General features: G+C 43.3%; 1 protein-coding gene across 2 annotated transcripts; it reads left to right on the forward strand.

Moving 5' to 3' along the window:
* Positions 1-8,045: 8,045 nt before the first annotated feature.
* On the forward strand, positions 8,046-31,834 carry HACD1 (3-hydroxyacyl-CoA dehydratase 1). 2 transcript variants are annotated; one of them, XM_030550440.1, is made up of 7 exons: positions 8,046-8,331; positions 14,117-14,234; positions 15,444-15,462; positions 15,552-15,634; positions 20,586-20,707; positions 23,430-23,608; positions 28,254-31,834. In XM_030550440.1, exons 1-7 carry the CDS (start codon positions 8,204-8,206, stop codon positions 28,334-28,336), a joined length of 732 nt encoding a protein of 243 aa, XP_030406300.1. In that variant the 5' UTR covers positions 8,046-8,203; the 3' UTR covers positions 28,337-31,834. The 2 variants fall into 2 exon arrangements, with proteins under 2 accessions (XP_030406300.1, XP_030406299.1); XM_030550439.1 differs by having other exon boundaries at positions 8,048-8,331; positions 15,546-15,634.
* Positions 31,835-72,089: the final 40,255 nt, after the last annotated feature.

Raw genomic sequence — 72,089 nt, forward strand, 5'->3', positions numbered from 1 at the left:
GTCCAAAGGAAGAAGATATTCTTTCTACACCAGCAGAAGCAGCTACTGCTCTTAAAAGTGAAATTATCACTTCAACAGTTTCTGAATCCAAATGCTTAAGTGACTTCCACCAGTTCACTGGTGTGACTTTCTTTAAAGCAGCATCAGCAAACATATGTCTTGAATGGTTCTTATTACCAAACTGGGTCTCTTTTACAGCCTGCTGCCATTATAGGTTTCCCCTTCTAGTGAGAGAATGGTATGGTAGATCTCAAATCAGTGAAGGCTTCACTCAAAGACCTCAAGACTTCTGGAATATGCTGCTCAAACAGTTTCAGTTTTGTTTCTACTGCCTGTCCCTCATGTCTCACAATTATCTCCTGACTTCTCCTTGTCCAGATCTAAGTATGCCCCCAACAATTTTCTATTCATTGAACTTTTTGAAACTTTTCACTTTTAGAGAGAGGTAAGGGATTGACTCTATGTACACAAATATGCAGAGGGACAATAGGGTTGAGGTCTGTTATTTCTCACCTCTATTATTATTATTTATTTATTTAAAAACATTTTTGCTGTTAACAAGCATGTTATCTCTGGAGACACAAATCCACAGTTTGAACACTGCAAAATTAAGCACCTCTCATGGTATGTTCTAGATTGATCACTGAGTCCCATTGGGTAGATTGAAAGAGTAACCTAAATAAATCTATTCAGAAGCCCCTGGAAGACCATAAGATTGGGTCCCTAATCCATGAACTATTTGAACTCATTTACAACATTTTTCTTAAACGTTACATGAATATATTGTCTCATACTATAGAATTAGAATGTATAATCCCTATTTTAGGATGAGAGATCTTTGAGCTGTAAATGTATCTATCTTTAGATGGCTTTTTCCTCAAAGCAGTTTATCAAAAAAATCCAATTTAAATTAAAAAAAATCAATTTTTTAAAAATTATTGATTTTTATCCACCCTGTTTCTGGCCTTCATGCTTCCCTGGCAAAAGTGCCTGGCTCCTGACTGTAGGCTGGGAACCTTCTGGCCTCCACTTGCATTGGGGCCTCAGCCTTTAAAGAGGTGGGGTAGAGTGACCCAGGCACTCCCTCTCCACTAAGTACCAGCACAGGGCCCTGTGCAAAGCAATGCCCAAAGGCCCCCCAACAGAGAGTCTAATCCACTGCCTAAGGTGACCACCTTTCCAAAAGGCAAAAGCCGGACACATGCATGAGCCCCACCCCTCTCTGTAGCCCCACCCTCTGCCCCTCCTCTTCCCCCAAGGTCTCAGCCAGACTGGAAGCCAGAGATGGGCCACAGTCAGAGCCATCCAGGGAGCTCGGGCCACTGTGGGCAGTCACGGACCCTCCACTTGAACTGGGTGGGGGGCTGGGGTGCCTGAAAGCATCTCTTGGCCTGTATCCCATCTCCCAGGGCATCCCATCCAGGGCAAGTGGACAGTCCAGGGCTCCCCAGGCAGCTCTTACTACTGCCTGGCTTTGGCTTCTGACCTGGCCAGGGGACTTGGCAGAGAAACAGGGGTTAGGGCCTCATGGCAAGAGGCAGGGGGCTAAAGCCCACTTCAGCCCCCCACCCAGCAGGAAAAGGCTAGCACTGCCACTGAACCTTGGGCAGGCTGGGACAAATGCAGTCCTGGAGTCATTCAGCCCTGGCCCAGGACTTAACTCTGCATTTTGGGAAGGACTCACCCAATTCAGGATGGGTTGCCACCCTACCACTGCCTTGAACTACTTCCTACCCATGTCCCTTCAGTTTGTGGCATGTCTGCCCTTATAATCCAGTCTCTAGTGTCTCTCCAGAAGTAGCTCCCCATTGTGGCATTCTGCCATGGGCTCAGGACCAGCTTGGCAAGGTGGATGTAAGGTAGGAGGGGCTTAGCTCCACTGTGTCTTTATAATCAAATACTACAGTTCATGCTGCTAACGTAACTCAAATTGCATACCTTAGATCTACTTTTCCCTGTAGCGTAGACCTGCCCTCAGTCATGGACACTCTGCTTCTCTGCCAATCAGGACCGGGGCTAGAGTTTTTCGCGCCCTAGGCACACGGGCATTTCGCTGCCCTGCGCACCGCTCCCGTGGACCTGCTGCAGCCATTTCTGCGGAAGGTCCGTTGGTCCGCGGCTCCGGTGGAGCTGCCACAGCCGTGCCTGCGGGAGGTCCACTGGAGCCGCGCGGGACCAGCGGACCCTCCGCAGGCATGACTACGGCAGGTCCACTGAAGCTGCCTGCCACCCCTCCCCCCAGCAAAATGCTGCCCCCCGAAAATCTTGGCACCCTAGGTGCTTGCCTAGTTCACCTCAATGGAAGCGCCAGCCCTGCTGCCAGTGGCTGCCTGCCTTGTGATACTTCCTTCATGTAGAGGGGCAAAGTTATCTCCTGCCTCTCTCAGGAGTCTACATTCTCTCTCCTGTTCTTTTGCCTCCAGGCTTGGCATTGGCTGCAGGTATTGCAGAGCTGGGCTAGCTGGACCATAGGCTCTCTCTAACCCTTTTCATGCTGGAATGAGGTATCTGCTTCGTCAAAGCCTATGTTCACTTTGAAAAAAGAAACTACTGCAGAATATTCACAAAATGCAAATATAAATTCATATTTGCAAGCATTGCACCAGAAACAAGGCTCTAGAATTTATGCTCATCTAATCAAGAGACAATTCAAGTTGTTGTTTTTCCATACTCAAAACAGTGTTTGCAGCAAGCAGTTAGTGAGCAAGCCCCAGGCTGAAAACTTTAATGTAAAGTTTCATCTAACCATTTTGAACAAAAAGCACTGAACTCATAATCTAGTCAGAGGCAATACATGAACGGAAACAGGGCCAGATTATATACATTATTTGCTTCTAATGGCAGTCTATTGTGATATACTTTTAAGAATCAGGCACTATTAGCATTGTTATCTGCAATAAGAGCTATGGTTTGGAAATTGGGTGAACATGGGAAACAACACCTTGCATAAACTAGAAGTGGCTGTGAAAATTACAGTTGGGTTCATACAGGATACAAACCACCTTTCCCTAGCCACCCTATGTTGGGAATTTCACATTTAAACTGAAATTAGATAGCAGCCAAATTAAGATAAATCAATATTAGCTTATTCTGATTTAAGAGTGTCTGTACAAGAGCGTTGGACTGATTTAACTACTTTTAGGTAGAAACCAGTTTGGTTATGTCAGTGCAAATTCTTTGTGTAGCCATCCCTATATATAGCATATACATAATCTTGAGATTCTTCAAGTCAAAAGGCACTATCAGACACTCAGGTTTCAGAAGAAGAGATATTAAATTCTGAAAGAACTTAAGGATGAAGTGACTTTGCTGCTAGAAAAAATATGTAATCATTAAAAACAGCTACTATATTGGCTGATGTGAAGACATCAAATGTTATATATATATATATATATATATATATATATATATTTAAGTTCTAGGAGTGATCCTAGGAATTGCAGATCAGTAAGTCTTACATCTGTACCTAGTTTATTAATAGACGTTATAGTTAAAATATAATAATAGAACACCTCAAAAGCACCTGCAAAGGAAATGCATGCCTCTTCACATTTTTGAATAGGTAAATAAAGGAGTGGATAAAGGAAAATGGACAATTTATTGTGAAAGACAAGGTGTCATAAACAGATGTTAAGGGTTAATATCTCTCTTCCCTGTAAAGGGTTAACAAACAGGGACCCCAAACACCTGACCAGAGGACCAATCAGGAGACAAGATAGTTTGAAATCTCATGGGAGGGAAGCCTTTGTTTATGGGTTTGGGGTTTGGCTTTGTTCTCTCTGAGTCCTGGAGGGGGCTAGAGGTGTAATCAGGTTTCTGCCAATCTCCCTGCTACAGTCTCTTATCTGTTCAGAATTGTAAGTAGAAAAGGTGGTCATAGTCTTTTAATTTGTTTTCTTTTTCATTGCATATATGTACTTGCTGGAAGTAGCTTAAATTGTGTTTCTGCTGGAGAAAATTTCTTTCTATTGTTTATAAGCTGAAAGACCCTGTAACTTTTTACCATCTAAAATGCAGAGATAAACCTGTTACTTTTTTCTTGTTTTATTAAAAGCTTTGCTTTAAGACCTGTTTGAGTGTTTTCTCCTAGTTAAGGCTCAAAGAAGCTTGAGTCTGTATTGCCTGAGGGAGGGAATGGTAAAGTTCCTCTTTGTGTTAGATTCATGGAGTTGAATCAGGTGATCTCCTAGTGTTCCCAGGGCAGGAAGGAGCTAGGGAGGAAGGAGGGAGAGGGAAGGAAATGGTTTATTCCCCTTTGTTGTGAGACTCAGGGAATTTGGGTCTTGGGACCCCCAGGAAAGGTTTTTGACTCTAGCCTCCCCCAATCAGGTGCTCTACTCTAAGTCCTGATTGGTGGCAGCCTATCAGAGCTAAGCTGGTAATTAAGCTTAGGGGAATTCATGCTAATACCCATATTTTGGATGCTAAGATCCAGAATTGGGAATTATATTATGACACAAGGTGGGTGAAGTAATATTTTTTTATAGGACCAGCTTCTGTTGGTGAGGGAGACAAGCTTTTGAGCTTACATAGAGCTCTTCTTCAGGTCTGGGAAACATACTTAAGAGTGTGACAGCTAAACACAAGTTGGAACAGTTTATACACATGCTTATCACAGTATGTGGTCTACCTCATCCAGCGCACTAAATGCCCCAACAACTATGTGGGTGAAACCAGACAATCACTATGCTCTCAAATGAACACACAGAAAAATGATAAAAAGACAGAAATATCACATCACCTGTAAGTGAACACTTCTCACAAAAACTCATGCTATACCTGACTTATTGGTCCTCACCCTCAAATGAAACCTGCACACTTTCAAAAAACAAGCCTGGGAGCTTCAATCCATTACTCTGCTAGATACTAAAAGTCATGGACTGAATAGAGACACTCGATTTATGGCTTATTACAATATATAACCCACTAATAAGCCCTCAACTGCCTTCCCCCCCCTCCCCTTTCCCTCCTATGACTAGAAGGAAGTAAATGGGCCACTTCACCTTAAATGGTCCTTGAAATATGGTTTAACTACTTATCTTAAAACAATCTGTTCCACCTGCAGTGGCCACCCAATCTCTGTAAGCTGCTGCTGCTGCCATTTACCTCCCACTGTCTACGTTAGAGGTTTAGATGCTGTTGCTTGATCATCTCTGCCTGGTTTTTCACATACATACAGGCCTGCTAGCAGGTTCTTATCCCATGAAAACACCACCACTTAAGCCCACTGGCTGTTGACCCCATATACTGGTTGCTCACTCAATGGCAACTTATTAACATAATATATTAGCCGGCTCAGCCAATCAGCTTCCAGATATTAGCATATTTCCTTTTCCTGTCTAGCTCCCTCCCCATATCATCCTATTTTCAGATAGCTAAGCTCCTCCCTCTGACACCATCTTAGGTGGAGCTCCTCCCTCTTAGTTGCTGGAACCTTCTGGAATTTTTCACTCTCTAAACTTAAACCATGTCATTTCTGTCTCTACCATTTTGGTCTGCCATGTTGGATTTTCTGATTTTAAACTATCATTGATTTCTACTTATTTAGAGTCTTAATCTTAAAATGAATTATTGTTTTATGCAAATCAAAGTGTTCTGATACTCTCACCACCTTAATTATGTCAACTGAAAAGAGTGAATTTATGGTGTTTTTCTGCAAGTTTTTGTTAAGGTGCTGCCATGTATTTTGGAACATTCAAAGCAAAATCTCTCATTACAGCATGGGGTACCTGGGGCTGTGCGCAGTCAGGGGTGTAGCTCAGGTTGCAGGGAGGGAGTAGCTAGGGACTGTGTGCAGGTAGGGGGTAGCTCAGGGGGCAGGGAGAAGATGGGGCTGTGTGCGGACGGGGTAGCTCAGGAAGCAGGAAGGAGGTGGCTAGGGGCTGTGTGCAGTGAGGGGTGTAGCTCAGGGCACAGGGGGTAACTAGGGGCTGTGTGCCAGGAGGACTCCCATTGTGGTTGCTGCTCCCCAGTGGCTCTGCCAGCCCCGGAGCTGGGTCCCCTTACCCGGACAGCTCTTATGGCTGCATGACCAGTCAGAGGGGACTGGGAGCTTAGGAGCAGCTGCAACCCCAGGCACCAGCAGCAGATGGGGCAAAGCCATGGCTGTGCACTCCATATCAGCATCACTCAGACAAGCAGCTGTGGAGGCAGAGGTGAGCAGGGGCGGGGAGCTGCCGGTGAGTGCTAAGCATCCACCAATTTTTCCCTGTGGGTGCTCCAGCCCTGGAGTATATGCAAGTAGGGGATATGTAATCTCTACACTGTACACTAAGGCTGGGCTCTCACTCAGATCTGAGCCCAAAGCCAGGGCCACTGAGGGGATTCAGGGGGCCTTAAGTCTTCGGCAGCGGGGGGCCCTCAGCTTCGGTGGTAATTCGGCAGCGGGGGGTCCTTCCACTCTGGGACCTGCTGCCGAAGTGCTCCGAAGACCCATGGTGGGGGACCCCTGCCGCCGAATTACTTCCCAAGACCCAGGACTTCAGTGGCGGGTCCCACTTTGGTGGTAATTCGATGGCGGGGGGTTCCTTCTGCCCCATAGCGGAAGGACCCCGTGCTGACAAAGACCTGGAGTGGAAGAAGCTCCAGGGGCCCCAGCCCTGTGAGAGTGTTGCCAGCACAGGGTGCCCAAGGCAAGCAACAGCGGGGTTCGTTGCCCAGAGTGCGTAGCGCCAATAAACAAACCAGGGTGGAGAAGCAAACAACCAAGTTTATTTGAGCTCAAATAAGGTGCAAGGGAGAAATAACAATCTCAAATCCTGCGCACCTAAAACAAGCAGTTTCTTCCTTTTATATCCCAGTTGTTTACTACAAAACTTTTTCTTGCTGACTAGCTGATCTCTCACTCCCCCTTCCTTTCCCATCCAGCTGCAGTATCTTTTCTCATTCAATCTTTTGTCTTCCCCCTTCCTCCCCCTCTCCGCTCTGAGACATGTATACAGTATTCAAAAACAACCTTGAGCTCGCTTCAGCGTGTTACAGCAGAAAACTGGCTGTTACAACCAAAAACTAACTGCTAACACTACATTTTTGCAGCTATTAGTACATTAGGTTACACTAGGTTACACAAAGTGTTTAACATGGAGGAATAATGGTTCATTGAGGCCTGAGCAGGAGGGCTTCATCGGCACTCATGATCGTCCACCCTCCCGAGCTACCTAGATTTATGCCTAGTGACACCAACAAGAGTTTTCCGGGGCCCCCAGAGCAAGTGAAGGACCCCGCTCCATGGGGCCCAAAAAACTCTCGTGGGGCCCCTTTGGGGCCCGGGGGCAAATCGCCCCACTTGCCCCCAACCTCTGGGTGGCCCTGCCCCCATTCCATCAACACATAAATCAGTCTGACTCAGGTAAGCACTCAGGACCCTGCCCGTGGTGGGTCAGGTCCCAAGTCCTGTGAGACTTGGATCCAAGCCTTGTTATTTAGCAATGTAGATACAGTTCAAGCCACTGAGCTGAGTCATAAGGTGGCATAGCACAGTGTGGTCATGTTAGGACAGTTGTGAGACCCAGATCCAGCAATTGTAAAACCAGGTTTACAATGCAGCTGGATGCTCAAGCACAGTCACCAGTCTCAGAGACCAGGGTTTGCAATGCAGTGTAGACATAGCTAAGGTGACACATATCAAATAAATTTGTTAAGTCTCTAAGGTGCCAGAAGTACTCCTCCTTCTTTTTATATCCAAGATGGGCGATCCCTGTAAGCAAAACACCAGTAGCTGGGGTACAGCCTGTGTGAGCAGGAAGTACCCTTTGGACATTCACTTGGCTAGCCTGCCATCTCTCATGTTGCACACAAGGACATGTTCCACCTCTACGGTTACCCATGGGAGTGTACTTTGTGGTGCCAACTTACAGTGTGTGTGTAAAAACGTTTGATCTCAAGTCAGGAAAACCGGACTAGGAACCGCGCGCGGCGCAACAAACGCGTTAGGGTGAGGGGGGGGGGGGTACGCAGCCTCTCTCCACGCAGTCCGGTGACATGGGCTGGGAGAGGCGCAGGGGGACCACGTGTGACCTGAGGAGCCCCTGGAGGAGAAGGGAGGAGCCGGCGACACCATGTGAGCCGCGGGCCGGGGACAGCAGGGGCCCATCGTGAAGACAGATGGGGTGAGAGAGAGTCAGCTCCAGCTGTCAGCGCGGCTTCAGCCCTGCCCCCGCCCCTCCTCCGCCGCGCGTCTCTCCCCCCGGGCCTCGGGCAAACCATGGCGTCCAGCGAGGAGGACGGGGCCGGCAGCGGCTCGCTGGAGGAGAAGGAGAAGGGCAGGAAGAGGCGCTTGGGCGCGTTGGCCACAGCTTGGCTCATCGGCTACAACATCGCCATGACCGCCGGGTGCGTGCCGGGGAGCGCGGCGGGTGCAGTGTCATATAGCAGCAGGCACGGCTGGGCGAGGGGGAGCGGGCTGCGGACAGGTGGCGGCCTGGCGACCGGGGGCGAGGGGCGGCAAGACTTGGGGGGCGGGGTCAGGTCTAGCAGGGGCGGCAGAGGGGGCTGCCTGCGGGGCTAGCTCTCGCCCGCCTGGTATTTCCTAATACGGTGCAGCCGCGAGCGCGTCACCTCGCAGCCCGGAGGGGAGGTTAAGTATAGCCTGAGCCGGGAATGCTGGGCGGGGCTGCCGGGGCAGGGGGCTCCCCTTGGCGTAAGTCACCGCGGCCGCCCCTGCACGCTGAGCCGGCTCCGCGCAGAGACGGGAGGGACCTCGCGGAGAGGACTTGGTCCCGCCTCCTGCCTGGGGCTCCCTGCGCTGGAGCTGCTGGCTGCAGCCGGCTCCCCGCTCTGAGCAGGGCTTGCTGGGGTAGGCACACTGCAGCAGGCTGACTGCCAGCTGGGGCATTGTACAGCAAGGCTGCCTGGGGGGGAAAGTGAGGCAATTTGCCCCCATGAGAATATAGTATTCTATAGTATTGCAACTTTTTTTGTGGAAGCCCCCCCCCCCAATTACTTTGCCCCAGGCCCCCAGAATCCTCTGGGCAGCCCTGCTGCAGGATCCAAAGAGCCTTGGCAGACTTGGGGGGCTCAAACTGCTCCTGAAAGCTTCTGGAGGGGTTGCGAAGTGGCTGTAAGCGCATTGTTATAGCAGGATTCCTCGTTTTCCTCCCATGCCAAGGGAGGGGACAATGTGGCACTGCGTGCCTGAAGTTTCTAAAAGCGTTGGTTCAAATTCTTGCATTGGAGAGCGCTTAGGAGACAGGCAATGTATATTAATTTCTTCCATTTGCCATGTTAAGAGTAAAGTGCAGGAAATGATTACTGTTATTACACTGAAAAACCATCGTGGCTTCAGTCTAAGCAGCATCACTGATAAATATTTAACTGATATTGAAACAGTATTTTAAGACATTAGTTTCCATCTTCCAGCTCTGTCTTGGTCTCGCAACTTGCTGCTCTACAAATCACTGTCTCTCAGTATTGAAAACAGAGGTTACAAGCCAAATTTAACCCTGACATAAGCAGACAAAACTCAGTGGATTTGTACCCACTTGCCAAAGTTGAATTTGGCTCCATATGTCATTTCAGTTTTTGTCCTCAATTCAGCTACTGGTAGGGCCATTCCAATTTAAATGCACTCCTGGGCTTATTAACAGTTACATCCCGATGCATTCAAACTGATGCCCAGTGTTACAATGGATTCTTTTGAGAAAATGTGGTATTGGTATTTAATGGTTGTACTGAGTTTTAATGTTAAGGGAATTCTGGCTTATATTTCACTGGTTGATTGTATGTATTTTCATTCCTTTTAAAGATTTGTCATATTAATAGCGGTAGTTTTCATAACATACTTAAAGTAAACTGATTGACAATTTTCAACCTTTCAACAGAAAATTAAGACTTTCACAAATTTTAATACTTAAGAGTAATTCGACATTGAAACATTTTACATAGGGAATTGTTGAAGTCAGGCATAGGACTTTATGAAGTTATATTTGTGTCAGCTTTAATTAGTGTTTTTATTCGTCGTTCATAATCTTTGCTAGTTTGGAATTGCTATGTTTCCTCATTGTATTTCCTATTGTTGTTCATTTGTTCAGGAGCACTGGGCTCCTGCCATAGACTTTTAAGGTGGAAACATTCATTTTAGTTGTGATCCCTGCAAGTGCTGAAGCCTCACATCTCCTGTCAAAACCACTGGTAGTTGAGAGCCACCAGCACTTGTAAAAGTGGGTGCTTTGTTTCTTGTGTGGGATAGGAAAAAGAAGAAAGACAAACATTTCATCATCTTTTCAAACCAATATAGTACAGTGGATACTCTTAAGGGAACACTGAAGGGTAATACTAGTGCTGACAAGTTTATTCACTTGGCAAGACAGTACTTGTTAAACCTGCGTATTCCTAGAATTTTATTAACAATAACTGTGCTAACTCCTCTTTCTAATATGGGATTACATTTTGTCATTCATACTGGTAAATGCATAGGTGGAGATATTCAAAAGTGAAAATGGCAGGTAGGTGCCCAAGTTCAATTGAAAGTCAGTGGAGTTAGGCCCGTAACTGTCCTTTAGGCCTCCGAAAGCCTCCCTCAGGGGAATTTATCGTGTAGGGTAGTTTCTGTTTCATACTGAATGCTTGTCTGATGTTGAGTGAAAGTTTCCATTTTTCTGTATGCAATACAAAGGCCTATATGGGACCAAAAAAAAGAAAGTTGCATGCAGAAGACCAAATAAAATGGTCTGTGGAAGTGCTTGTTTAAAGAATAACCTGTCTCAGCAAGAGACCTACCAACTTTTTGTTTTGTTTTGTTAAGTCAGAGAAGACATTTCATGTCCCCGTTTTGTTGCAAAATGAGATTCAGGGAATGTTTTTGGTTGATATTTATTGCCTTTTTGGTCAGATATAATATGGCTTCTCAGGGTACCTCTTACGTAAAGATACTTCTGTCACCTGCCATATTGCCAACCATATAAAAATCCATTATAATTATCCTCTGACACATACTTTACTATAAAACACAAATCATTTAGAACCCAGGACAGCGTTATTGTGAAGGCAATATGTATTGATGAAGTTAAAATAATCCACTGATTTCAGCAGTGGCTGGAGACCACCTCTCATTTTATACTCTACAAACATTTACTCAGATTTTACACTAGCCATAAAAAACCTAAATAATATCTGTGGGTGTTGTTTAACTGGCACTTGTGTTTCATTTTTAGGACAGGAAGTGGAATTCACCCTGTGCCCAGCATTATGGAACCGTGGTAGTTACACAACACACTGGGGAATAGATGTAAAATAGGCATGATGAGAGAATCCACATTTGCAGTGTATGGTGGTACATGACTAGCATAGCTGAAGTCAATGTACTTAGATCTACTTACCGTGGTGTCTTCACTGCAGTAAATTGACAACTGGTACTCTCCCGTCGACTCCGCTTGTGCTTCTCATTCTGATGGAGTACCGGAGTCAATGGGAGAGTGCTCAGCGGTCGATTTATCGTGTCTGCACTAGACATGATAAATCGACCCCTGTTGGATCGATCGCTGCCCACCTATCCAGCGGGTAGTGTAGACAAGCCCCGACATATTGAAAGAGAGGCTTGGAGATGAGAGAAGCTGTTGTCACAGGGTGTACCTATCCAGTAGTGTCCCTTTCTGGTCAAGTGTGGAGCTGTAGGTGCTCCCAGACTCACTTTCCCCTAACATCATTTATAAGGTCACCGAGGCTTTACATGGCCTTCTGAAGGGTCTAGTTTATTAACCAAAGACCCAATAAAAATACCAGCAAGCCCTCACCCCAGCATCTTATCTGGGAAACAGAGTCAGTCTCAGTTTATCAATTCCCACCTGAGTCCACCACTCTCCTCTAACAGGGTTCTCTCAGTTCAGGGCCCTTTCCAGAGTCAAGCCTCTTGACAATCGCTGGGAAGAATTCTTTCCTAGAGCCAGAGGAGGGTGTGCAGAGATTTGTCAGTAGTAGCCCTTCTCTAGGGAAGCGCACAGTTCCTGACAGGCTGGCCCTTCTGCCACTCTTTGGAATTCCCTACCCCTCTGAGCACACCTTCCAGGTCCCTTGCTCTGGTGAATTCTTCTGCCCTCAAAAGCTTCCTGTCTCAAGGATCCACCTCAGCTGATCCCTGGTAACGCTTTATCAGGCTCATTAGCTAATTAGCTGCCAGCTGGCCACCTAGAGATTTAATTCCTTCCAGATATGTCTGACTTGGCTTTTCTTTACAGGAGCCTGTCACGAGTAGGCAGGTTCCTAAGGCTCCTAAAAGGGCTACTGAGTCCCCTGCTAAGTGGCCACACAACTTCATGAAAGCAATATTTAGGGAATGCAGCTCCTATTCCCGACAGGCTTCCCGCAGCCCCCATTGGCCAGGAGTGGCGAACCGCAGCCAATGGGAGCTGCGGGGGGCATGTCTGCAGACAGTTTTTTAATTATAGGTCATGCTGCTTCAGTGCTAAGGGGAACATGCTTTTAGACAGGAATCTTTCAGACATTACTTTAACACAAGTCAGTGTTCTCCAGCTAGAAATGAAAATCACTTATGTTTGAAGAATAGGGAATAATCCCAATGGTTTGGCCATTATGTCTCCTCGCTGGCATTGGCTACTGTTGGGAGACAGGACACTGAGCTAAATGGACCTTTGGTCTGATCCAGTATGGCTTATGATCTTTAACATACAAACTACAGCCAGGCACACACTGGCTGATTTTTGCCTGGATTATCCATGCACAATACATGTAGACAACTTTGATAACACTCAGAGAAAGAGCAACACTAAATAAAAGCAAACTATTTCTCGCTAGTATTGTTTTGTAGACACCTGTCCCCAGACTCCTTCTGTGCAACATAATTGATACTTCTCAACTGAGATACTGTATCCAGTACAACTGTTCATAAGCCCAGTGCTCAGGTTTCCACCTATGAGGTTTTCAGCATCTCTAAATCGAATCCAGTATGTCGAGATCAAGCTGAGTAAATGTAAACAAAACATCTCGCAGCCCACCAGCGAATTACCCTGGAGGGCCACATGCCAAAAGTTGTTGACCCCTGCCTTAGGTTTTTTTAAATTTATTTTAGCTCAGATTTGTTTTATCAGATTTGTTAAGCTTTAATTTGACTAACAATTATTATTGCCTTCTTTATTTAAACAGCAGAATGCATATTTAAAAAAAAACTCATCCATTCTTAATATCAGTACATGATTACCAAGATGTCAGTTCCAGAACTAACCACTTTGGCCAAAATTTTCAAAAGTGACTAGCGATTCTGGATGCCTGGTTTTTTAGTGCCCAACTTGAGACACTTTAAATTGGCCAGATTTTCAGAGGATGGATATACAACACTTTCTGAAAATTGGACCCCTTTATTGATGTCTTATGATGGACACCCACAAACTGAGGCACTCAGAATCACTAGTTGCTTTTGCCAGTCTTGGCTTTAAGTCCTTATGCACCAGTCCGTCAAAAAGCTTTGTGTGGGTAGAACCCCACTCTCAGGGGTCCCCTTACACAGAGCTCCTTGCAGGATTGAGACCAAGTTTGGAAATGTTGGCCATAGTGCTTTCTTTTCAATATGTTTTAAGAAAACAAAATACATATATTCAAATAATGTTTTTAAATTTCATGTAAATTTTTCAGTTTTCTAACACTATGGAATTATGATAAGCAATCGGGGATTTGAAATTATATTGGAAAAAGCCCCATAGTCTAGACTAGAACCATTACACTGAATTGTTCATAGGTTTTCCAGTTGAGGACAACTGCTGGTATATGTATAGTGGCTGGCACCTGAAGTTGGTGCCTTTTTTTTTTTAACATGCTAAGTCATGTTAAAAACAGCTAAAATACGTGAATGAATACTCTTCGAATAATAGAGATATGGTCCATATTATGGAAAAGAGAATACCTTAGCTATGTAACACAGAGAGCTCTTTGCAAAGAGAAGCAAGGCATTCTCTCTATACTTTTCTACAAAGTAGGGTACAGGAGCTAAATAGTTAATGGGTTTTGCTATATTTTAAATTATATTTTCAGTCTCTTTTTAAACAACACCAGTCAAAAATCAAAGTTCTTCTTCAAACATTTGAGATGAAAGTAATGTAATGAATAATTTAGATACCTTGGTGTTCTTAGAATTCTCATTTGAAAATTATCCATTCTCTTTCTTTTCTAGGTGGCTGGTATTGGCTATTGCCATGGTACGGTTTTACATGCAGAAAGGAACATACAAAGGTTTATACAAAACTATTCAAAAGACACTTAAATTTTTCCAGACATTTGCTGTGCTTGAGGTAAATTTTTAATGCTACACGTTGCTTGAGAAAATATTTACCCTCAGCAAAAAAAAAACAAAACTTCATTAAAATAGCGTTAAGGATGAAAGAATATCTCAGAATTTCCAATCTTTCTAACTTCATTTATTTTTAAGGTGGTTTTGGGGGGGAAGGGGAAGGTTGGTTGAAGGGAATGGATACATATTGTAACATTAACTCTAGGCTACTAAATTATTTGCTTAGTATTTTTTTACATTTCAAAAATGCTTAAGAATTGCTCAGTGACAGATCTTGGAAGCCACACAGGGCTCCATTCCTTATGGAGCCTATTTCGTTGCAGACACCCTGCCCTCCTCCACGGGTGATTGCTTCTCTCTCATTCCCCATACAGGACTCATTATCCTCCATACGGCTTTCTCTCTTTTGCTCTTTCCAGACTGGACCCACATGCCCCATATGGTTTTCTACCAATCTTTCATTGAACCATGACCTTCCCCAAAGGGGCTGTGCAAATTTTGCAAAGCACTCTGGAGGCTGAGTGCACTTGACACATGCATCAGACTGATACGGATGTATATATACATTCATCCAGCAGATGTATGTATATACTACATGTGCCTCTTTTAACATGTATGGTCATCTGTGTTTTGGTTTTTATATTATAATAATACCTTTACATTTCTAAATAATTCTATCTGAACCCATCAACACTAGTCATAGATTTAATTAGCAAAAGAATTAATAAACTGTCTTCTGAAATGAACAACAAAGAAAATTTTAAAATTCTTATGTATCTGAAACACCTTATGTATCTTGCTTTAAATTTTCCAGAAGAATTCTGATCTCGATAAGATGTTGCATGTGAAACTGAGGTTTGGTTTTGAAGCTGAAGAGCAAGGTGTGTGTATGTATATGAAAATCAGTCTTATGTAAAAGTTCCTTTGGTAAGCAAGTCAGTCTTGTTTCAGTGGTATTACATATCAAGGGCCTGATCCTGTGAGGAGTGAAGTACAAGAATTCAGGGTACTTGGCACCTCACAGAATTTGGCCCTAAGATCTTTATTTTTGCTGCCGTTAAAGTCCATGAAAGTGTAGTCTGAATAAGGAGTAAAGGACTAGGGGTAAGCTTAGATTTTTGTTAACAGCAGCAATGTCTTTGTTTATACTGCAAACAGTAAAATGATTTTAAATGAGTGACTTTTAATTTATACTTATTTTTATTGACAGGTAGTCCACTGTGCAGTTGGTGAGTCTTTTGCTTTTAATTTCTCACTTAACTGATTTCAAACGTGAATTATGGGACATAGATAATGTATTTCTCTTTTTAAGGAATAGTTCACACCTCTGTGCTTGTGACTGGGGTCCAAGTGAGTTCAAGAATCTTCATGGTGTGGTTTATAACACACAGTATAAAACAGGTGGGTTCATGAGCAAATTCTGTTTTACTCTTTTCAAGGAAGGGCTGATTATTAATACAAAGCTAATTTTAGCAGGAAGTGTTATTTAACTAGTAATAAGATCTGGCAAATGCTCCATAAAGGGGGCTCTCACAAACTTCAATCAGAGTTCTGCGGGTAGAGAACCTACAGGATTAAGCCTATAGTTCAGGGGTGGGCAAACCTTTTGGCCTTAGGCCCACATCTGGGTATGGAAATTGTATGGGGGGCCATGAATGCTCGCGAAACTGGGTGTTGGGGTAGGGGAGGGGGTGAGGGCTCTGGAGAGGGGCCAGAAATGAGGAGTTCAGGGTGTGGGAAGGGGCTCCAGACTGGGGTAGGGGTTGGTGTGCAGGGGTGTGTGTGTGAGGGCTCCGGATGGGGGTGCAGGCTTTGGGGTGGGGATGAGGGGTTGGGGGTGCAGGAGAGTGCTCTGGGCTAAGACCAAGGGGTTCAGAGGGCAGGAGGGGGATCAAGGCTGGGGCCGGGGGTCGAGGGTGCAGGATCCTGGCAGCGCTTATCTCAAGCAGCTCCCAGAAGCAGCGGCATGTCCCACCTCCATCTCCTACGTGGTTCCCGGCCAAGGGGAGCTGCAGGGGCAGCATGCAGAGTCCCCTGGCTGCCCCTACATGTAGGAACCGGAGGGGGGACATGTCATTGCTTCTGGGAGCCGCACGGAGCCATGGCATGCGCGAAGAGGGGCAAGCCCCCAATCCTGCTCCCCGGCTGGAGCACTGGAGCGGGGCCAGCCCTGAACCCCGCTCTCTGGCAGGAGCTTGACAGCAAGATTAAAACGTCTGAAGGGCTGGATTCGGCCACTCCTGCTATAGTTTACAGTTGCTTACGCACAGGATGCTGGTAAATGCCATTGGAGAGAGACAGCAGAGACATATTGGGTTGCTGCCAGGTTTGACCTGTTAAGCAAGATCAAAGGCTAGAGCTTCTGTTCATCAACAAATGTACCATACCGTCAACCATTCCACTTTGAAAAAGAACTTCAATTAGCATGTGTTGAATGTACATATGGAAATCATTCTTAAACTGAATGCATCTGGATAAACGCTGTTGTGACATTTTACACTGGTGTTTTCTTTGTAGTTTGTATTAAATCCTTTCTGCAATTTTTTTCAATTAATATTATTTTAAAATTATATGTTCACAGCATGCCACTGTAATAGACTGTCATTAAAAAGAAACCTCCCAGCATATGAAAATTACCCAACTTCCCCCTGAAAGTGTTATGTAGTTGGTTATAGGTTTTAATGTAGATTCTGTTGTTTTGTTAGCTCAAGGAAAAATGGTCCAAGGAATCTATGATTCTCGTAATGAATGGACTAGGACTTACAGTTTAGTTTGTCTGAATTTTATTTACTTTGCAGGGCTTGAAATTCGTATTCTCTAAAGATAAATATTGAGGAATGGATCCCAACTTTTGGGTCTGTGCTCCTATGTGTGTGTCTTGGGTCAGAACTTTTTTTAACTCAAGGTGCTGAGCCTTTAAACTTTCTCACCAGCAGGTGGCACAAGCCTAACTGCTGATGAGATATGAAAGCCAATCAGGAACTGCTTCCATTGTCAGTTCCCTTTTTATCTGTTCATAGAAGAGAGCTCTCTTATACACTTTGTTTCCTTTACCTCCCTTTTTTTATAATACCAAGTAGGTTTATCTTAAATTTTTTAAAAAGCTAAGTGCGTGCTGTTTTGCTTTTAGAAGAAAAGAAAAAATGTTTAAGTAGTAGGGTGAACAATTGGGACAGTCCCGATTTTGGTGTCTTTTTCTTATATAAGCTCCTATTACCCCCCACCCCCTGTCCCAATTTTTCACATTTGCTGTCTGGTCACCCTATCAAGAAGTGAACCATTTGCTGGTTACATTGAACGAGGAGATCGAGGCTAGGGCATATATCACTGATGCTCATCATTCTACTTTTATGTGGAAAGGACTAAACATTGTCCACCCAGCTCTTTGTTTCACTTGATTTCAGTACAGTAGGTCAAACTACATCAAAAAAATCCCCATATCTAAACGTCTGAATGAATGAATGTCTCATGGTTATTTCTTTGCATGCCTGAACATTCAGGGTCATGTGAGGGGATATGTAGTTAGAGGCCTGTTAGTGATGATAGCCAGCCTCAGATCTCACTACTTGTCCAGGAGATTTGCGAGGCAACCACATGGAATTCTCTACATCAGGAGTCAGCAACCTGCGGGATGCGTGCCAAGCATGGCACGCGAGCCGATTTTGAGCGGCATACAGCCGCCCGCCGCAGTCCTGGCCCCCAGCCCCACTCAGCCCTCCCGCCCACCGCTCTCCCATGCGGGGGCAGGAGACAGAAGCTTGGTTCTGTGGCAACCAAGCTTCCCTCTCCCCGCTTCTTCCCCCAGAGTGGTGCTTTCCTGCCCTGCCCCCTCTCCTTCCCTGCGCCAATCAGCTGATGACCCTAGCGAGGGGGAGGGGTGAAGAGCAGCAGCATGCAGGCAATTCCCTAGAGGGGACAGAGAGAGGTAGGGACGGAGCCTTGGGGAAGGGGGTGGAACAGGGCATATCTCTTCCAGCCCCCTGCCCTGAGCCGCTCAGGGCAGGGGGCTGGGAGCACTCCTACGAGCCGAGCACCCCAACCCTCTGCCCTGAATCTTGCCCACCCCAACACATACCCAGCCTTCTGCTCTGCGTTGCCACAGCCCCATCCTTCTGCCCTGAACCCCCCCACCACATACTCAGCCCTCTGCCATGCACCCACCCCCACCCCCAGCCCTCTGCCCTGACCCTTGACCCCCCCCCCACCCACCCTTCTGCCCTACACCCTCCTCACACCCCAGCCGTCATCCCTGAACCCCCCCCCCCCAGCCTTCTGCCCTGACCCGTGAAACCTCCCCATCCAGGTCTGGGGTCTTGGACGCAGGCTCTGCTCAGCCCACTGTTGGCCTCGGTGAACAGAACCCCAGGCTGGCAGCGAGCTGAGCAGGCTGGTGGCATAAGATCAGCATTTTAATTTAATTTTAAATGAAGCTTCTTAAACATTTTGAAAACCTTGTTTACTTTATATACAATAGTTTAGTTCTATATAATATAGACTTATAGAAAGAGACCTTATAAAAAGGTTAAAATGTATTACCGGCACGCAAAACCTTAAATTAGAGTGAATAAATGAAGACTCGGCACACTGCTTCTGAAAGGTTTGCTGACCCCTGCTCTACATGCTTATTCAAAGCACTAATGCTTGGATTTAGCATTCTGACCTGAATCCAGGTTTATCCTATCGGTGGTAGCCTCTTATCTACTTTAGGTGGAGAGTAGCCTAATTCTCTTCTCCCTTAGCTATATATTTGATTATCTTTGTACTTTGGTTTGCTTGTTTTTTTCCTTTTGTTATTGAGATTTATCCTAACCCTCTTAATTTTTTAATAAAAGTTAAATCTTGTTTCCAATTTACACATGTTGAGCCTAATTTTCAGAGGTGCTGAGCATCTGCACCTCCTAGTTGTGATGTTCAGCATCTTTGAAAAGCATTTAAGCATTGTCACTAGGTTGCATTTTGTTGAAAAACAGTGTTTCCCTTTTCTGTGTTTGGAACAAAAAATGTCTCTGATTTTATTTTACAGAAATCCCAGGAGGTTTTCAACCTTCAGGCATAGAAATTACCAAATTCTTCCCCTTTTAAAGAAAATAATTAAATCACTTTTGTGTGTAATTCTTCTTCTCAGAAGGTATTATTTGTAAAAGGCCCCCAACCATCATCTTTGCACAGTTGGGGATTCCCCCTTCCCCAAAGGATCTGATGTTTTGAAGCAGCAGGTAGATACCCACTGGTGAGGCACTTTAATGACTCAGAACTTGAATCTTTAAAACACTGCAAATGCGTATATTCACCCACAGCTCTTGATCCTCTCACTACTCCTCCTTCAGTGATCGACCCACTCCCAACTGCTAACTGTCCTGCAAACTCCTGAGCACTCCAACCTGATCTCCTGCTACCATCGCTTTGTTGCCCATGGAGCACACAGAACAAAATGAATTGTCTAGTGTATCAGGGAGACATTAGTAAGCAGGTGTGGGGGGAAGCAACAAGAGACATGGGCTAGGTGAATATAAGAAGACAGACAAGATAAAGAGTAGTGTGATGTGATTTTATCCAGTCTAAAATGCAAGAGAAACATTCAGGGCCGCCCAGAGGATTCAGGGGTCCTGGGGTCTTCGGTGGCGGGTCCCAGGGCAGAAGGACCCGCCGCCGCCGAATTGCTGCCGAAGACCTGCCCCGGGACCCACCGCCAAAGTTCCGGAAGGACCCCCCCCCCGCCACAGGTCTTTAGGGCACTTCGGTGGCGGGTCCTGGAGCGGAAGAACCCCCTGCTGCCGAACTGACAACGATGACCCAGAGTGGAAGAAGCTCCGGGGGCCCGGGCCCCGCGAGAGTTTTCCGGGGGCCCTGGAGTGAGTAAAGGACCCTGCTCCAGGGGCCTCGAAAAAACTCTCCTGGGGGCCCCTGCGAGGCCTGGGGCAAATGGCCCCTCTTGTCCCCCCCTCTGGGCGGCCCTGGAAACATTATACATAGTATTTTGAGAAAAAGAAAACGAGAGAATAAACACAAACAAATAGATAATAATCAGAAGAAAGAGAGCAAATTAAAAGGGCAGATTCAGGGTAAACAGAAGAAGGAATTAAATCAACTAAATAGTTTGTGTTTTGATGTATTTACAATGGTTACAATCACTTTGTACTGCACAGTTAGCAAAATTTCAGTATGTTGGTGAATATCTGTAATAGAAAAGTTAACATGATGGTGACTACAGCTGCAGATTATTGATACCCAAGTTTTCCTTCTTCTCAAATTCTTAGTTCTGTTCCAAATGTCTTAAGTGGAAGCCTATTGCCGCTTGCATAGAAAATAAGTTTAAGGATGAAGAAAATGTTGGTTCTTTATACTTTCACAGATCCAGAATGAGGAGAGCGTTATTCTTTTTCTGGTCGTTTGGACTGTGACAGAGATTACACGATATTCCTTCTACACATTCAACCTGCTCAACCATTTGCCATACTTCATTAAATGGGCCAGGTGGAGATGTCTTGCAGTTTAGTTTCTCATAGTTCTGTGCATGCTAATTTCATGCATGCTGAGCTAATACACAGGAGAACATGTGTGAGCTTTGGCTTTGTGTCAGAAGAATGCAGTTGGTTGCTTTGTTTATTTAGGAGTATTGCCATTTGGTCTAAAATGTAAAGGATTTTTATTTTAGCTCAAATAATTGGATGTGATTTGTTTTTTTAATTTCTGTGTTTGATAATTATTTTCATTTACTAGTCATCCCTTTGTTTTATGCTTGCAGGATTACCTTTTAACTTTTAGAAATTTACGTTGCATTTTGAATACAATTTAAAATGTACTAAATTATCTTTTTTTTTTTAAATGATCATACCATGTATCCTCTTACACTATGCAATAACAAAAAACAAAACCTTTTGTTGCCAGAAATATAGTTGTTTACAAACATAGGCCCAGATTCTACAAGGACTTACCCATAGACACTGTGAGTGCTGACTGTGATGGGACTACTCCAAGTGCATAAAGTTGAGCACATATATAAATCTTTGCAGGACTGGGGCCAGAGTGCCCACTCAGTCCTGTGAAGTTGCTGGGAGCTTTGGGCTCTGATCACCTTGCAGACTTTGTCCCTTATTCTGTATTCAGTTTATGATTTAATTGGAGGTTTTGCAAAACCTTTGTTAACGTTTTAACTAGCTTAGCACAAACAACAAGGGCATCTTTTTTTATAGAAGTAACCTTGAAGTAAACAATACTTGAGTATGTTACTGTATGTGAAATACATTACTGATTGTGTTTAGGTGTGTTTAGGTTGGGTATTTACCATGAAGATTAACTGGATCAATTGCATCCTCTGTAATTATTGAATGAAAAGTAAATATATATACAGAATAGACTTTGCTTTTTATGAAGCAGATGAGTCTTTTTTAAAATTCATTATAGATATTATTTGTCATATTTGTCCAAAAACATATTTTTATTTGTTCATTTATTTTGCTTTATTTTTGTTTTGTAGACAACATAGTTCTGATTCTTCTAATGCACTTCTTTGATATGGCTGATATTTATGTCCATTCTTATAACACATTGTCTTTCTGCTCATACAGTATGTGGTAGGTTTGGGCATGTTTAAGACTAAATGGCAAACTTAAAAAAATAAACAGTTAAAAGATCCCCTGTCTTAAATTGAATATATATTTAGGCTTTAAATTTAGAATCATATTTGAAAAATATCAAACTATCAGACACTCCCAATGTGTCCAAGTTAGAGAGTTTTTTCTATTCAAAATATAATAAGGCAGTAGGAAAAATAGTCATTCTGACAAAAGAGCCTTTTACGTGTGTGAAATATACAGGAAAACAAACATTTTAAAATTAGTTCTTCTGTCGCATATTTCACCAAGGATTGGCATCAGGAATCGGGGGAAATTGATAGCTGGCACAAATGGGCACAAATCCATTGGCTTATCTGAGTTGTGTCTTCTGTTCTCTACCTGCCTCCCCCACCTCTTCCTCTCCTTTGAGTGTTGTCCTTTTTTGAATATATAGATATATATCAATACACATGTGCAAACCACAGTAAACTTCTATTTAATGCTTTGGGATCACTAGCTTTTTATTTTGAATTATAAAAGCTTTGTCTTTCCCTATTAAATAGAATAAATACACCTACATTTTAATTCAGAATACCCCATTTTTGGTTTGTGTCTGTTCTGCATATGGCCAAGTTGTATTTGGAGTTATGCCATCAGTTTCTTGTTACATCTCACCTAGTCTGTTCTGTTTGATGTATGAGCCCTCTAAGCCCATCCATTTCTAGAGAGTTTCATAATCAGTTGCTGCCATTTTAAAACTCATCTGGTTTGGTCATAGAATGCATATTGTAAATTTATTTCAGACCCTATGAGACAGCTGTCATTGCTTTCTCCAGCTTGAACGCAAGAGGACAGTTCTTTATGAATGATTACATTTGTATGTCTTACCTTGCATCAGAATTTTTCAAAACATTGCTGATTTCAGTTCTTACTTTTCCACCATGTATGTAGCATATGGTATTCAAAGTAATTGGCTTCTTTCAGTGTCTTTGCTTTATCATTTATTTGAAAGTTGGTCTGTTTGTTCTAAAATGGGTTCATTGAGATATCTGGTCTCACGCACAGATGCTTTTGCATCAGTAATTCCCATTCATGTAAATGGCAGATGTAGTACATCGTTAGATTCCCAATATGACAATGGGAGGAACAGGCTTTCTAGGTATCTTAAGATTCCATTAACTTCAATAGAATTACAATGGGGAAGGGATGCACTTGGACCAGTGGCATGGGCTGTGATGAAGATATCTATTCCTACTTACTGTTGGTCCAGGCCTGCTCCCAGGCCAATCAGTGACACCAAGATCAGGCTCTATAAGTCAACCAAAACAAGATTATTGGATGATACAACAGTTTTCCAACCTTTGACTCTTTATCTTTAACATTGGAAAAACATTAAAACATTTTGATATTACTGCAAACTAAATGTAAGGGCTTAAGTCCAGATCCTCATCTAGTATAAATCAACATAACTCTATTAAAGTCAGTGAAGCTGTGCTCATTTATACCAGCTGAGGGTCTGGCCCTTGGTTTTCTCTTGCAGGAAACTACTATAGTTCATTGCTGTGCCACTAATTGTCAAAAGAAGAAATGTTACAACGCAAATTTCTTTAAAAAAAATTAATTCTTAGATTTTTCTTCAGATACAACTTTTTTATCATCTTGTATCCTGTTGGAGTTGCTGGTGAACTTCTAACTATTCATGCTGCATTACCTTATGTGAAGAAGACAGGCATCTTTTCACTGAGACTTCCCAACAAGTATAATGTCTCTTTTGACTACTACTACTTCCTTATTATTGTCATGGCCTCATATATACCATGTAAGTATTATTATACTTTAATAATACCAAGAACACAATAATACATTATGCAGCCTTTCTCAAACTGTGGGTCAGGACCCCATTTTAATGGAGTCGCCGGGGCTGGTGGTTAGACCTGCTAGGGCCAAAGCCCAAGCCCTGTCGCCTGAGGTCAAAGCCCAAAAGTTTCAGCTCTGAGGAGGGGCTCGGGCTTTGGCTTCAGCCCTGGGAGGCAGGACTCAGGTTATAGGCCTCCCGCCTGGGGCTGAAGCCCTTGGGCTTGGGCTTTGACACCCCCCACCACTCCCCTGCTCGGGGTGGCAGGGCTCCAGTGGGCTAAGGCTTCAATCCCCCTTCCTGGGGTCTTGTAGTATTTTTTGTTGTCAGTAGGGAGTCTCAGTCCATTAATGGCTATTAGCCAGGATGGGTAAGGAATGGTGTTCCTAGCCTCTGTTTGTCAGAGGGTGGAGCTGGATGGCAGGAGAAAGATCACCTGATCATTACCTATTAGGTTCACTCCCTCTGGGGCACCTGGCTTTGGCCACTGTTAGCAGACAGGATACTGGGCTGGATAGACCTTTGATCCGACCAAGTATAGCCATTCTTATGTTCTTATGCAGTGCAATGAAGTCTAAGAATTATAGGCACAGCTCGCAGAGACGCCTGTAGTTAACTTTGCCTAATACTTTACTTTATAGCACCTAGTTAGTTAAAATTTTGCCACACTTTAACTGCTTAGGCAGAAATTTTTCATGCTTGGTGTCTGACTCAGGTTGAATATATTTGGAAGGCTTCAGTGAAAATAGTTTAGCCATTTCCGAGAACAAGATTAGGGAGAAATAAGATTTGTTGCTTATGTTAAAAGAATCCTACTACCATTTTGTTGAGAAGCTCTAGTCCCTCCACTGTTTGAAGAAAGGACTTGAAATTTGAACCATGGTTGGTGTCAAGGATGTGCATTTTGCAATCCCCATGAAAATCCCATCTAAAATTTGGCCTCTGAAAATAAAATTTGGCCTCTGAAAATCATGGTTTGCACATACTCAGTAAAGGTTTGTTAGAGGCTAGCAGCAAAATTCTCTAAAAATTCCATCTGCACTGAGCATGTTGCACTTCACTCCTACAGAACTTTGTTCCAACAACACAGAGCATGTTCAGACCAGGGAAAGCAGGACGTCTCGTGCAATCGCTCACTCCTGGGAGCCACTACTGAATTAGACACATGAACTGATGGCAGAGAGACTGTCTGTCCTGTATTCTCAGAACCGAGAAGCTGTCTCAATCAAATGCAGAGAGATGAGGAGCAGCATGAGCATGGGGCAGACTCCGGAGGGATAGAGGCATGCTCGGATCTACAGGCTGGGGGGGATAGAAACAGGTGAGATAGGGACAGGCTAGGAGCGAGGGGAGTTGAATAGTGAAGAAACAAAGGCAGGCTGGGAATGGAGGCTTGGATAGGAGCAGAATAAGATAGATGCAGGGAGGACAGAGGCAGATGGGGATAGGTTGGGGAGGGTTATGCAAGGGGATAGGGCAGAAAGAGGATGTTGGAGATGACGGGCAGAAGGATCTGTGACCACTAGAACACACTGCCTTACAGAATTTGAACTGGGTCCTGAGCTTCCTGGGTCTCACTGTTTCTCTACTGTTCTGCAAATATATTGGAAACCCACTGGCAAACTGAGAATTTTAGACCAGTAAGCCCTACAACTGTACTTGGCAAATTGGTTGAAATGATAATAACAAAACACCTGGAATATTGTGATTGATAGGCTCTAACCAGAATGCATTCTGTAAAATAAAATCAAGTCTTACTAATCTCTTAGAATTCTTTGAATGTGTCAGTAAACTAGTGGATAAAGGAGCAGTGGTTGACCTAACTTATTTCGAGTTCCAAAAGGCCTTTGACAAGGTTCCACACAAGAGGCTATTAAGGAAGCTACGAAATCACAGGGTGAGAGGCAAACTCATGTGAAGAGAGATTTAAAAAACTTGGATTGTTTACCTTAGTAAGGAGAGAGATAAGAGGGGACATGATAAAAATATCTAAAATAACAAATGATATAGAGAAGGGAGATTGGGATTTGTCTTCTCCCTGTCCCACAACAGAAAATCAAGGGAACATTCAGGGAAATCAAAAGGTGGGGAATTCAAAACTGATGATATTCTTTCACACAATGTGTAATTAAACTGTTGAACTCTTTGCCCCAACAACTCTTAGTTGTTGATGCCAACAATTTAGCAAGATTCAAAAAGGGTTTACATATTCATGTGGATTAAGAGACTATCCAGAGTTATAATTAATTATAACAAAAATTGTGGACTTTTATAAATTTTATAATTAATTATAACAACAATAAATCTTATGTTTCAAGGGTTAAATCAGTGTTTAACTATTAAAGGTCAGGATGAGATCTAATGTGAATGACAGTTTATCCCACCTTTACATAGTGTATGATTTTTACACCTGTCTTGGAAGCATCTGGTACTGGTCACAAGATACTGGGACAAGATAGACAGTGGGTCTGATTCACATTGGTAATTGCTACATTCCTATGTGTCTCACCCCTTTTTAGTGTTTGGCACACAGTGGATAACAGCTTGCTACTGCTGGTTGTTGCAGCATTAGCTTAAGTGGCTGAGGTCTGTGCTATGAACCTTAAGGTTTGAAGCCTGCTGATGACCCATGAAGGGATCAGTATGGTTCCACATGAAGGAATTTTTGGTTTTTCAGTTTACTTTGTTTAAAATTAGGAAATTATACACAAAGAAACTAGATCTAGGTATACTTCATCCTGCCTCAGTATGGGGGCTAGACTAGATGACTTCTTGACAGGAGCAGCGCCAGGGTTTCTGGCGCCTTAGGCAGAATTCGGGGGTAGCATTTTGTGAGCTCCTCATGGGGCACGCAGGAGCGTCCAGTTCCACTCTCATCGCGCCGCTGAAATGCCATCGGCGACAGTGGCAGTCATTGAGCTGCTCAATTGCCTGCCGCTGTTTTCTGCTGCACGTCGGCAGAAGGTCCTTCTTCGGTGGCACGACGGGAGTGGAACTGGAAGCTCTCGTGCACCCCGTAGGGAGCGCACAAAATGCTGCCCCCTGAATCCTGGCGCCCTAGACTGCCGCCTAGGATCGCCTAATGGAAGCGTCGGCCCTGCCTCTTGATCTCCCTTTAGCTCTACAGCTCTATGATTAAAATAACGTTAAGATTGCAAAATCAGGCACCCTGGTGCATATGTATTATGATACGGGGTAAAAATTTCAAAAATCCCTGAGTGACTTAGGTTCCTAAATCTCATTGAAAGTCAGGGGGACTTAGACCCCTAAGTACCTATGTCCCTTTTGAAAGTGGGACTTAGGGTCCTAAATCATGTAGATGATTTTGAAAATTGTACCCATAGTTTTTAATTATATATGACTTTTTCCCCACAGAAACCCCATTTTATTCAATGCATAGGATGGATTGTGCTCTGGGCATGAATCAGGGGTATGTGGTGAAGGAGACTGTTGTCTCTATGACCCTGCCTCATTTGTTGCAGAAGTTGGAAGGTGTGCAGTGAAGGAGGCAGGGGATTGCAGGAAGAGAAAGGATAGTCTTGTGCTTAAAGAAGTTGAATGCTGCCCTAGATAGTTGGATTCTATCCCTGCCTATGCCACGAAGTTCTTATGTGATGCTGGGCAAGTCAGTTAAATGGAACTAGTTATGTGTTCCTCATTTTCTGGATGCCCTACCTGAGTCACCTATGGTCTGATATGCATAGATGTTGAGCACATACAGCTGTAACTGAAGTCAATTAAAGCTGTGCATCTATATAATAAGATTTTGACACTGTCACTCTGTGTGTCACTTTGAATCCTAGAATGTGTGTTGAGTCAGTGGAATGATGGAAACGGCTACAAGCCTAGCTGTTAGTTCTTTTTGTTCTGAATATCTCCAGGTTCAGTCATCACTGGGATTCATTGTACCATCCAATTTTTATGTTCTCAGACATTTTCAGCATTTTTACATACACAACTTTACAAATTCCACCCATGTTATAGTCACTAGCTGAACTTGTAAAGTGCTCTAAAAAGAATGTTCAGGCTCTAGGCATCTCAAATTGAGCACCCAAAATTAATAGACAGTTTTGGCCTTAACCTCTCTGTGGTGAGTCTCTTTGCTCCCATCTGTGAAGTAGGGGTAATAATACCACATGCCTGACAGGGGTGTTGTAAAGATAACTTCACAGATATTAATGAATTTATCAGATACAACATTGATGAGCACTGCAGAAAGACCTATAGGAGATGGAGGGTAGTGAAGTGGGTAGGATATTACAACAATTTCTGTAGGACAAGAGGGAGATAAGTTTGCATCCTCCTCCCAGTCCTGACCCATTCAAACCTTCCTCAGCACAGATCGTGGACCACAGGGCCATGGAGGTTGCTGAGAAATCATTGACCGTACTTCCACAGCCAAAGAGTTGGAAGTAGGTCCATGCACAGATCCCTACATGGATTTCGGTGGTGTGAACTGTCCCATCAGTGTTTAAGTCATAGTTTGCCATAATAAGCAACTCAGTGTTACTTGCTCCATAGCTATAATTTTTCCTCAGCTGAATAGTCTATAGTTAGAAATGTATTTTCCCTTTTTTCTTCTAATTTGTTTGTTTATTCTTTGATCCAGTGTTTCCACAGCTCTACTTCCATATGCTGTGGCAGAGAAGAAAGGTGCTTCATGGAGAAGTGATTGTAGAAAAGGATGATTAACCCAACTCTTGTCACCACAGTGCTGTTTACAGAATAATAAGAAATGGAAACAGAACATTTCATGTGATCCTTTTGAGTCCAAGTTTTAAATCATGGAACAAGAATAAATGGCTGTGCATGAAATAACATGGATTGTGTTGTTTTGTAAATTCAGTATGTCTTCAAACTTTGCTTTACTTTTGATTCTTTTATTTCATTGGTTGGTTGCTTCCTCAAACTATTTTCTTTCCTTTTTTTTTTAAATATAAGTTGACAAATAGAGGCAAGAGATAGAAAGCAATTTGGCAAGCTATTCTATTACAGAACTTCTTGTGGTCATTACGGAAAAAAAAACAGTTGATGAACATTATTGGAAGTATTCTGAAAAATAGATAATTCAAAATTAGGTAATTTATTTTTTTCATAGGACAGGTGGCTTAAATTGTGTCCTTTGTTGTTATTTTGAAAACACTAATCTTTGTCAATATTCAAAACTGAGAGTTGAGTGTCTCTTGAACCTCATGAGAACATGCCATTAAAAGTAGTCAGTCCAGACTAAAGCAAGGATTATAATTACTTAGGGTCTGACTCTGCTGCCCTTACATTAAGTAGTATCTTCCTTCACAATTGTCCTTTTGAAACTTCTAGAATCAAGTTCAGCATCAGTAAGCGTAGTAGAATTGGACCCTTCATTAGGCCTGAGACTTGGCATGGGAAAAGTGGTCCATGCTAGCAGATTCAGGTGCAGGATCAAGGCCTGGGAGTGCTGCAACCTTTTACTTGCAGGATCATATCTTAGCATAATAGAATAAGCTTTTAAAAGAGCTGAACTCTAGATTCTCTGTGCAGATTTAGAGTAGTGTACTTCAGTTTGCCACTACTTGATGCCCAGCTATAGCTGATGATGTGGCCCAGGTTTATTTTGTCCTGGTGAATTGATTACCAGTTTATTCTGTATTCTAAAGTTAGGGAACATGAGGGGTGGTGGTGAGAAGTAAATATGGAAGTACATGTGGAAACTGCAGCTACAGCAAATTATTTTATTTCTTACAATTAATCAAATGGGATAAAAATGGAAGGTTTAAAAATACTTGAAAATTCTGTCTTGACATGTAAATTGTATTTTGAATCAGCTCGTTATGCACTTTTAATTGCGCCTTCCGTTAATTGTTCCATCCTCTTTATAAAGTAATCAAGGAACAGTTTTGGATCTGGTCCTATTTAACATCTTTAATAATCTAGAAGAGGAACATGTTAATGAAAATCACAGATAATGCTAAACTGAAGATGTTATAAACACCAGCATGGAGAGAGGAGTTATATAATGGGTCTTACAGAGGTTAGAAATCTGGGCAGGAATTTAAAGCCATAAAGTTGGAAGAGACCTGAAATGAGAGTGGACCACAGATTAAATGTCATTTGCAATATGATGTGGCAGTGAAAAAGATCAGTGCAATTTTGGGTTGCATATGCTGAAGTGTCATGACGTGGAGCAGGGAGATGTGATTGTCCCTCTTCAGGGACTTTGCTGAGTCCACATCTGAAATACCTCAAAAGCAGTAAGCTTTAGGCAAACTGTAGAAAGTTCAGAAAACAGCAACAAAAATAATGAATGGACATGAGTAAGAGGTAGGAAAGATTGACTTAAAAGCATTAAATATGTACAGCTTGGTTATGGGAAAATATTTGAGAAGAAAAAGGAATTATTAACATGGTACTAGGAGTTGAAACTAGGAGTCGGGGAAATTAAGAAATGGAAAATATAAAATGAATACTAGGGAAAAGATCCTGACCATGAGATTTATTAAGTTACTGAATAATATCCCAAGGCCCGTGCTGGCAGGTCCTTGGGAAATGTAAAGCCCAACTTGTTGGAATACTAGAAAACATATTGTAGGAAACAATCTTGCTTTGACAGCGGATGGGCCTAGATAATCTAAAAGGTGGTTTCCATTTCTAAGTTCTATGACTATATACTGTAACTATTAAAAAGAGTTGGAAATGTGTTTCCTGGTGTGACTAACAAGTCTTTTTTATATCCTTAAGTTGCAATTCTATGTCTTAGCCTTCCCATATTTACACATCTCAACATTAAATGTAAACTAACTTCCTTTTCAATTATTGGTGTATAGAGGGCTTGAGATGGAATAATAGTTTTTCTGACAATTTGAAAACTGAATATTCTTGGTTTGTTTTAAAACAGTGTATTGATCCAAGGTGCTATGTTAACTTATTAAAATACATTTTTATGCAGCTGAAATGATTTAATGTATTAAAATATATATCACATTTACAGTCTTGAATCACAAAATATTTATACATACTACCTGTTTAGACTGAAAGTTTTATTTGTTAAATGTATTTTACATAAAAAGTGCTTCAAATACTAATTGTTCTGATAAATTTAACTCAGCTTGCACTCTGTTCCATATAAAACACCCAGGCAGCTTCTGAGCACATATTTCTCAATGAGCAGGCAGAAGGATCTCATGGAATTTGAATTAATTAATAAGATCAGGTTGTGTTCAATGGTAAAATTTAGTATCCTTTTAATGGTGTTTGAGCTTACTTAAGACTATGACTATTGATCTATTTGAAATTAATTGAATATTCCAAGGGCCTGATCCTGCAACTCTTACTCAAATGAGTTTGTCCTTTGATTACAAGTTGAAGGGCTGATCTCCAGTACAGTATTATTCATCCAGGGGAGGAGCAGGGTTATATGTGTGTGAGTTGAACATATTGTCATACAAGATGCAAATTGATATTCTTTTATACATGCAAAATGACTTAATACAACACCATTCATTACCATTCAAATTTTTGGCTTGCACAAAGCAGCAATGTACTAGTCATGTATTACTTATTTAGGAACACGAAAAAAGGTAAAGGTTATTTACAATTGCAGTTGAATCTTGTTAAACTGCACATCAATAAACTGCAGCCTCAAGCTGAAAATAACTCTTTGGGTCTGTGTTACTGAAGGTCAGACCAGTGAGATTTTGGTGTGGACTAAGGCAAATGAGGACAAGCTTCCTGTGAAAATTGCATTGAACTTTTTTTCTCCCTTTTTTAAAAATCTTTCACTGAATTTTTGACTCAGGTCTAATTAATATATTTTAAATTGATGTCTTCTGTTAGCAAGTAAGAACTGTGAGTGAAATCCTTGCCCCACTGAAGTCAAAGATTGAAAGCCCCATTGACTTCAGTCAGGCTAGTATTTCAGTTTGTGTGTTTTACTTAAACATTAGCATAGCATAATATTTATAACATAATGAAATAGTGAACTAACTTATTCCATGCTATATACAATTGGCATTAAAAACAAGCATGAATTTTTTATGGTGCATTCTGTTTCCAACTTGAATTTGGCACATTTGTCCATCTTTGTAATCTTCACTGCAGTAGTCAAAAATGTTTTAACTTACTGAGAACCTTTTTATTGTGATAGGTTAGGAATATATCCCAGCTTTGACATTTTCATATTGTATCTAATAAACTGTTCATGTGAATGTCAGATCTTGCATCATGCTATTCTGGTGTCTTATTGAAGGTGCTAATATTCGGTGTGATCCTGTATTGTTTATTTGTGAGAAGGCCTTTATTCATATGAGTAATCCCATTGATTTCAGGACTTGGCCCTTAATGCCTAAAGGCCTCATCCTGAGATCAGAGCAGAACCCACAGAAAAGGGCATGGGACTGAGAGATGGTATCAGCCCTAACTGCCCAAGATGGCGAATGTTGGCCATTGTGAAGAACAGTTAACACAGTTCATTTCTTCAGCTCTTGCTCTATGCAGCCTCTTAGAACATGGCTGTGTTGGCTACACTGAGTCTAAAACACAATACCTATCCTCTCCATGGAGAGCTGTGGAGGCCAGTTTGGGAGATCTCCAGGCACAAAGGGGAAGCAGAATCGCCTTGCATGGCTTCTGTGCTCCATTGTACCCTGCCTAAGGTTTCATGAGCATGAATTTCTCTCAGGAGCCGGTTCGGTAAGAGCAATAATGTGCCAACTCTTCTGTATCATGCTGCTGTGTATAATACAGTTCAATATTAATAGCCTTAGAGAACTTGTGCAACATGCTTCTGCTAATTCCCATTAAATAACATTAATCACACATGACCAGTTACTTAGTTCTCTTTGTGTTAATTAATAAGCTGCAATGCTCATTTCACAGGAGAACATGTGGAAGGCTTTTCTGTGACCAAAGGGAACACACTTCTTTCTATCTAGAACATAAATATGTAAATATTAAATCTAGGAATTGCCACTGCTCTGCCTGTGATGCTTAGATTCTTCATAGTAGTTGACCTAAGTCATGAGCGACACTTTTTGATTTTATTGTGAACTGATGAAATCTACCAGCTAAACGTGGGGTGTGCATAAGCTAGTTCTGGTGAACAGAGCTCTAGCTCAATTGTTAGGAAAAAAAAGAGGAACTAATGTTAAGAGCTGATAAATGCGGATTTTTAACTAGGAATACTTGGAATAAGTGTGCTGGATTGAACAAGAGGGCTTTGTAAAAGTGAGAATTTCAGATGGACAAATTGACTGCAGTTAATCCTGGAGAATTATTAGTAAAGGTATGTTTCAGAAAGACAATGTTGTAAGCCTTTTATAAATTCAAATTTGTTTTATAATTTATATTTTAAAATGTGCTTACAGATATATTATTTATTATGAAACAGTTTAAAGGTCAAGTCCACACTACATACCCACTTTTTTGTATGGATACAGTACTATGACCTCTTAAAATGTGTTCAACTATTTTTATTATAATTAAAATTAAATTTAAGGAAGTAAATAATTGACATTTCTGCAAAGTGGTTGATAGTGTGGTTCTTCTTCGAGTGATTGCTCATATGCATTCCAGTTAGGTGTGCGCGCGCTGCGTGCACGTTCGTCGGAAGACTTTTTTTTTACCCTAGCAACACTCGGCGGGTCGGCTGGGCGCCCCCTGGAGTGGCGCCTCTATAGCACCATATATATGTCCCAGCCGACCCGGCCACCCTTCAGTTCCTTCTTACCGTCCATGTCGGTCGTTGGAACAGTGGAGTGCAGCTTAGCTGACCTCCACCTTCCCTAGCTACTCGTAGTTCTCGCTGTTATCATGTACATAGTTATTGTTCTTATAGATAGATAAACTCAGTTATAAGTTCTTACTTTAATAGTATAGTTAGTTTAGTATTACTTAGTGGGATTAGGGGAGTAGCCCCTTCCCCACACCCGGTGCCGGAGCTCATGCCCAGCTCCCCAGGTTTCAAACCGTGCTTGGCCTGTCACAGGCCGATGCCAACAGGAGACCCACACGACTCCTGTTTAAAGTGCCTCGGAGAATCGCACTTAACAGCTAAGTGCCCTATTTGCAAAGCTTTCAAGCCACACACTAAAAAGGAGCTGGACATCAGACTAAAGCAGCTCCTCATGGAGATGGTCTTGACACCGCCACCTTCTGCACCGAGTGCCGGTCAGTCGGTGAACAGAAGCACCACTACGGCACCGGATCGCACCGGTACGCCTAAGGACTCTCAGCACCGGCCGACACCGGCACCGAAGCCAACTCCACGTCGCTCCCTCTCCCCGAGGTCAAAGAAGGCCAAGACTCCTGCTGCCTTGGCACCAACTACGCCGCAGCCAGAGAGCGCACCCAGTGCGGACCGCCCGGCGCTGATACCTGCTGCGGCACTGACTAAATCAGCGCCGTTGATTCCGGTCCCACAAGGGCCATTGAGTCCGGCGCCTCATAGCTCCCCGGCGAGTGCCGCAGTAGAGCTCACTATGCCATCCACGCCTGAGGCGTATTCAGCGGCGAGATACTTCATCACCTTGACGGACTCGGCACTGCCTCTACCCCGCCAGTGTGGGTAATCCAATCTCAGGGCAAGTCGACCCTGCCCAGACCTCCGTCCATCCGGCTCAGCGGACCGGCACCGCTCAAGATCGCGGTCCTGTAGATGTTCCAGGTCGAGACAACGCTCCCGTTCTCGACGCCGCTCGCAGTCCCGGCATCGTTCCCCTACCCGGCACCGGTCGGACTCGCGGCACCGGTCAGACTCCCGCTTTCCACCTCGCTATTCGCGGCACCGCTCCAGCTCTCGGCGTCGATCCAGACTCCGTACCTCTCGGAGCTGTTCACACCACAGAGACTCGAGATCTCGGTCGACCTCCTGGCACCTGTCTGGTCGCAGGTCCCGATCTCGATCCCAGTACCGCTACGCATACCGGCACTGGTCCCTGTTAAAGAAGGGAGCGAGGTCCATCAGAACCTCAGCCAAGGTTAACCTGCTCCTCCATGGCCGTCCAGGCAGTCGTCTGTGTCCTCCCACGTGGACAGTTTCTATGACCAGGAGCGAGATACGGAGGTGCCTACCGGGGTCTTCCAGGAGGTCCGGTCTCAGGACCCGGGACCTCACCAGTGGTCCTTTTGGACACCCTGGGTGTACCATCAGGCCCAGGGTGCCCCATCGTCCCAGACCCGCTCTGCTTCCTCAGAGCATCGAGCCCCAGAGGCCACCATTAGCCGTCCCCCTCCAGCTGGGACAGAGGAGCTGATATCCCATCCATCAGGTTCCCCGGTACTGCTGGAGCAGGAACCGATCCAGGAGCAGGAGGCCATCCAGGACCCCCTCGTTCCCAGTCTATCGTCCTCTTCCTCCCCAGACGAGGTGGTGGCAGGGACCTCATCATCAGGACCCCCGCCAATAGACCTCAGAGCCTATCAGGACCTACTTAGGAAAGTGGCGCTCAATATCAATCTTCCCATAGAGGAAGTCCTGGAGGTCGAGGACCCAGTTGTCAGCATCCTGTCAGCAGATACCCCCACTAGGGTGGCTCTGGCTTTCATCAAAACCATCCAGGCCACTGCTGACACCTTATGGCAGTCCCCAGCCTCCATTCCCTCCACAGCAAAGGGAGATGAGAGAAAATACATGGTGCCCTCTAGTGGGTATGAGTATCTATATGTTCACCCTCCTCCCTCCTCATTAGTTGTCCAATCGGTCAACGAGAGGGAACGCCACAGCCAACAGGTGCCAGCCCCCAAATCAAAGGAGGCTAGGCGGATGGGCCTACTGGGCCGCAAGGTGTATTCGGCAGGTGCCCTGCAGCTCAGGGTAGCCAACCAGCAGGCCCTCCTGAGCCGTTACAGCTACAACACCTGGGCAGAGGTGGGTAGATTCATAGATCTTCTACCACCGGACTCTTGCCAGGAATTTGCCGCATTCCTTGAAGAAGGGAAGAAGGTGGCTAGAACCTCCCTCCAGGCTTCTCTCGATGCGGCCGACTCGGCAGCCAGAACTCTGGCCTCAGGTATCACCATGAGGCGTATCTCATGGCTACAGGTCTCCAACCTGCCACCCGAGCTCCAGTACACCATCCAGGACTTACCCTTTGATGGCAAGGGTCTGTTCTCTGAAAAGACTGACCCCAGGTTGCAGAGTTTAAAGGACAACAGGGTCATCATGCGCTCATTGGGCATGCATACACCTGTGACCCAATGCAGACCCTTCCGGCCCCAACCTCACCGGCCTTACTCTGTGCCCCGGCACAGACAAAACTTCAACAGAAGGTGCGGGAGAGGTGGCCGTAGGCGCCATTCCGGACCCCAAGGGGGTCAGAACAACAGCCCCACAAAAGCACCTCTGGGTCCTAAGTCTACCTTTTGAAGGTATGCACAAGGGCAGCATACCAGTTTTAGGACAGGATTTTTCTCCTCCCTTCTCCAACCTCCTCTCCTACTTCCTCCCGGCGTGGTCCCAATTGACCTCAGACATCTGGGTCCTACGGACGGTGAAACAAGGATACCGTCTCCAATTTGTTTCATCCCCGCCTTCCCACCCCCCAACCCAGTCCCTCTTCAGGGACCCCTCTCACAAGCAAGTCCTCTTACAAGAGGTGCAGTCTCTCCTCGCTGCAGGAGCAATAGAGGAGGTACCACCAGACAAAAGGGGAAAAGGGTTTTACTCCCGCTACTTTCTGATCCCCAAGTCCAAGGGAGGCCTCAGGCCCATCCTAGACCTGCGAGGCCTCAACAAGTTTATGGTCAAGTTGAAGTTCCGCATGGTCTCCCTGGGGACTATTATCCCGTCCTTGGATCCTGGAGACTGGTATGCTGCCCTCGATATGAAGGATGCGTACTTCCATATAGCCATCTTCCCTCCACACAGGAGGTATCTTCGCTTTGTAGCCAGTCACCGGCACTTCCAATTAACGGTCCTCCCCTTCAGCCTCTCTACGGCCCCGAGGGTGTTTACGAAGTGCATGGCCGTTGTCGCCGCCCACCTCCACCGGCGGCAAATCCATGTATTCCCATATCTGGACGACTGGCTCGTCAAGGGAACCTCCCAGACTCAGGTCAGTCAGCACGTGAACATAATCATAATCTCTCAATTGGGGCTGCTTCTCAATGCCGAAAAGTCCACACTGGTTCCCACACAGAGGCTGGACTTCATAGGGGCAACCCTGGACTCCACTTGAGCCAGAGCCTACCTACCTCAGCCACGCTTCCAGTCACTGACGGCAATCATTCGAGGTCTGCAGAACTCCCCGGTCACCTCGGCTCGCACGTGCCTCGGCCTACTAGACCACATGGCTGCCCACATTTATGTGACCAAATATGCCAGGCTCCACCACCGGTCCCTTCAAACGTCTACCGTCCGGGCAGGGACCCAATAGACACTCTGGTGACCGTCCCTCTGAGCACCCTACGCTCCCTCGACTGGTGGCTGACTCCCTCCCTGGTGTGTGCAGGGCTACCGTTTCATCCACCACAGCCCTCGCTGTCCCTAACGACAGATGCGTTGTCTCTCGGTTGGGGGGCTCACCTCGGTCATCTTCGCACCCAGGGCCTTTGGACATCACAGGAGCTGTCGCTCCACATAAGCGTCCAGGAGCTGAGAGCAGTCCGCCTCGCATGCCAGACGTTTCAGCAACGCCTTCATGGCTGTTGTGTCTCAGTGTTTACGGACAACACAATGGCCATGTATTATATCAACAAACAGGGAGGGACTCGCTCTTCTCCCCTGTGTCAAGAGGCCATTCAACTCTGGGACTTCTGTATAGTCCATTTGATAGACCTGGTAGCATCCTTTCTCCCAGGGGCTCGGAACACTCTAGCGGATCAGCTGAGCAGATCCTTCCTCTGTTACAAATGGTCGATAAGACCGGATGTTATTCATTCGGTCTTCCAGAGGTGGGGCTTTCCCCTCACAGACCTGTTCGCCTCTCGCACGAACAGGAAATGCCAAGCGTTCTGCTCTTTCCAGGGTCTTTCGCCGGGATCGATCACAGACGCATTCCTCCTGCCATGGGAGCACCATCTGCTCTACGCCTTTCCACCGTTCCCTCTGGTTCACAAGGTCCTAATAAAACTCCGCAGGGACAGGGCACATCTGATCCTGATCGCGCCAGCGTGGCCCAGAAAACAATGGTACACCACACTGCTCAACCTGTCCCTGGACAGCCCGATTACCCTACCTCTCCTTCCAGACCTCATAATGCAGGACCACGGCAGTCTTCGCCACCCAGACCTGCAGGCCCTTCACCTCACAGCGTGGCTCCTGCCTGGCTAAACAGATCGGAGTTACGCTGTTCCGCTCTGGTACAGCATGTTCTCCTAAGCAGCAGAAAGCCTTCCACTCGGTCTACATACCTGGCCAAGTGGAAACATTTCTCCTGCTGGTGTGCAACGCAGAATGTTGCTCCTTCTGAGGTCTCTATCCCTGCTGTTTTAGACTACCTCTGGTCTCTTAAGCAACAGGGCCTGGCGATATCTTCTCTGAGGGTGCACTTGGCAGCTATCTCTACATTCCATCCCGGAGAAAGTGACCACTCTGTGTTTTCCCGCCCCTTATTTTCTAGATTTCTTAAGGGCCTGGAGCACCTCTACCCCCCAGTACACCGCCCTGCCCCCACCTGGGACCTCAACTTAGTCCTAAACAGACTTATGCATCCGCCCTTTGAGCCATTGGCGACTTGCTCGCTCCTATACCTGTCGTGGAAGACAGTCTTCCTGGTGGCCATTACGTCGGCCAGAAGGGTCTCCAAACTCCGGGTGCTTACGGTGGACCCACCATGTACTGTCTTCCACAAGGACAAGGTACAGTTGTGACCTCATCTGGCGTTCCTCCCTAAGGTAGTGTTGGCTTTCCATACCAACCAGGACATCTTCCTCCCCGTCTTCTTTCCGAAGCCCCACTCTTCTCGACAGGAGCAACAGTTACACTCCTTAGATGTCTGTAGGGCGCTCACTTTTTATATCAAGCGGACAAAGCCCTTCAGGAAATCTCCCCAGCTGTTCGTGGCAGTAGCCGAACGGAAGAAAGGTCTACCCATCTGCTTCCAGAGGATCTCCTCCTGGGTAACGGCGTGCATATGCACGTGCTATGACCTGGCTCATGTCCCCTCAGACCATCTCACAGCTCATTCTACCAGAGCTCAGGCTTTGTCAGCCGCCTTCCTGGCCCAAGTGCCTATCCAGGAGATATGTCGCACAGCGACTTGGTCATCGGTCCACACCTTTGCTTTGCACTATGCTCTGGTCCAACAGTCTAGAGAGGATGCAGCCTTTGGCTCAGCAGTTCTGCATGCTGCGACGTCTCACTCCGACCTCTCCGCCTAGGTAAGGCTTGGGAATCACCTAACTGGAATGCATATGAGCAATCACTCGAAGAAGAAAAGACGGTTACTCACCTGTGTAACTGTTGTTCTTCGAAATGTGTTGCTCATATGCATTCCAAACCCACCCTCCTTCCCCACTGTCGGAGTAGCCGGCAAGAAAGAACTGAAGGGTGGCTGGGTCGGCTGGGATATATATACAGTGCCATAGCGGCGCCATTCCAGGGGGCGCCCAGCCGACCCGCCGAGTGTTGCTAGGGTAAAAAAAAAGTCTTCCAACAAACGTGCACGTGGCGCACGCGCACCTAACTGGAATGGATATGAACAACACATCTCGAAGAACAACAGTTACAAAGGCGAGTAACCATCTTTTTCTTTCATAACTTTATTGTGGTATTGTTAGTGTGTGCTTAGCTACAATGCCCTGAAAGCAGCAAGTTAAAATTTTGCAAGGAGATCTCTCTCAAACATACTTGCAAGATCCGGGGAGCCTTAGTAGTGAACTGCATGCAGATGCAGTGGTGTAAGGGCCTGACATTGCAAGGTGCTGATAACCTCATGAGAGATCTTGAGGGCCTTAAGCTCCAGTTGGATTCAATGGGAGTGGAAGATGTCTAGCACCTCTGAGGGTGATCAACATTTTTTATTATCAGATTCCAAAAGCCTGATCCTGTGAACTCTGGGACTATACGGATAGTCCCACTGGCTCCTTAAAAGCTTGATCCTGGATGGTACTAATTACCTCTTATAAGGTGCTGAGAGCCCTCAATTAAACGTGGCACTGGATATAATCGTAAGAGGTGCTTAGCACATGTAACTCCAAATGACATCCACAAAGTCAGTGGCAATTTTGAATGCTCACCACTTGTCAGGATTAGACCCTAGACTGGTAGCTTTTGAGAACACTCAAAATGTACCTTAGTCCATTTGTCATGTTATGTCAACCAAAATATGTGGTCTGGCTTATTCACAATCGTCTTGCTTCTTCATTCATTCATTGTTCATATTTTTTCTTTCCAGTTGTTTGCTTTGTACAAATGTAAGCACAGTCCAACTTGTCAAATCATTTCATGTAGAAAATGTATTTAAAGATCCATCAAAATGTAAATGTAATGCAGTTGTTCATTTATTTATTAAAATTTACCTCCCTTCACATTCTCAAATGGTGTATCATATTAATAATGTATACAGATGGACTTATGAAGTGAATCATATAAAATATTGCTCTTTTAATAGAATAAAATAGTTCATAGTGTTTATATGCAAAGATTTGTGGAGATAAAGCTGCAAGTGTTTCTTTTAGATTTTATCTAACGTGCTAATATTGTAGCTATTAAACAGAAACTATACAAACAATTAAAAGCCCTGTATTATAAAGTGTTGTCCGTAGTAATTTGGATGTCTATTTGTGATTTTGCAGCATATAGATGACCTAACAAGAGGTCAGTTCATGCAATTGTACATTTCAGAGGGTTACAGGAGGTTGATATGCAAATACAAATATTATGTTTCCATAACTAGGATTACTGCACAAGTTCACCTTGAGATCTTAACTAAAATATATTATAGCACAGAATCTGGCACCACCCACTCTTCACATTTCACTCCCCAAAATATATATTATTTAAAGTAGATATTGGTCCTAAATCATTGAGATCTAAAGAGAAAAACCCAGCTACTCAATATTGGTTTATTTTCTCTTGAGGAGCAGGTAAAACTTCTCAGAACTGACACAATTATACAATATCTTCCTTCATCGCCTGTATGTAGGCAAAATATTATGACAATGATCTTGAAATAGGGCCCAGTCTTGTGAGGTGTTGAGCACTGTTTGTAAGGGGCTGAGCATTCTCAGTGTCTAGTGACTTCACATGAGAGTTGAGGGTATTCAGCACCTTGAAGGAATGGATCCTCTGCCTCCCAAACACCAACCTTTCCAGCCATAAACATTTAATGGAACCAACACTACATTGTCATGAAAATTCTCTTCTCTTTCATTTAAAATTGACAGCTGCAAATTTAATTAGAGGAAGTTTTAAATGTACTGAGACTAGCTACATACAGCAGCTGATTCCTTAGCTGAACCAATACCACTGACCTTGCAGCTTTGAGGATGGAACATGTAACTAAAGATTTCACACTGACTTCACTGGAATCAGACGATAATTTGTTTTGATTCACAGATCTAGAAGTTGTAAACCAAGAGTCTTGGTTTGATACAAAATTTTGATACCCAGATAATCAAGTATATAATGGGATTAATTCAGCAAGATGATCAGGTGGCCTTTCTTTCTACTGAAAGATACTGGACAGAATTATTTTACTTTTGAGCTGAGGGGAGAGCAGGAACAGTCCAATTCCTATAAAAGTTAATTGAAGACCATCCACTGATTTTAATGGGAGTTAGCTGGGACATAGAAATTCAAGCCAGCCTGTTTTGTGTGTTCATTACACAGTGGGCCCCAAAAGATAGAATCTTGATTATAATGCCACTCTCACACAATTTGAATCCTAATCACTGATGTCATAGAAACTCTACATGTCTGTATTTTTTATTTTTAACAATGACACATTCCATTAAAAATAGGAAGGGTAGATCAAACCTCACAGCTGCTTTGATATTCCCAACTTGGAATGCTGCTGTCAGGGAACATCTTTGATTTTCACATGTCGGCTCTTGGTGACCTACGCTCATGCCGTGCTAAGGGAATGGCATTTTACCTTCCTTTAAGGGGTTATTCCAGTTTCAATAGAACAACGTACAGATGACAAGCAAGAACAGGTTCAGATGGGCATATTATTTAACACTCCAAACACCTTGTCTTCTATATTCTCAAGAGAATACATGGTGTATAATCAAATGTATGTGCCTCTTCATTTATTACATGTGATGTCATTATATAGTAGAATAACCCTTCAAATGGTGGAGGAAACAGACTGAGCATTTAAGCGTGCAAAATACAAATGAAATCATAAGGTGTTCCTCAGAAGCCCATTAAGATTTGCATCAAACTCATTCACAAAAGAGCCATGAGAGCGGGACTCAGAACACACACTATTAATCTGCAATGAGAGACACTCAGCAAGCTGAAAACAAATACAGTAACCTCACTTGGCCTCTATTTGGAATTTAGCCACTTTTCATGTGCTAAAAAGCCTAAATATTTCTTTGCAGTTGGTTTAACATGAGAATTTTTTTCTGGCAGCATTTGCCCTTGTTGTGTAGGACACAGAAGATAAATCATCTTACACTTAGGCTATGTCTACACTACAGCCTGCGTCGGCAGAACATATGTCACACAGGAGTGTGAATATTCTACCCTCCTGAGCAACGCAAGTTACAGCGACGTAAGTGCTCATGTGCACAGCGCTATATCAGCGGGAGAGCTTCTGCTGACATAGCTTATGCTGCTCGTGGAGGTGGGTTTTTTATGCTGGTGGGAGAGAGGTCTGCTGTTGGTATAGAGCATCTTCATCAGATTTGCTTCAGCAGCACAGCTGTATCAGTACGCTGTACATATAGACATGGCCAGATTCCGGGTAAGGATAGAAACAAAGAGATTGCCAGAGCAAGCTAGGACCATCATACTCCAGATTCTAGAACTTCCTGTTGTTTGAGCTATTCCAGGCTTTTGAAAGACCTTCTAATCTCTCCTGTCAATTCTTGCTTAATCAACATTAATCCATAACATTGCACAGATAATAATTAAGTATGAGCTAATTCAAAATGTTCTGACCTGACTCTCAGAACATGCATGGGTTCCAATGTAATCAAAACATTTTATAAAATTGTGAGTTACTGTAAAACATTTGTGCATGTCAGTTTTGCTCAGAAAAAAATACCCCTTTCTTACCAGCGTAGACAAATATACATGTCTTTGGCCTTCCTTCAAGCAGATTAACACTTCAGGCTTGTTTCTCAACAGCTATTCTTCCCAAATAGAATGTAATTGGGGACATGACTGAATAACAAAAAATCACCAAGCGGGTCATGCAAAGGTATATGTGAGCTGATACTTTTCTACCATAATTACCATAATTCTGCAAATCCTCAGTGACTTCAGGCTGGTGGCAGGGAGATTTGTTATAGCCTTTTTCCTGCTGGATGTGATGTGGGAGGATCATGGCTTATGGAATAGTTTACAGTTGCTAGTTAAGTACTTATTCTGGTTTTATATTTAGTAAGTGAAATCCTGGCCTTGTTGAAGTTAACGGGGCTATGAGTTTACACGAGAGCTGTCAAACAATTAAAAAAATAATCACAATTAATCGTGAGATTTAAAAAATAGTTGTGATTTAATGACAGTTTTAATCACACTATTAAAAAATAACAGAATACCAATTTATTATAAATATTTTGGGATGCTTTTCTACATTTTCAAATATATTGATTTCAGTTACAATACAGAATACAAAGAGTATAGTGCTCACTCTATATAATTATTTTTTATTACACATATTTGCACTGTAGACAAGAAAAATTGTATTTTTCAACTCACCTCATATGAGTGCTATAGTGCAATCTTTTTATCATAAAGGTGCAATTTACAAATGTAGATTTTTTTAACATAACTGCACTCTAAAACAAACAATGTAAAACTTTAAAGCCTACAAGTCAAAGCATCAAGGGGCATACAAATGTTTAGCATATCTGGCACATAAATACTTTTGTAACACTGGCTACAGCAGTACCATCTGTACTCACTTTCAAGTGACATTGTAAATAAGAAGCAGGCAGCATTATCTTCCGTAAATGTAAACACGCTTGTTTGTCTTAGTGATTGGCTGAACAAGAGGTAGGACTAAGTGGACTTATATGAGGCGAACAGAAAAATACTATTTCTTTTGTTTATATTTTTCACAATGCAAACATTTGTAATAAAAAATAATACTATAAAGTGAGCAATGTAGAAAAACACCCAAAATATTTATAATACATTTTAATTAGTATTCTATTATTGTTTAACAGTGCAATTAAAACTGTGATTAATCAAGCCTATTTTTTAAATCTAGTTCATTTGTTTTCATTAATCACATGCATTAACTATGATTAATTGACAGCCCACATTGTTTACACACATTGCTTCTATTTCCATTCACTGAGAGGTGATGCCATTGAAGAAGATATCCATCTACAACAGGCATTCTCAAACTTCATTGCACTCGACCTCCTTCTGACAACAAAAATTACTACACAACACCAGGAGAGGAGACTGAAAACTAAGCTCTGCTGCCCGGGATGAGGGGGACCAAAGCCCAGGGCCAAGGGCTTCAGCCCCAGGCAGGGGGCATGTAACCTGAACATGAGCATGTAAGCCCTTGGGCATTAGCTTCATCCCCATGCGGCAGGGCTCAGGCTTTGGCCCTGGGCCCCAGCATGTCTAAGACAACCTTGGTGACCCCATTTAAATGGGCTCTCAAACTACAGTTTGAGAAATGCTGATCTAGAAGTCTTGCCAGAAGGAGCTCTTTAATGATAATCTCATCTCAGAATTCAGAGTGTTTAGTCTGTATCAGCAAAAAGAACGAGGAGTACTTGTGGCACCTTAGAGACTAATAAATTTATTTCAGCATAAGCTTTAAATTTGTTAGTCTCTAAGGTGCCACAAGTACTCCTTATTCTTTCATCTCAGAATGTGTTTCACCTGTCACTGCTCAATATTCTACTTCGCACCAGACAAAGTTTCCAGAGGGTTCTGTCTCTTAACAAGATGACCTTGGTGAAATGTCTTGAAGTACTTATGGCGAGGTACTGTTAACAATTATAAATGGATCCCTTTGGAAGCCAGCACCCTGGTCACTTAGACCACCGAGAGTACAGCAAGTAGTTAAAGTAGGAAGGACTTATATGATTTGGAAGGGATCCCATGCACCTGCAGGAAGTTTGATGAGGTACTTAGGTCGCCAGCTGGATAGTGCTAAGAAGAAAGCAAGCAGAAGAACAGGGTGAGCCTGGGTGTCGGAAAGGGGATTCACATAATTGTTGCTATGTTGTGTTGACCCTGGAGCATAAATAACAATAAATACACTGGGTAGAGGTATCCTGTTGGGTTGTGCATGCTGCTTAATTCACAAAGAGGGGTTACCAGTCAGGTTTTACAGCAGTTGAAGGGGGAGCCCATTCACAATGCTGCATATAAAATGCATGCAGAATATGAAGAGTGAGTAGGTAACATTTGCTCAAAAAAATGCAAAAATTCTCATTAATGTTTTCATAATCTTCAAGTAAGACTAAGCCACAAGAATAAAGCAAATCAGATGTGAAAAATTTGAGTGTTTTCTGGTGCACTTAAATAAATAGATTATCAGGGTTGGAAGGCACCTCAGGAGGTCCCCTAGTCCAAACCCCTGCTCAAAGCAGGATCAATCCCCAACTAAATCCCCCCCTCAAGGATTGAGCTCACAACTCAGGGTTTAACAGGCCAATGTGCAAACCACTGAGCTATTACTCCCCACCCCCTATGTACAATATAATACAATACAAAACAGTTATAGAGTAAGAAATGTCCTGGTACTGGATTTTCAGAAAGGCACACGCTTAAATAGCTGGAGTCCCAGAACTTCAAGGGGGAAAAAAAGGCATAATCTTTAACTCTTTTTCAGGTGGCAAGAAAGAGTAGTTCAGATTCCTGGCCTGCCTTTTTCAGATATAGTGGCCAGAGCAGGTGGTGGTGTCAGGAGACAGTAACCTGAGCCAAAAATTGGAGCCAGAATCAGGAAATGAGCCAAGAGTTGGAATTGGAGCCAGAGTCAGAAGTTGAACCAAGTGTTGGAGCCAGAGATCAAGGGCAGGGATCAGGAACAAGACAGGACCAGGTCAAAAAAGCAGGGCTCCCGAGTCAGGCAAAAACGCAGAGTCTATTGAGGAAGCCAGACAGGAATTCATCCAGTTGTATAGACAACTTTCTGTGCCTACTTCTGGCTTAACTAGTGCAGTTGCATCAATTGGCCAGGCACTCCTGAACAAGAATTCCAGTAGCCAGTCAGCTCGTGAGTTACTAAAAGCCCCTGGATGGGTGGGTGCCTATGCACCTATGTTCAAGACCGATGGATCCTCACAGCCTGTCAGCTTTGTGGAGTCATAAGCAGTGGAGACATGGAAGGGTTGCCTCTGACTGCTCTTATGTTTTACTGATTCTGTGGCTGATGGCTCAAGTTTTTAGCAAAACAAATAATGGAAAATAGTTGCCTATCATGAGAAATGTATTGTTGGGTCATGGGCAACCTAATGCAGAAAAAAATAAAATTGATTTACTAGGTGTTATCTTTTTAAGCTGATAGAGCTGAGAAATTTTAAGAATAAAAAACCTGCATTTTCCCAGTAGTAGCAAGTGGAAAATAAACTTAACTTTTATTTTTTTTATTCATGAGGGCATTATTTAAAAAACTAACCAGTGAAGGAAATCAAAATCATTAGAAGGTAATGTTGGATAATAAATTTTTTTTCTCTTTTTTGGTGAAGATTTTTGCTCATACACAGTTACTTATAGGATAATTAGTCTGTTATCTTCAGAGTATATAATTCCTGAATGGTTGCTTTTGTCACATGTGATGCTAGAAATTCCCTTACTTAGTGTCATGTTTTTATTCCATTTTCTTGGTCGTCAGCTATGATTCTTAGCTGCAGATGTTTGCTAGGATGATGTGCTGATTGCAGCTTCCATCTGAGCTAAGGAGACATATTACTCTTCAGAAATGTATTCCATATTTGGGCATGTTTCTCTGTTTAATCTTGCCTCTTTCTGATCTCTGCAGCCTTTTAATGGAATGTTGAACAAGCAAAAATATACTTATAAATTATTACTTTTTTTTTCTTTACACTATTGATGTTCTTTTACAATGCCTGAGCTAGTCAATATCATGTAAGTCTGAGGTGACTCAGCGACTTTCCTATCGTTCGTTCAGTATCCTTTCCATTATAGGGCCAGATTGTGGCCTGTCTAACTCTCCTAAGCATGGGAGTTATGACACACCCCCTTACTCCTCTCACCAACTACTCTCATTATAAGAAGTCTCAAGAGGTGGAACTCATCCTCCATCAAGCTTCTACTTTTCTTCCTGTGCAGGTGAGTGGGAGTGGCTTAAGCCCTACCTCCATGGACCCCACCCCTAACTTACCAGTGTGTGCAACTGCATCACTGTGCAGCGTGAGTAGAACTGACTAAGATTCCTAATCTCCCCTAGAGCAGTACGGAAAGGATCTGCTGCTGGTGTGTTATATGTTGTCCCTTTCTCAGGACTTGTGCCAAAGCCATAGTTCAGCCCTTGCTATCCAGGATACATGTTATATTGAAGTAGGGTGACCAGATGACCCAATTTTATAGGGACAGTCCCAATTTTGGGTTTTTTTTCTTATATATTACCCCTCACCCTGTCCCAATTTTTCACACTTGCTATCTGGTCATCCTATATGAAGATGTGGTGTCATTTTATATTTCTACTGTTTTTCACTACTGGCTGCACCACATGCTTGTAACTGCATAGTGTGTCTGTGTCCTATTTTTGTACAAGTTACCAGTGAACATGATCTTCTGTACAGTTTGTTTCTGAGTCTTCAGTGGCAGCTTGATAGATCTGTATTCCTTAGATTGCTGGGTGTGCATTTTGGGGAGTATGAACACTTAAAGTAGTATGAATCCATCTGTTCAGGATTTTTGGTGCACTCTGCAAATAGTTTTGGCAGCTAATTTGCTCTTCTCTCCTTTCCTTATGATGTTAGTATTTAAATCGTAGTCTGCATGTTCTAACTTTCTTTCCTGCCATGGAATCTTGTGCATGAAACAAACTCCTGAAGGGAAAAAACAAAACAGGCACAAAGACTAATGAGCAAGCTTAAAAAACACAATGAATCTATTTCTGGTGAAGTCTTTTATAAGAATTGTGAGAGAAATGTTAGTCTTATGATTTTGAGAACTGACCAAAAGATCCTGCTCCAGTGTTCTCCAAACGTGACAGTTTCTGTCAGGAAAACTATAATGAAATATGTGGTTCCTCCTGAACTGAAATATTTTGGTGTGTTGAACTGACCCCAAATGTTCTGTTTTGAGTCAGTTCAACATTAAATTTGTAATTCTATTGGGCTGCATTGCCTCATGGGAACTGTTGTTCAGAGGCCACAATTAGGAGATGCTGTTTAATATTGAACAGACTCAAAATGAAATGGTTCACTGCTCCTGGATGTAAAAGTTCTCAATTTTTTTTTATTCCATGAAAAATTTGATATTTTAATGTTTTGTCCAAATTCAGAATGAAAATAAGTGTTTAAATATAAGAATTTCCTGTGGGATGGAAATTCTGTTTTTTGATCAGCTGTGCTTAGAAGTGATACTAAAGGGAAACCGTCAGGCTGGATAGTTCACAAGTGCTATCTGGTGTCCACAGAATACTCCTGTGATTGGTATGGAGCTGCTAGGTAATAACATGAATACTGTATGTTATTGAGATGTTTGCAGTATTACTAGATTGGCTTAGTTTAATAGATTGTAAGGAAAAAATGACTAAAGGTAAGCCACTTCTCAGCAAGCCTTTGATGGTTAAGGGGTAATGCCCAAATGGTTAACTTTTAAGACTTTACCTCCTCCCAGATAACCTATGAAAATAGTTTTGTCTAGAAGGGCCAAAACCCAGGAATGCAGAAGAACAAAGGAACTCTGGAGATAGTATAACTTTAGGTAAGATAGTCATGAGTGTAAAACTGCACATACCTGAACTCAGACCAGCTGGGTAAATATGCTTGATGTATTGGGTACTGTAGTCCAGGGCCTGGTCCAAAAGTGGCTGAATTATAGAATTTCACCCCAGAAGAGGTAAAGGCATGAGGTCTGACATCTGGGGGATGCACTAAGAGAGACCAGGAGGGGGACAGAGATGCAGCTAGCCCTGTAATCATGACAGAAAGAAAAAACAAAACACCAAAGACAAGATTATGAAGCTGTTTCTCACATTAACTACTACTTTATGCAGAATAGTCAATGGGACTATTGAAATAAGTTGCTACATAGGGAAAATAAGAGTGTCACTTTCTGGTCCAAAATTACTCGAGTAGCTCAGTGTCCTTTATGTGGGATTGTTACCTATTTAGTCTACAAGCTTCGTGGGACAGATAGCATCTTCCTTTATTTCTTGCACAGTGCTAGACATTCTATTAGTGCTTAAGAGCTAACTGATTCTACAGGCCAGATCTTCAACTTATGTAAATAAATATAGCTCCATTGATTTACACAGAATTAGGATTTGACTCCATTATTTGCAGCACCAAACCCACTGGGAATTAATACCCAGTTTTGCTTTAAAAGTCCTGAATGTTTTTATTATTGCCAACTCATTGCACACAGTCTCAAAATGGCTTGCTTACAAATAGGATTTCCAGGCCAAAAAAAAAAAAAAAAGAACTAAACAAAGCTTTTCTCAGTTGTGCCATGCAGCCACATTGTAATTATTTCTTAAGGCTCTCCTGAAAAGGAAGATTTGCAATGGAAGATGCTGTTTGGTGTGCGCATTGCTCTGCGGGCATTTACCATCAAAATGAGACCAGTATTTCATTTCCTGTGGTTTGAGAGTGAAAATACTGTAGACAGCATCTTGATTGCTGCTGAGTATGAAGCACTCCTAGTTGTCTCTCTCAGTGTACACCTGTTACAGATCTTACATTTTTCTATATTTATTAGAAACTCTATTTAACCTCTTCTCCCAGTTTGGGATCTCTAGGATTTGCTGTAGGTGCCACAGATTTGACCCTAAACATTCCTTGGCCTGCAATGCAATCTATAACCCATTGTACCGTAAAGTGCTGTGGGTGCCTTCCATCATTACTACTTAGGCTCCTGATAGCTTTGAGTACTGAGGTCCGAGGGAAATCTAGAGGTACATACTGGACAAAGGTAACCAGTGGGAAAATAAATGTGGCCCTGTCACAAGCCGCTTGGCTATATCTAGTGTGGTAACTGACAGCTACTATGTTACTACCACAACCTATGGCTATCCCCTTCCAGACATGCCTAGTTCAGAAATCCTAGGAACAAATTTGTCAGTCAGGCTGGGGGTATTTATTTCCCATCCTTACAAGTAGGTTTGTTGTGGAACTTCAGAGTATTGAAAAACGTGGGGAATCAGCGAGGCAACAGGAGATGTGAGCTCGGGCCTGTGATCAGGGACGAACAACAAACACAGTTATGGAGCCTCAGCTCCTGGTCGGGGTGGGGCAGCAAAGAGTCTCTGGCTCAAGCCTGTATTCAGGCTAATCAGCAAACAGTCAATTAGCCCAGACCTGGCCTACACTCAGGCGGAGCAATTAAACATTTAGGGGCCCTAGCTCCTCCATGCTCAGGTCTGTAAATGGTCCTGGCCAGTCCTGTGCTCCCTTGGGGTTTGGAGGAGAGAGGATGGGGAGGGAAAGAGGCCAAGGACAAGAGCAGGGTGGAGGTAAGAGGTGGAAGTGAAGGAGAGAAGAGGCCATGGGGGAGCATGAGGATGTGGGGGGCAGGGGAGAAAGGGACATAATGGGAGTGCAGCAGTGTATGAAGGTGAATGGGGTGCTGGGCTGTGGCGAGTGAGGGACATGGGGGTGGCAGCTCTGGAAGGTGGAGAGGATGGGTGAAAGAGCTCTGTAAGGGGTACAGGGCTGGGATGGGTAGGTATGGGAGAGGGATGCAGTGAGGAGGATGGGAGTGTGCGGGGTTTGGGACGGGGAGGGATGCAGTGAGTAGGATGGGAGTGCGGGGAGGTTGAGGTGGGAAGGGATGCAGTGAGGGGGATGGGAGTGTGCGGGGTTTGGGGCGGGAAGGGATCCAGTGAGGGGGATGGGAGTGTGCAGGGGTCACGACAGAAGGGATGCAGTTAGCAGGATGGGGGTGTGGGGGGGTTGGGACAGGGAGGGATGCAATGATGGGGGAATGGGGTTGTGGGACAGGAAGCAACACAGTGACAGGGGAATGGGGGGCAGGGGGTTGGGATGGGGAGGGATGCAGTGAGGGGGTGGGAGTGTGAGGGGGTTGGGATGAGGAGGGATGCAGTGAGCGGGATGAGGGTGTGGGGGGATGGGACGGGGAGGGATGCAATGATGAGGGAATGAGGGTGTGGGACAGGAAGGGAGGCAGTGACAGGGGAATGGGGGATGCAGGGGGTTGGGATAGGGTGGGATGCAGTGAGGGGGGTGGGGATGCAGCCCCATTTCCAGCACTTGGAGACGATGATACGCATACCCCAAACTCCTGGGTACTGGCGATGGGGCAACAGTCAGACACTGTTTGTCGCAGGGCACACGCCGCAGCTGGAGCCCAGCCACACGAGAAGCGAGGGGAGAAGAGGGTCAGCAGCAGTGGGAGAGGTGCGTGACACACGACCTCTCAACAGCCGTGTGCTGAGCATGAATTGCGCTAGTTCATCCCCTGCTCTGGCCCAGTTAACGGGAGCTGTGCTTGCAGGCAGGGCTGCCTCCAGGCCACAATGCGTTGCCGGGAGGTCACCGGAGCCGCGGGACTGGCGAGCGGCAGAGCGCCCCCTGCGGCGTGCCGTCGTGCTTGGGGCGGCGAAATGGCTAGAGCCGGCCCTGCCTGCAGGCCAGGGGTGGGGCAGCATGTGGACCCTGCTGCCCTGGCTGCCCTTAAGGCTAGGAGCTGGATATGCCAACTGCTTCCTGACCTGGGAGCTGCACAGCACAGTGGCTGGTGCTGCCAACTGGACAGCCAATGGCCTAGTCAGCGGTGCTGACTGGAGCCACCAGGATCCCTTTTCGACCGGGTGTTCCAGTCCAAAACTGGACACCTGGTCACCCTAATTAGTGCCATGTGCATAAGCAGCATGAGGTATTATCCAGAGGAACTGGACAGCTTTGGCAATGTTTCCATGAGTTCTGAGATGCAGGCTCCAGGCAGGCAGCACAGCTCCCAGGACATCATGTAAGGATGGCAGCTGGATGCCTCTCTCCCCTGGAGAAGGAAATCCTTAACCACCACACTCTGTCACCTCCCTTTGGGTTGCTATGAGTCTCCCAGGCTACTACGACAACAAATTATATCCTAAGTATAAATGTTTATTTCTTATCTTTGAGTGAATCCAAGAAGGTGGAATCTTATGGTTCCTACATTTTTGGACACTTTAAAACTGATACACTTTGGGCTTGGTCATTATGTCATATATGTTAAACAGTCAATTTTAACTGGTTGAGGAGCTGGCCCTTTATGTGTGTATAAAATATATGCCATGTGAATGTATTTTCATAATAGTTGCAAAGTACTAAATTAAAAAATGTCTTTGGATCTTGAACACAGGAAGAGGTTTATGGATTTTTACTTTAACATGCTGTATTGATATTTCAGGAGAAACAGGATTAAGGTTTTGCTGAAGCTTTTATTTTTCCTCCATTTGATATTCGGTAACCCCTTCCTACAGGGCATGCATAATGTTACACTCTGTACTCAAGAAACTTAATACCATGTACACAATATAGACACTAAAATTAAGTGGTGGTAGAACACAGCCATATACTACAATATATAGCTAAAGCAAACATTCTTTTTTGCCTTAAAGAGAGAAAGCGCAAAGTCAGTTATAGTTGTTGGCATAAATAGCAATTAGCATTTTTTTAAAAGTGCATTAATTGTACATTATCAATGCCATGATACTAGAACAGAGAATTAATTTAAGTTGAAGGACGATGTGATCCACAGTCAAGATATAAGCAGTGAATTGAAGAGTGGTTAAATGGCTGCCTTAGGCAGATCTGAATGTATAATAAGAAATATCTAACAGGGAAACATAGCATGGAATTGAATTTCAGAGTCTGGCACCATAAGTGGGGTCAATTAATATTTAGTAAAAAAAAAATGCCTCTAAAGAAAACATAAAATGAAATGGAACAGGTTAGTCTTGGCGGAGTGAATGGGTTCAAAGCCTAGAGGAATTAATCCTAATTATGAAGTATTCCTTTTTGGAATATAATAGATTGATATTTATGTGGAATCTATCAGCATACTACAGATGTAGATCCAAGATACAGACCTTCACCAATTTATTATGCTTCATGTCTGCTTGTATCTCCTGCCAAGTCCTTTCTGGGAAACTGTAAGAAGAAAATTATGTGCTGGCCTAGGAATTAATTTGACTGCATTCCCCTCACTGCTACTGTACTCCTCTCTGCAGGGGATCATTTTACATTTTCTTAATTGCAGAGACAGCTTGTAGTGCTGGCAGTGATCTGTACTAAGAAATAGATTTTAATGAAGTGCAGTTCTTTTACTGTACTGGAACTTAAGCAATCATGAAACTGAATCATAGCACCCAGTCAAGCTGACAGCTGTGTCACCACAGAGGAAAAGGTTTATTCAGAGCTCTTTTCCATTTACAGCAGGCTTATGCTTTGAAAATGTGTTTTGCCATGGTGCTTTATATATAATTGCACTGATATATTTTTGAGACTAGTGGAACCTTGCAGTAAAATATCTGAAGTTTCTGACTATTGAGTGAGCAGGATTTGGCCCATAATATAAACTAAGTAATATAATATTACTGTCTTCAAGATGACCTTTCGATAAGCTTGGTTCACCTCTCTGAGTAGCAGGAAGATAATCACTTCAAAACTGGGCTTTACTAAGCACCTCAGGATGTGCTTATATTTTAATTGTATTGTACTGAGACTTATTTGTTGGCCTGATTCTGCTCCTTTACGTTTGCTTGCTACAGGCATTGATGAATTAAGTTACAATTCAAAACTTCGGGCAAAGTAGCCTCCATAATTCATAGGGGAAGATCCAATATTTCTGACCCCTCCTCCCCCAGCAAATATAAAGGAAATTACATAAATCCTCAAACTGTGCAACATTAAGCTTATATCTCTGAAACTAAACCAGGAGGCTTGAGGAGCTGCATTTTTAGTTGATTTGGGTTACTTAAACTTAGTTTATCTTCAGCTACTAATGATGTAATAGCTACAGTTTTTGCATTCAAAGAGGAGTGAAAAAAATGTACCCTATAATGAAAGAGGCACCTGGATCTAGTTTCAATAAAATTGATCGACTGACCTTTACCTGCAGCATCTTTCTCTGTAACTCCCACCCTTCCTGATCCCCCCTCCTTAGTCCTCTCAAGCGGCTGGCTTGCAGGAAATTAAACCCCAGCTGCCACTCTCCAGCTGTTCAGACGGCAGGAGAGAGATCATTTGTTCTGCCTGTGTATGCTACAAATATGACACCTGATCAATCTGCTTTCATAAAGGGGTTTAAGAAGTGATCGGTAACTAGAAAGCTCCTTACTGCAAAAGTACCAGGGCAAACAGTGAAAGCCCCATCAATTAGATAACACAAACTTTTACTTATTAGTGCTTTCTTCTAATGGGGTGATGAGGATTTAGAGACTTTTGGATCCAAAAGGTTTTGAGAGCCCCTCGTTGGAAATTACTGACCAGATATGGGACCACCATGATGAAAGACCTATAGAACCCTACGACTATCTTTGTCTAATACAACTAGCACCTTCTCCACCATAGCTTCTGCATGATTTCCACAACCAGAACTGTTTTGAATAGTGAAATGTCATGGGAGATGTTCATTTTTGGCCACCAGGCCATTAACAGTGTGTGTGGGGGGGCTCATTTTTATCAGGTGTAAAATGAAGATGATTCTGACCTCACTGGTTTGTTCCCTTCCCCCCCACCCCCCAAAAAAAATATGTCTGAGCAATTGAGTGATGAGATCCTTTACTCAAAGGTACTATGTAAATGTACATTGTTGTTGTTATAGTAGCATCTAGAAACACTCAATCACAAGCAGGACTCCATTATGTTAAGTGATGTATAAACTTGGGAGACAATCCCTGCCTTGGAGAGCCTACAGTTTAAATAGAAGAAACAAAAAAAGTGGCAGGGAAAACAGAGGCACAGGGAGGATAAGGCCCAGATTTTCTGAGATATTTAGATGCCTAATGATACAGATAGGCAGCTATTCTGCATAAGTGCTTTGGAAAATCCCTCTGGGCATGTATTTGCTCCTTTAGGTGGCTAATTACCTTTGAAAATCTAGCCTGAAGTGATTGGCTCAGGATCATCCAGCAGATCACCAGCGGAGCCGAGACTAGAAACCAGGTCTCCTAAGTCCCATTCCAATGTGTCATCCAGTAGGCAATGCCGCCTATCAAAGATGCTGCTTCTTTTTACATTATGCCCCATCATCAATTTTCCCGTTTCTGGGCAAAGTAATTTTTTTTTCTTTTTTAAAAGCAAAGTGGCTCACTAACTTCCAAAGGATCTGACATCTTCCAGCCAGGCTTCAGATCAGGATATGAAATGGAAACAGCAAGAGCTGCCCTTGTTGGATAACTTATTTATTCACAAGGACAGTGGTTAGAGGTCGACATTAATGCTTATGTGGTCTTGCCGGAATGAGCAGTCATATTAATCTGGCTTTGCTCATTTTTAGATCTGGATGAAATTTTTCAGATGAAACATTTTTCATTGAAAAATGCAGATTTGGGTCAACTGAAACTTTTCACAAAGTCGCATTGAATTCACCATTTTTTTCTCCCACTCCAAAAGAATTTCAGAAAGTTAAAATGTTTCATTTCAACACTTTCAAAATGAGATGTTTTGGTGTTTTGACTTGAAATAAATTTCTGTTTTGAATAATATTTCCATTTAAAAAAAATGTTTTAAACAAACCCTTTGATGGTCTATACTATTATATTCACCACTTTTAGAAGACTATGATAAATTGTGTACAAAGTATGCCTTGTGTGGTATCATTTGAAATGTCATAGTCTGCTCAACATTTTTGTCCTTGTAAAACGTGTATCGTCTTGTATGTAAAGTTATAGAATTCTACTGTATATCATTGCTGTAACATGTTCCAGAGTTAGGCTATGTCTACGCTGTGCACCTACAGCAGCGCAGTTGTACTGCTATAGCTGCACCACTCTAAGGTAAGCAGTGTGGATGCTCTTTGTCACCGGGAGAGAGGTCTCCTGATGACAAAATAAAACCACCCCCAGCGAGAGGCGGTAGCTTCATTGCTGGGAGAGCATCTCCCGCTGCCGAAGCACTGTTCAAACTGGTGCCTTTTGTCATTAAAATTTTTATTGTTAAGGAGGGTCTTTTTTCCCACGCCTGAGGGACAAAATTTTTAACTACGAAAGTGCAGTGTAGACATAGCCTCAGAAAGGCAGGCCTAAACCAGTTTTTTCAGAGACAAAGACATAGTGGCACCTCCAGACATGTATCAAGAAAGTCAAGTAGGCGATCACTTAAGCAGCCATTCTTCAGCAACAGGAAGGTGTGAATGAGAAATTTACACTTCATCACAGGGATGGTTCAATCCTCACATCCACAAGAGACTATTTGTTGCCTGCGCCCAGGCGAGGGGAGTAATCCTCAAAGGGGGGAAGGTGGTATTAGAATGAAAGAGAGTGGCCTCCAATTCACCTCTCTCTTCCTTCATCTCTGCTCATGACATCGACTCTCAAAGAACTGAATTAAGGAGGAGGGGTCCCAGCCTAAAAGGAGACCCAGCCTGTGAAATTCACTGCAACATATGGTAAGATTAAAACCTTTTGCTTTTAAATTTACTTAGCTTGTTAAGTTAGGCATTAGCTTGTATTCTTTTCTTGTAATCACTTGAGTTTATTAACTACAGAAATATTTTATTTTATCTTAACCAATATGTTTGGATTAGACTGTGTGGGAAACTCCATTTGAGATAACAAGGCTGGTGCATTATCATTTTCCTTTGATGAAATGATGGACTTTCTATGGGTTTGTACTGCTCAGAACAGTACTGTCAGTACAAGATGCACATTTCTGGGGAGACAAGGCTGGGACTAAGAATTTGCAGGTGTTTGTGATTCATGAGTGACTGATCAGAGTTCTCATGTATTTAGCTGGGGGTGAATTTGCATGCTGAATTCTGTGTGAACAGGCCAGGAGTGGATGTTCTGACAGCATAACAGTGTAAAAGACATCATAGGCTAGAGAATTCAGGGGGCACAGCTATCAGGGCTGGCTCCAGGCACCAGCTCAGCAAGCAGGTGCTTGGGGAGGCCAAGGGGAAGGGGCGGCATGTTGAGCTCTTCGGCGGCAATTCAGCGGTGGGTCCCTTGGTCCCTCTCAGAGGGAAGGACCTGCCGCTGAATTGCCACTGAAGAAGAAAGCGGTGCGGTGGAGCTGCCGCCAGTCATGAGCGCGGCTTTTTTTTTTTCCCCGCCACTTGGGGTGGCAAAAACCTTGGAGCTGGCCCTGACAGCTGGTCAACAGTTCAGATTGTACCTTGAGTCATGTCACACCCTCAGCCAAACAAAACATTCCATTCTACTCCAAAGTGATCTTTTTACAATTTTTTTGGTTTAGCTACCAACTCAAAAAACTGCACTCCCCATTTCTTCTGAACAGATCCCAGCTGCTTCACTTCCTAGAGAGCTTTCACCCATGGAGTTCCTTTGGGTCAGTCTCAGCAGTTCTTTACGTCAACATATGTTGGACCAGTTGGAGTGATTGTGAAATGCCCTATATGCTGCAGTACCATCAGTATGCTGATGACATTCTACTTTACATCTCTTTCTCAGCAAACGCAGAAAATGTTTCCCAGATGTCCTGGCGCCTGTGGGAAATCAGAATGTGGCTGAAAAGGAGCTGGCACACTAAATTATTCTAGTAGGAGAAGGGCATTTTGAAGAACTAGGAACATCCTCTTCTATTGAGGGCAGTAGTCTCCTACTTAGCATACAATCTCAGGGGTCTTGCTCAGTGTATTGCTACACCTGGATAGCAACATAGAGTTTAAGGCTAGAAGGGACCAGCTGATTATCTAGTCTGACTTCCTGTATATCATGGGCCGCCAACACCGCCCAGCACCCGCACACTAAGCCCAACAACTGAAATTACACCAAAGCATTGCAACCCACAGGCAGAGTGAAGGAGGGACCGAGGTGCACCAGTGCTTAAGGCCCCCACAATAAGTAAATGTATATGCTACGGTGGTGAGCTAGGAGACTGCAGCCCTTCCTCTGATGTAAAACTAGCTACAGTGATCCAGCCTGGAGGCTGGATGATGGTAATGAATTCTACCAGGCCTGACTTTAAAGCTACATCTTGTTTAATGCACTGCTGTGGCCTGCCTGCTAGACAAGGGTGACCAGTGAGAAAACATCACATCAGTGCACTCTATTCTGGCTGCTTCCCTATGCTTTGGTCTTTTTAAACTTTTAGTCCTTATCTGTAATGGTTGAGGTCAAACTACCTGCTCATCTGTCTTTTCCTCCTCCATCTGCCATGTTACCTGTATTTGACTGGGAAATTGCAACCGATCCAGGAGGATCCAAGCTGAAACTCTTGCAGGCCAAGACAAAGCATTTTCAGTAGAGGGAGCTCTGTTGTGGAGTGCATTACATCACCATAGACCAGGATGAACATGAATCTTGCCACTTTTAGGTCACAGTGCAAGACTCATCTGTCTAAACAAATTTATTGTCAGTAATAGAATAGCATAAGCGATGACCAGATATATTTTGGAAGACAAACACTAAAATTGAAATGAAAATTGCAGCGCTGGGTCCATCTCCACAAGCACATTTATAAACCCCACACTACAATGGAAGGGGTTAAAGAGCAACTCTGGGCCTACATGACTCCACCCACTCCACATGCAGAGCATGCTCAAGTTGGAGGTGAAGCTTAAATGGGAGCCAGAAACTCGGAAAGGGCATTACAGGGCAGGGAGAGAGACCTATCCTGAGAGTTCCTGAAGAAGAGCATTTCAAAAACCTTTCCTGAGGAGAAAGAGCCTGCCTGCTGAGCCCAAAGGTGCTGAAGATTCAGTTATTATCTTTTCTTTTTCTACTTTGAGGCAAACTGTAGGACTTTGGCAAGAGATTGAGTGGTAGGAAGTGGCCCAGGGAGACAGCCTTAAGGCATTGCTGAGTGCTGGACATTATTGCCTCTTACAGGGCCCTGGGCTGGAGGCCGGTGGACTGAGAGGGCTTGGGCTTGTCTACCAACTGCCCTTGTTACAAAGAACACAATAACCCACACTCCCATTTGAGGAAGGTAGGGGAGGACAAAGACTTTGAAAACTCCTCAGCTGGGACTGGATACCTACAGACTGAAGGTCCCTCCCTTCCCCAATCTGGGAGCATGGGACCCAATGTCTTCCTGGGGGCTCTGTTACCCTGGAGAGGGATGAGGCTAAGTGGTGACCTGATCAGAGGGTTGAGTCAACACCTACCAAAATGTAGGCTGCCACAGAGTGTGACAGAGGCCAGTAACATTGGAGGTGGGGCAAGTAGAGACCTAGTACCCAAATGACCAGGTGATGATTCCAGTGAATGCTGCTCAGCACAGTGGCCCTAAATGTCGAACATGGCACTTGTATTCGACAATCATGTGTTCATTAGACATACATGTAACTGATCAGAATATCCAGAAATACGTGAAAGAATAGCTATTCTGGACTTTGTGGCAGCAATAATACAGATCTCTGTAACATGTTGAAAGGCTACTTTGGAGGCAGTTGTTTCGGCTATTAATAGGTCTCAGAACAAGCAAACCACACACAATAATTTAGGAATTTGGACCTTTCCTCAGAAAATGATATGCCATTATTTATAAAAATACCAGTCGGCAGAAAAATTGGCAACTAAAGTAGTGTAGTTGGGTTGTTAGATTCCATCCGCTGTGAAAGGGTTCTGTGCTGAAACAGGTCAGTGCTTCATACGTGCTGAGGGGGATATATAATATATATTTCTGCAAGGTATTAGCCACCTGACTCCCATTAAAGTTAATGGAAATTGCACAGATAACTCCCTATGCATCAACAAATGTACCCATACATAACATGTTTGCAGACTGAACCTGACCTGTGACTACGGTGTTGTTAGCTGCTGTCATAATTTGCTGCAATCTGTGTCATCTCAAGTGCTGAAATAGTACAGATGTAAGAGAGATACTGTTGTTTTTCACAATTAAGCGTCATGGGTATTTTGAAAAAAGCACCATGTTGGAGAAAAATACACTGAACCCTGCAGGCACCACTGACAGCAGCAGAGGAAGCAATTTAATAGTGTAAATGGAAATCTCTGTAGATGGAATGCAGAGCACCACAATTTTTTCAGTAGCTGACAGTAGGAGCAGCAGTAGGAAGTATCTGTGCCAGAATGAGACTGGGAAAGTTCTGGGTGTATTAGTAAACAACAATAAATAAGAAAAGTGACTTGAAAAAGTTCTATGCCCTGTATGACCTTAAGAAAAGTAAGCTACACAATGGAAACAAAGGCACACTTTTTAATTTAAAAACAAACAAGTCCACTCGTATCCCTGCGTGAATCTGAATACCTTCCCAACTGATAGATCCATGCACAAAGTAAAGATCTGTCATATCCTTTGTGTTGGCTGGGCTAGTTCTAGAGTAAAACTTTAGCAAACAAAGTCCATGCACCAACCTTCTAGCACCCTCATCCATGGAACTTGGATAATTTTTTTTCTTCTTTTAGCTTTAGTGCCATCTGGGGTTGGCTCTTTGAGTCCTTCTTCTCCATTCCAGTCTGTCTTGAAGTAGTTCCTTGGCAACTCCACATCTAATCAAATCTCTTTTGTATAACATCCATTCCTTCTAGTTTTGGGTCTTCCAACCTTTCTCTTACCCTTTAAGTTTAACACTCTGTTTTCTATATATTCTTCTTTTCACATGCCCAAATCACCTAAGTATGGATTCCCTCATCTTTTATATAATTAGTACCACCTTCCACATCACCTAATTTGTTCATTCTGAACATGTTCCATTCTTGTAACTCCAAGCATCGATCTTAACGTTTTGAATTCAAGATCTGCTCCTGTCTCTTCTTCAGTGCCCAGCATTCAGAGTAGGGTTGCCAACTCTGTTTGGATCTAATCCGAGAGGTTTCATCACATGATGTAATGGCATTAATGACTGATCTACTGTATTCTAAAACTCATTCACTACAGAGCCATCATTTTGCCTTTGGTGGAAACAAGGAGTGATGTATGAATTATAATTTCACAGTTTAAGCATACTGTGATGTGTTGGATCACAGAAACCTCCTTGGGAACTGCCAACTGATATGCGAAGACTACTTCTGCCCCTGCTGTCCCTTCCAGCTCAGGACCCCGGCACCCTGTCTTGTTGAGCCAGACACGCTAGTCTGCTTCAACACAGACCCAGGGCCTGAACCACGTGCCCCAAAGCTGCAGACTTCACTGAAAGCAACTTACAGAAGTGTTCCTATCTTTAACATTCAGATACCCAACTCCCAATGGGGTCCAAACCCCAAATAAATCTGTTTTACCCTGTATAAAGCTTATACAGGGCAAACTCATAAATTGTTTGCCCTCTATAACACTAATAGAGAGATATGCACAGCTGTTTGCCCCTGCGCCTACACCAGGTATTAATACATACTTACATTAATAAGTAAAAAGTGATTTTATTAAATACAGAAAGTAGGATTTAAGTCGTTCCAAGTAGTAACAGAACAAACTGAATTACCAAGTAAAATAAAAGAAAACACACAAATCTAAGCCTAATGCAGTAATAAAACTGAATAAAGATAAAATCTCACCCTCAGAGATGTTTCAATAAGTTTATTTCACAAACTGGACACCTTCCTAGTCTGGGCACAATCCTTTCCCCTGGTACAGCCCTTGTTCCAGCTCAGGTGGTAGCTAGGGGATTTCTCACGATGGCCACCCTCTTTGTTCTGTTCCACCCACGTACATACCTTTTGCATAAGGCGGGAATCCTTTGTCCCTCTGAGTTCCCACCCCACCTTCTCAATGGAAAAACACCAGTTCAGGTGACATGATCACATGTCACTGTAAGATCCCATGCCTTCATTCCCCCCATCCTGACTCACAGGAAGGCCTTCCTGCCAACGGAGCCAGCCACAGTTAATTGTCATGGTTGATGGGAGCCATCAAGATTCCAAACCACCAGTAATGGCCCACACTTTGCATAATTACAATAGGCCCTCAGAGTTATATTTCATATTTCTAGTTTCAGATACAAGAGTGATACATTTATACAAATAGGATGACCACACTCAGCAGATTATAAGCTTTGTAATGATACCTTACAAGAGACCTTTTGCATGAAGCATATTTTAATTACATTATATTCACACTCATCAGCATACTTTCATAAAATCATGTAGAGTGCAACGTCACACATATTGCATAAATAAAAAATATTAAAAATCTCCAGTTGTAGTGTGAATCTTGTATTTAAATAGCAAGATCGGGTTTAGATTACTTGGCTTCTTAATGCATGTTTAAATATTTGTGTTTATGAGTGCATTAGTTAATTCCATTATTTAAAAATACAGAAAATAAAAATAACATACTATTAGAAAATGGCAGATACAGTAAAAACTCATTGATTAGATGGATTTAATGGAAAATGCTTGATGACACAAAATGCATTCTGCTGTAAATTTATTAACTTTGCACTCCATGTGATGGAGCTACACTAATTTTCACCAGGGAGGCTTTGGCCCACAACTTAAAAAACTTCCTCATGGAAGAAAAACCATTAATTTAAATTGAGGGCAAAATGAGCAGAAGTTGGTTTCATGAAGCCGAAAACCTTAAGTTTTAAAGAAAGCCCTGTAAGTTTGGTAAAACCCAAACCATCACCATTGTCCCATCTCAAATGGTGAAAACTTTCAGTAGAGTCTACAGCTGGATTTGAGTCAAAACCTACAGACTATATCCCATAGGATAAAAATCTTGGATCTTTGTTTTTTCCCAGTTTTGACTTCTGTGCTTTTGTTTTTTCAATTGCCAAAAATTATCTGAAAATGTTAACAAATAGATCTCTGAGCTAAGGATAGAATAACTTTTCCGATACTGACAACCTTCAGAAAGAGTTTTGTTGGAAAAGAATTATAGATCACAGTTTTTCTGGATTTATGGTTTTGTAAAGTGATTGCTCCAGACAGAACACATTTTTCATGTCTTTGCTACCTAATGCTGTTCTGCTCTCTGTCGGCTTCATGCCATTGCTAACTGTAGCACTTTTCCTTGTCCATTTTGCTTCACTGAAGATGAAGTTATGGGTGACAGAAGCAGCAAAGCAACTGGCAGCAGCATGCAGAATTGACTTGGATTAGCAAAATCATCCTTAGCTGCAGTGACTTCAAAAAGCGAGTTCAAGTCTAAAAAATTGGCAGCCACCTCTTAACATTTTAAATGAATTCAAATGAACCAAAATGAATTCCTGGGGGGTGGGGATCTGCGGGGGAAATGGAGTCCTTCTTGATGCCACATTGGAAAAGTTCTGCACCCAGTAAGGGTTTCAGAAACTGTATTTTGCTCATTTTGCTTTTGTTCCTTGATAGAGCTACATCTCTAATAGAGCTGTGTGGCCATTGGCAATTCCGCTTCACAGCAACTTTCAGAAGTTTTGAAACTTGGTTTCATTCCACATTGGCACAAAGCCAAAATCTTTCTAAAGTGTTTGTAAAAATGGAATTATGCTGAAATGGTCATTGCTGAGCTTTTCAGTTCAAGAAGATAATTTGGGTGCAGGGCTCTCTGCTCGTTTTGGGGAAAGAGAAGTCTGGGATGTGGGAGACATCGTTTCAAGTCCCTGCTCAGCTTCACTCAGAGCAGAGTTTTTCATCACAGATCACTCTGAATCAGCATTTAGTCTAAAATGTACAGACCAGCTCTAATCTATTTGAAAGTTGAAGCTGGTGTAGAACCTAGTAGCTCGTTTGTTATAGGGCATGTTTTTTCTGGAAAAACACAAGAGCAGGGCTTTTGGATGTGCACTGACTTCCTATTAAGAACCAGGTAGAATTTAAATTGTTGGTTTTTGACCTATAAAGCCTTCAATGGCCTGAGACCAAATTACCTTAAAGACCACCTTTCTCTCTGTGACATAGTGCCACAGTTGAGATCGGCAGGGGGTGCTTAGGCTGGAGGCTCAGTTGTGTAAGTGACAGGGAGCAGTTGGCAGGATGTTCTGTCTGAAGGCTCAGCAGTTTTGGAACTCCATGCGCATGCTCCTCTCCTCTTCCCTGTCTGAAATAATCCTATTTTATTGACCTTCAGGGCATGCTACAAGACCCATTTTGTTTTCCATAGTTGGGGAGGTTTGGAAGGACTTCACTGAGAGATCATAACTACCTTTAAATGTTCTCAGTTGCGAGGTTGTGATATGTGTTAATATTATGTGGAGCAGTTTATTTCTATAACTGTATTTTTAAAATGGCTCTGCGAACATCAAGGGCAAAGGCTAGGTGCTTATGTTTATGGAATAAGTGTAAAAATCAAAATAAACAAAGGATAATAAATAGATTATTTATGAGAGAAACCAACAGGAAATCTTGGCTCCTGGTCGGTTTTAACCTCCCTGGGAGGTTATAAGAAGTTTGATTACCACCTTATAAAATGATCACATGCCCTTGTTTCATTTCATCTGGATATGACCATAATGAAATACTGTGGAAAAAGGTTTAAGCATTTCTATTCCAGCCCAGGCGGGATGGGGAAGTATTGGACCTGATTATCATTTTCTGCTGGGTGTAAATTGGTGCCAATCCATGTAAGTCAAAGGAGCTATGCCAGTTTACACCAGCAACAAATTTGGTGCCTGGTCTAATGATCTTACAGTCCATGGTAGAACCTACCTACCTTTTCAGTCAATTGAAGGCATGCTGCTTGCTATGGTAACCAAGGCGAGCTGGATATGGCTCCCTCTAGCTGCAGCATATATAGCGCCTTTCATAATGGATGATGTCCGAGATCTCTATTAAATAGAAAATGTATTGTGGGTACTACTAAGCAAGCCCCACCACAAGCTACAAGCCACTCTCCTGTGACAGTCTGAGAAAAGAGAGGAGCCTTGTCTTGCATCCTAATGGTCAGCAAACAAGGTCTAGTGGGGAAGTGAATTCTGGAACACAGTGCTCGCCACTGAGAATGCCCTATCATCAGCAGCCAGAGGATTAAATTCAGTTATTTTAGTACAAGCGTCCAGATTAATTTAAATGCTGTGGCTGTTCACAGGGTTAAACAGTCTGTCAGATTGCTGGATTTCAATCATCAAAGGCTTTACAGCTCAGCTTAGAATTGCCTAAGACTACAGTCAGAAACAAATGGAAAGCTGTGCTGCAGTTGAAGAACTAGTGTGTTGCGTCTGCTGTGGTTAATATATCAAACATCTAACCAGATGAAGGTTGGAAAAAGTGGCTTTGGACATTCATACAACTTGTGACTTGAGAAGCTGGAGGGCCCAAAACACTCAGAATTGTGAGTTTCTTGCTTGAGCAAACACTACTAATAGTGGAGCTAAAATTCCTCCTCCATTGACAGCAAGCTTATTCCTTCAACTCAATAGCCATGATGTGCTTTAGACACCTCACTGCCACCTACTTTTCAGTTTCAACCAGACAATTGTACCATAAACAGATCTTATCAACTGAGTCTGATGCAACTGAGATGAAATTGTGCACCATCTGCATTCGGAGGGCACAGCAGCCTAAGTCATCTTCTTGTTTTGCCCACCAGCATTGCATTCACACTGAACAGGAAGGGTGACAAAACAGATCCTTTCATAGAATATGAGGGTTGGAAGGGACCTCAGGAGGTCATCTAGTCCAACCCCCTGCTCAAAGCAGGACCAATCCCCAACTAAATCATCCCAGCCAGGGCTTTGTCAAGCCTGACCTTAAAAACCTCTAAGGAAGGCGATTCCACCACCTCCCTAGGTAACCCATTCCAGTGCTTCACCACCCTCCTAGTGAAAAAGTTTTTCCTAATATCCAACCTAAACCTCTCCCACTGCAACTTGAGACCATTACTCCTTGTTCTGTCTTTCAGCTCCTGGCACAAGAAATTACTTGGGACAGATGAGCAGTTGTCCCTAACCACTTTGCAGGACTCCTGAAAATGAAAAAGGCTGAGCCAGGTGATAGCTGTGGACAGCTAGCAATTCAACTAAACACTGCTGTCAGAAGTTTTTGGTACTGTTGACTACGCTGAAGAATCAGAGTGTACAGCTGACCTTTATCCTCTGCTGTGAGTAGACAACTGAACAATAAAACCAGTGCAGTATCTAGGCTTAGCTCGACTACACCAGGCTGAAAAGATCTGAAAATTGTACATGACTTCAAAGTTGCCTTACTCTCACCTTCTCGATAATCATTCTCAAAGGGAAAGAGGGGAGGCAGGGTGAGAATTAATAAGATTTTCATCATTGAAAGATTGTTTCTATGAAAAAGAACAGGAGTACTTGTGGCACCTTAGAGACTAACAAATTTATTTCGGCATAAGCTTTCGTGGGCTACAGCTCACTTCTTCGGATGCATAGAATGGAACATACAGACAGGAGATATTTATACATATAGAGAACATGAAAAGGTGGAAGTGCCCATACCAACTGTAAGAGGCCAATCAATTGAGATGAGCTATCAGCAGCAGGAGACAAAAAAACCTTTGAAGTGAGAATCGAGATGACCCATAGAAGGTGTGAGGAGAACTTAACATAGGGAAATAGATTCAGTTAGTGTAATGACCCAACCATTCCCAGTCTCTGTTTAAACCTAAGTTAATTGTATCTGATTTGCACATTAATTCGAGTTCAGCAGTCTCTCTTTGGAGTCTGTTTTTGAAGTTTTTTTGTAGCAATATTGCCATCTTCAAGTCTGTCACTGAGTGGTTAAAGAGGTTGAAGTGTTCTCCCACTGGTTTTTGAATGTTATGATTCCTGATGTCAGATTTGTGTCCATTTATTCTTTTGCAAAACCTTATGCTGAAATAAATTTGTTAGTCTCTAATGTGCCACAAGTACTCCTGTTCTTTTTGCGGCTACAGACTAACACGGTTGCTACTCTGAAACCTGTTTCTTTGCAGGCACTTAAACATTCTGGGTTTAAGAGATGCTGATAATGCCATCCATGAGAGGGTAGGTTAACAATCTCAGCCAAAATACATCCTAAGGTCACCCAATTAAATTAATAGGCAGTAGATTTAAAACAAACAAAAGGAAGTACTACTTCACACAATGCACAGTCAACCTGTGGAACTCAGTGTCAGGGGATGCTGTGAAAGTAAAAAATCTAGCTAGGTTAAAAAAAGAACTAGATAAATTAATGGAGGATAGGTTCATCAATGGTTATTAGCCAAGATATTCAGGGAAGCAACCCCATGCTCTGGGCATCCCTAAATGTGTGACAGCCAGAAGCTAGGACTGGAAGAGAGGGGATGGATCACTCAGTAATTGCCCTGTTCTGTTCACATCTTCTGAAGCATCTGGCACTGGCCACTGTCAGAAGACACAGGTCTAGATGGTGCATTGGTCTGACCCAGTATGGCCATTCTTATGTTTGCGACATTGAATTTTCAGATGATTTGTAATAACTGAGTTTGTGGCCGTATAGAAGTAACATGAAAACTGGATATAGCTGAATGGCAACTTGTGGGAAACAGAGAAATATTGGGGCGGGGGATTGTTTGTTTATTCCTCCCCTACCACCCACAAAGTTGCTGTCTAGATCCTAGAAATATTTTCCCACCCAGATTATAACAATTCATAACAATTCATAGTACAAGTAAAATTTTGGTTTGAAAACAATATTTATGTTGTATTTGTTTATGGTTTCTAGCACAATGGGAGTCTGATTTCCATATGGGGCCTGTAGGTGCTACTGCAGTACAAATAACACATAATCATATACACCAATTGCAATTCCCTTCGAGCATTAATCACACATACTTTTTGTTTTTTGTTGAGAAACCTTACAAAAACTAAGTAGGCTGGCCATATTTTCTTTAACTGAAAATGGGATGTGTGGAGCTGGCTGGGGGGAGGACAGAGGAGCAGAGGATGGGGGACTGAAGGAGGGGTCACTCCTGGCTGGTGGTACGAAACTTGGGGGGAAGGTGTCAGGTGCCCACCAGAACCCTCCCTAAATGGCGCCTCTACTAGAATGTGGCAGAGGAGGGCAACTGGAGGCAGACTGGGGAGGGAAAGTAGCCAGCTGAGGTAGCAGGGGGACCAGTCCCAAAGGATGGTGGGTGGGGAAGACACGAGGCTGGGGTGGGGGCTCCAGGGACCACTCAGGGGACTGCAGCAGAGGGTGTGCCGCACTTGGTGCCCCAGCACAAGCGGATGCTGCAGGACCCAGTCGGGCACTTACCAGCCAGGTTGCCTGGAAGGGCCTGGGACCCACAAGTCATGGCTCCATGGCCCAGCTGGAGAAGAATTTGAATTACAGCCCTGACCACACTGTCCTCTAATTGGGCTGCAGATTGAGCACATGACGCCCCATCACTCTCTAATTGGAGAGGCAGGGCATAGCAGAGACATAGCCAGGATCCTGTCTCCTTGTCCCAAATGTCACCGCTTGCCCCCCAACGTTCCTCCATGCCTCTCATACTCCACTTTTGGCAAAACTGGGCATTTTTCCAGTTTGCTCTTGCCAACTGATCAGTTGCCCAGTTTTGCCAAAAAAGTCAGGAGAACAGGGACAGAGCTTAAAAGGGGGATCGTCCCAGCCAAAATGAGATGTATAGTCACCTTAACTATAAAGACTCTTGCCCTCCTTTTAAGGCTACATTTGAAATGTTCTTCTTCTAGGAATAACTCCATTGATAAAATGTCACTTATTCTTTGCCAGTCCTTTGATGATTGACATATGGCACCTTTCAGCCAAAGAACGTTCAAAACGATGTGTGCAATCCTGCGCATACTGCTTGGAGCTGTGTGGGCTGTGGGTATGGTATGAAAGCCTTTCTATTGGCACACAGCTGGGTATTTCAGTGTTGAAGCTCAATGCCCTTCATTGCTACTCCCAAGAGAATCAATGGTTGTCATTGGCTAGCCCATCTTGCTGACTGCACATACTCTCTTTCTCTCTTAATATACACAGGCTAGCTGGCTGGAGGACTAGTCGTGCCCATTAGCAGGCAGACTATACCCCTTATAGAAGTGGTGCCCAAAATTTTCCTATACGCCCCATCCCTTATCAGTAATAGAATCTGTCCGTGTCCCCACTCCATTACTGCACAGCTGGCTAAGCAGAGGAGCTTGGGCTGAAAGCAGAACTGGATGCAGAACAGGGGATGGAGGAGGAGCTGGGGCGAGAGGTGGAGCTGGCCTGTGGGGCAGAGAGGGAATGAGAGCAGAGTCGGGCTGGGGGTAGATCAAAGGGTGGAGTGGAGCTGGAACTGGAGCTGTGGGTAGAACGGGGTGGAGTGGAGCTGTGGCTGGGCCCAGAGCTGGGCTGGGGGCAGGGCTTGGCTGGGGGTGGAACAGGGGATTGAGTGGAGCTGCGGCTGGGGCTAGGGCTGGAGCTGGGTGGTGGTGGCCCAGGCCCCTCTGCACGTCCCCCTGAACCTTCTACTGTGTCCCCCTAGGGAGGCATGCCCCACTGTTTTGTGGACCACTACCTTATAGTGGTGGTTTACTAACAAGTGCAGTCTCCAGAACCCCCTTTTATTGTTTTCATGAGCATTAGGTAGGAATTCTGTTGAATTGTGTGAGGTTAGGCAGACACTTTCTTTTCTTTGACCCTCTTGCTCTTGAGGTACAAGGAGCAGAATTTGACCATACATATATTATAGGAATCACTTGCTAAAGGAACACAGATGCCAGTGGGGTAAAAGTGGATAAGCACTTAGCAGTGTATAGCAACAGTACATATCAGATCAGCTTGCAAAAAAATGTATTTATTTAAAAGTTAGAGAGGGAATTTTTAGGTAGGCAGAACAAAAACTATTTTTGCAAATATCTTTAATGACCTCTGCTGGTCAGGAAGATCTTTGTTTTGGTTTGTTTCTCATTCAAAGGATGACACCTTCACTAGTACAGTGTCCCCCAACACTGTGCTCAGGCATCAGTTCAGGAAGAAGCTGGACAGAAAAAGGCTCTGTACTGCACAATCAACACACTTTCTGTAGTAATTATTGAGGATCCCTGGTGGTTTCCTACCCACCCACTGACCAGCCCTGGCCTGGCTTATCTCACAACATATGACAAGATAACACTGTCTGAATCATTGCTGCAGTATTGTGATGTTGCTGAAAAAGTTCATAAAGATAACTTCCCCAGCAAATCAGGAGAGAGATGATGGACTAACTGGCAGGTCATATAAAAATTATTAAAATGTACTTTATGAAGTTGTCAGTCAGATTGCATGACTGACTGAATACTGCTACCATCATAGTTGTGAAAATGACATTCCGAGGCCAAAAGAACAGCTTCTGCGGTAGACTTCTCCAGTGTAACTTGAACAATTGTGCTTCTTAATAAATGTTAATGTGTCCCTCTCTACCTCTTATGTAAATTGCCAGGATCGATGACTAAGTGGCTCACAAAAAAACCTATAATTCATATAGTGGAACCTTGGGTGTTTAAGTTTATGGCACAGTAGGTAGCCAGCAGCGCTCCCATACAATTGAAATAATAGATTTCTGAGCTTCAGACTTCAATCACAAGCCATTAATTAAAATTGCAGTGCCACTCTAAATTACTATCACGTTGCAAAAATAGAATGATGTATTCTTCTTATGGCAAGCTAGAAGCAATATAAAGAGAAAAAAAGCCAGTAGTGATTTTAAGATGACAAAAAGGAGATTTGGGTCCATTTAATGACAACAGAGAAGCCAGCAGCAAGTTGCAGATGTCAGAGAGAAGATCCAGAACTACTTAATATTAATGCCAGTGGCGTATGGGATCCTCTTCATAGATTGCCACCGTGTAATCCTATTTGAGAAAAATCACCATAAACCTCCCTTCAAGTAGAGTATCAAAAGGCAGCTTAGTTTTTGCACCATGTGGTGGTGCCATCAGCTTGCCACAGAGCAGCCTGGAAACTGAGGAGGAAATGAAAACAGAAAAAATGAAGTTTAAATAGTATCTGATTTTATGGTAGCCTTTCCTCTGTGAAAACTAGCCTCTACCAGATAGATATTTAATGTTAAAAATGAAAATTTTGAGATGAGCTTAAAATTTCATTTTAATTTAATTTCTTCACAAAATATATAGGAACTTCTGGAGCTGTGACCAGGCGAGAGGACCATAAGGAGGCATTTTAATAATGTGGCTGATTTTCTTTTCTTAATTAAGGCCCCAATCCTTCAACATCCATGCACGTATGGCAATGACTTTAATAGGATTAGCCATGTGCTGACCATTAAGCAACTGCCTGTGTGTACACAGGATCATGGCCGAAGCCAGAGAAAGCCAAAGCTTGTTTAATCACACTCAGAATTCATGGGGACAAAATATACTGGCAAAAAAGTAAGGTAATCCCTTTATTTGAGCTCTTTCCTAAATACCCAGTTAGCTAAATTGGATTTCTGGTACCAAAGGGCTTAAAATGTTCAGACATGCTGTTAAACAGACTGTTAGGAAATGAGACCATATAACTCCAGTAACCACATCACTAACTAGAGCGAATTAATATGCTGTGAGTTGAAACTCAAGTCATCCAAGCGATAGCAGCATTGCTGATTATTTGCTTTGTGTAGGCTCTGATCCTGCAGTGTATTCTGCTAAAAGAGACTTTTGCCTTCTTGTGCAGTCCTACTGACTTCAATGGCACTCAGCATTGTCACAGTTACATTGGAGGATAAGTCCTTTTCGAATGCTGCAACTTAAAATCTACCTAACTGCTTCAAAAGAATCCAGCACATGATTAAAATTCTTCCTAAGGTAAGGGAAAACACTAAGAGCTAAAATAGAAAGATTAGAAGCTCGTAAAACAAAAGGGTGCCTTGAGGATTCCAAATATAGAACTATATTCTATTGCAAATGGTCTTTCACAATTGGCTCCTTTCCTTGGAACTACTGAATCATTTCCTACTTGGATACATTTTCAAATGTCACCTTTTTCCAATCCACTTCTGCATAGCTGCAGCAATGAAAAAGCAGTCACTCAGTATTGAAGTATAGTGAGAAATTTTGAGTAAAGTACATTGATCTGTGTTCTATCAGAATTAATCCAGCATTTTTCCCACTGGAACAATACTAAAATAAAAATGGAGTGTGGGTCCTTTTTACAGTGGAGAATGGAAGCTGGCAAGGAATGTTTCTCTAGAGATTTATATGTGGATGGCTTTTCAGCAACCTGTTCATCCCAGCAACCTGCACATCCCTGCAAAATTGTTTTCATTTTTTTGAGGAGTGAGGGTGGAAACAAGATCTGATGCTTCATGT

This window comes from Gopherus evgoodei, chromosome 2 (genome assembly GCF_007399415.2).
Source record: "Gopherus evgoodei ecotype Sinaloan lineage chromosome 2, rGopEvg1_v1.p, whole genome shotgun sequence".
Lineage (NCBI taxonomy): Eukaryota > Metazoa > Chordata > Testudines > Testudinidae > Gopherus > Gopherus evgoodei.

Excerpts from the sequence above, each read along its gene's own strand:
- HACD1 (XM_030550439.1), top strand. The coding sequence starts at position 8,204 with ATGGCGTCCAGCGAGGAGGACGGGGCCGGCAGCGGCTCGCTGGAGGAG. Across the intron at positions 8,332-14,116 it reads AACATCGCCATGACCGCCGG|GTGGCTGGTATTGGCTATTG; the intron begins GTGCGTGCCGGG and ends TTTCTTTTCTAG. Across the intron at positions 20,708-23,429 it reads TACTTCATTAAATGGGCCAG|ATACAACTTTTTTATCATCT; the intron begins GTGGAGATGTCT and ends ATTTTTCTTCAG.